The sequence below is a fragment of the Bidens hawaiensis genome, unplaced genomic scaffold (assembly GCF_021521415.1).
Source record: "Bidens hawaiensis isolate Kalapana, Puna unplaced genomic scaffold, B.hawaiensis_p1.1 tig00033507_1, whole genome shotgun sequence".
Lineage (NCBI taxonomy): Eukaryota > Viridiplantae > Streptophyta > Magnoliopsida > Asterales > Asteraceae > Bidens > Bidens hawaiensis.
In genome coordinates, this window is record NW_027495744.1 from 100,497 (window position 1) to 172,585 (window position 72,089).

Consider the following 72,089-nt stretch of genomic DNA (forward strand, 5'->3'; position numbering starts at 1 on the left):
TAGTTTTCATGTAGCCATCTTTGAAAGGAGAGAGAAGAGAAAATAGTGTTTGTATGTAGAGAGCTGCATTTAGCACGGGTAATCAGTCGCCGATGGAACTCGGGTCATGATGGTGTACACAATATTAGTTGAAAGAAAAACAAAGTACAATACAAACGGAGAAGTTTCATTTGTATAGTTTATAGTGAACACTTGAATACAATTTTTTTTCCCAAACCCTAATTCGCAACAATATGTTGTTGATTTAACAATTCCTAACCTGTAACGATGCCGTCTGAGATCAAACAATCAACCGGAGTTGATGGTGTTTACTCTGCAGCTGCCTACGGTGATCTGGAGAACCTTCAGAGTCCCAAGGTTGCTCCGTTTCTCAGCCGGCTATTCCACTTTGCAATGGGCCGCTCTTAATAACCCTCCACCTGCTGCTCAATACATCATACAGGTTTTTCCTATACACACACATGTTGGAAAATTTATAATGAATGTGAGATTAATGTAAGACTATTCATGTACATCTTGTTAAACTTTTCTTAATTATGCAATAATGAGAACTAAGTTACAATGAATGTACATAAGTGAGACTTATTGTTAGACTCTTCATGAGTCCTAATGGTTATGTATAACCTGAGGCTTTGTGCCTTGGTTAAAAATAAGAAGAAAGAGAATAGAAGTCTAAAACAAAAGGATGATCATAAAAAAAAACCTTAGTATATTTCTTTTTCCAAGAAATATTGGAAAGGAGTACTCTCTAAACATCATCTTCATATTTCCAAGTTCTAACACACCAAACTATCTGGTGTAACATCGGGCGTGTGGCCTTCCCCGGCAGTACATACTGCTTCGGCTGTTGTACCCTGGGAAACAGACGTGTTGTCTAAGTAGAGGCGCGGAATATGTTTTAATGGAAGCGTGTTGAACACGTGCCTCAGCCTCAACTGTCAACATTTTGTTTGTTTTATTATTTTTTTTCTACAGTCAAGGCGCTTAGTCGAAGACCAAATATGATGAAGACACAAGCCAAGGATACTACATGAAGACTTGTTAAACTACCCGCTAAAGACTTTGGATCATATCAAGTTTGAATATAAAAGTTTGTATTTATTCAGTTCTGTAAACGGTATCATACTAGAATATTTCTCATTACTAACGAGAGTCTTTTTAGCGTTTAATTTATTTTATTTTTTAAATAAAATGTGACTCATGTCCTACAATCTTAAAACAGATTTCGTGAGATTGTTACTACAATCTTAAAACCTTATTTATAAGGATTTTGGGTTCACGAAATGGTTTAAAATAAAAATATTTTAAAGATTATAACCTTATAATTATTTATTTTTGGGAAATTAAGTGCGTAGTACAACTTGTTGTGTTTGGATTTTTAGAGATCATGGTGCACTCTTAAATCCTATACCGTGTTACAAAACGAATGTTTGATTCAACCGTTTGGTCTTAGAAACGATTTTGTAATCGTTTGAATTCTAACTATACTGTTAGAAATGGTATTGGGAAACCAATGGGTTTTTTTTTTGTTTTGTTTAACGATTTTTGCAATCGTTTATGTCTAAAAATTATGTTAGAAATGGTTTTAAGTAAACCATTCATTTCTTGTAAACATTAATAATCTAACGTGCGCGTTAGATTGGGTTTATCAGTTTTTGTAAATGTTTTGTTTCCTAACATGTGTGTTAGAAATGGTTATTTTTATAAAATAATATGTTTAAAAAGTGTGTCTAAATATCTAACATGCATGTAAGATACGATTTATTTATAATGTTTTGTGTAAACGTTAATTTTCTAATGGGCGTGTTAGAAAATATTTAGTGAGACGTACATGTGTGTTTTGGTGAAATAGTGAACAAAAGCTTTCACGGGTTTATTTTCATATTTTTCCAATTAAGTTACCAATAATTCAAGTATTAACTCGGTGTTAATGGAGCGACTTTGGGGCTATACACTAGAAAACCAACAGTTAAAAAGGTTTTGGCTCAACGTGTAATGTTTCATTTATGTATAGTCTCTAACTTACGTGTTGTAAATGTTTAAGTCCTAACTTGTTTGTTAGAAATACTGACCGGAAATGTTTTATGTAAATATTTACTTTTCTAACGTATGCGTTATAAATAATAAGAAATGGTTTCATTTATACACTCTAGCCTTGGAAAATGTTATATGTGAACGTTCAAGTTTATAACGTGTGCGTTATAATATGTTTTTTTTACTTGCGTTCTAGAAACCGTTTAGTACATGAGTATTAAACCTAAACCATATAAAACCATTTGATATTTTAGGTTTTGATTTTATAAACCCTTTTTGATATTATTAATATAATATATTGCAAAACTAAAGAAATGTTTTAGAATGATTTTTAAAAAAAGTTTTGCATATTTTAGATAATTCAAAACGGTTCGCTACTCGTGCTGAAAGTAGCACATGTTAAACTAAGATAACGTTATCAAGTATACTCTATAGTGGAAAACAACTTCGTGTTGTGTAAACAAAATTGATTGTTCAAGTTTCGTTACTTAAATGTAATTGTAGCAACTTAAGGTTGTTTTGAACATATTTGCTCAAAAGTTTAGTTTCAATATTAGAATGAGGATATGTGTGCATGGAGTTCTATTTGAGAGAGTGTTACAGTTCTATTCGAGATGAACCAGGTCTCCAAGAAAACACATAGGAGAAGGGTATGAGATAACTTTTTCTGATGATTTCATTAACGAAAATAAGAGGTAATTTAAATACATCAACATGGAAATGAAATAAGGAAATGGAATAATACTTTAAAAATAAACAAAGGAAATAAACTAATTTGAAGGAGAGCCACATGTTTATTAAGGAAGTCCAGTGATTTCTTCCCACAATTCTTTCCATGAATCTGCGTCTTCCTTATTTGAGATTTGACTTTGCATATTATAACTTTCTAATCAGTTGAAAAACGAGTGGGCCTGTTAATGACACGCTTGGGTTGAGACTGCACCGTTGGGCCAGTGTCACTTACATGGGACGTAACATTATCTCACCCTTCGAAAGCGGTCTTGTCCTCAAGACCGGAATCATCAGTGGACTGCACTGTAGCTATAAAATCCGGGGGTAAGGTAGTGAATTCTGACTGCCAGTCCCCTTTACAAGCACGTAACAACGAAACATGAAAGACCGGGTGGATATGTGAGCCCGGTGGAAACGCCAAACGATATGCGACTTTCCCGATACGATCAATGATCTTGAAAGGACCATAGTAACGACGACTTAACTTTTCGACAACCCAAGAAGCTACAGATTGTTGCCTGTACATGCGTAAACGAAGCAACACAAATTCACCGACCGAAAACTCTTTGTCTTGGCAGTGTTTATTAGCCTGATCTGCCATTCGTTGTCGGGTTATTTGCAGCGTGGATTTTAGTAGGTCTAGTACTCTTTAGTGTTCCAGTAAGGTTTCCTCTACCGTGATGGCTTGATTTTTATCGAGCGTGTAGTGGGTTAAAGAAGGCGGTGAGCGCCCATAAAGTGCTTGGAACGGTGTCATGTCGATGGAACTATGGTGGCTCGTGTTATACCAAAATTCAGCTAGGTATAAGTATTTGGTCCAACGGTTTGGTTCATCACATGCGAAGCATCGTAACTAACTCTCCAATGTACGGTTAACCACTTCGGTTTGGCTATCCGTTTGAGGATGGTATGCACTTGAATGCAAGAGAGTCGTACCCACCGCGTTAAACAATTCTTTCCAAAACTTGCTTAGAAAGATGGGGTCGCGGTCTGAGAGTATGCTTTTACGGAGACCGTGTAACTTATAAACTTGATCGAGAAATATGGTGGCAAGGGAGGTGGCTGTGCAGTTGGGTCGTAATGGAATAAAATGTGCGAACTTGGTGAGCCGGTCAACGATGACCCAAATGACGGTTTTTCATTTGATGGGGGTAAGCTGGTAATGAAGTCCATGGATATTTCCTCCCAAACTTGATTAGGAATGGGAAGGGGTTGAAGCAAACTATAAGATTTTTGTGTAGAGTACTTAGTTTGTTGACACACCTTGCAATTTTTAATATACTGTGTGACCTCATCTCTAAGGTTGGACCAATGAAAGGAGCATTTAATCCTTTTGATAGTAGCAGTAATTCCTAAGTGTCCCCCTACTTTGCTGGAGTGGAACTCATGCAGTAGCTTGAGACGTAGGGAAGGAAGAATCGGAATAAAAAGCTTATTATCATGATAAATCAACCCATCATGCAATTGTTGATTCGGGTATTTATCCGGAGATTCCGCAATTTTCCGAAGCATATCCCGACCCTCTTTGGTGGTCGTATAGTAGTCTCTGAGTTCATGAAGCCACGAAAAATATGGTGCGGACAGTGTAGGTAGTTGTGGATCGGGTATCCGGCTTAATGTGTCTTCCACATGGTTTTATTTACCCGGTTTGTAATAGACTTCAAAATCATACCCGATCAATTTACTTGCCCATTTGTGTTGCTCCGGTGTTTGGATAACTTGCCTCAAGAGATGGCGTAAGCTACGTTGATTAATAATACCCAAATAATGTACATTGAACAATCAAATTAGGCTAACATGATTTCTAATCATGCAACCTAACAATTAAGAAAATAAACTATAACCAACTAGAACACTACGTTTAATGTCCTATCTTATAGTCACGGCTCTGATACCAATCTGGAACACCCCGGCTAAAGCGGAAACGCCTGAGTGTGACGTACAGATTGCCCAAAACACATGTGACGCTATTAAGTGACAATATTATCATTATTTCATTCCAAAACATCAAGTACACAAGTTATTTCAAATGAACAAACATAAGGGAAAAGGAACAAAACAAACATCTTTTTGCTTATTATCTAGATAACCTAACTTCTAGTATCCTCTTCATTTCATCCTCTAATGAAAGTACCTGTAGCATATACATATATATATATACATATATATAAAATAAAGTCAACTAATTGAATAGTTTGTGAGTTCACACAGTTTAAATACTACATAAAAACCATATAATTTCATGAAAACTTGTGAAAAACACTTAAGGGTTCTTTACACTAGAAACAATGGTCCATGAGTGTAAAGAATAAATGAAGGTATTTTCCAATTGGGATTGTGCACCAACGTACTCAGATCAGAGTCCCTTTTCCACCAGAAACAAATGGTCCATGGGTGCAAAGGGGGGGGGGGGCGTATGATCATACTTATCGAAGAAATCCATGCACGTAATATTTGAGCAAGTAACAAGTAAACACACAAGTCCATGATGCGAATTGTAGTTTGTAAATAATAAATAAACGAAATTGAATTTTGATAGGATATATATGCTACCCCCAAAATAGTAAAAAGGTAAAAAGGGGGTGTGAGAAACTCACATTTGATATTGGAGACAACTTGAAATAATAACCGAAAGCGAGTTAACAAACGAAGCAATTGAATCTCACGAAACCATAAATAATAACGAAGATACAAAAATCAAGGATTAGCTACCGGAATTATAAAGTTAATTAACTTATGGTAAATGGGGACTTGGGGATTTTTAATGATTTTAACAAAAATGAATAAAGTTTATATAAATCATTTGATGTTTATTAGTTGAAGAATGATTTGTAGACAAATAATTATAACTTATTAATATAAGATTAAATAATAATATTAATAAAAATTATGATTAAACATTTGTTTCTAAGTAACATAATTAATTAATTAACTTAAATGTTTTGCATGAATTCTCTTAAAGAAAATCATAAATAGTAGTTATGTTGAAATAAAATAAACAATAATTAATTTACTCAATTATTAATTCAAATATATGAAGTATGTTATATCTATTGTAAAATATTTTAAATAAAAGAAATTTTTATAAATAATCTTATTTAAAATAAAGTTTATAAGTTATGATGATCAGTGAATCATAAGATTTAGATAAATATATATTCATGTTTGTTCTTGCAAAATAACTAGGCTTGATCTAAGATTTAGAAAAATCAAAGTGTTTATCTTGGATATCCATGATCATAATAATTCTTAAAACCAAGATATAATATTTTTATGATAAAAGTAACATGATCATGAAGAACAACTTATGAACGAGTATGAACATTCAAGATAAAATCAAAACGAAAGCTATAAAATGCTTGAAATGGTAACAACTTACTTGTTAGTGATCTTAAACTTAAGAAAAGAATGGATTGAGGTGTGAAAATAATGAAGGATTTGTCCTCCTTTTATATTGAAAATATAGAGTTGTTATGTCTTAAGGAAATTATGAAAATTAATCATATTTAATATAATTAAAACACAAATTAAAAATTGTTTAATAGGATATTCAAAAGGTTTAACTATTTTAATAAATTTTATTGAATTTAAACATTCATTAGTTTTTATTAGTTAAGTAACATATGAAAAGATTATGATAATAATAAAATTAATAATAATTATAAATAATAAAAGTAGTAGTTGCAGTTAAATAATAATTCTAGTAAATTGTATGGGACATGTACATAAATATTTGATCTTGATTATGAATGTTTTAAATGAGTATGTAATACTACAAGGGTGGTGAAATGTATAATTGTATAGAAATGATCACGTAAAATACATTAACGAAAATTGAGATTAATTAATAATATTATAAAAATATATAAATTTAATTAGAAACAAAACCGAAAATTTAAAATGGGTCAGGTTTTCGGGTTTGAAAAGTAAATGTTACAAAATAAGACCAACACAAATCGAAGAAGAACGGCACTAAAAATATCGTTCACTGCAGTTTGGAACGTGGAAGGAGCGTTCGATAACCCAAATGGCATGACAAGGAACTCGTAGTGACCATCGGTGGTACGAAAAGCCGTTTTTTGCGTATCCTCTGGCGCCACTCGAATCTGGTGATACCCCGCTCTCAGATCCAATTTAAAAAATATTTGAGCACCGTGTAATTCATCAAGGAGCTCATCCACAGTAGGTATAGGAAATCGGTCTCGGATGGTGAGTGCATTTAGAGCACGATAGTCAATGCAAAAACGCCAAGTGCCATCTTTTTTGCGGACTAATAATACGAGGGATGAATACGAGCTAGTGCTTGGTTTGATGACTCCTTCCAACAACATATCCTTGATGAGGTTAGACATGATCTCCTTTTGGTAGTAAGGATAACGGTAAGGACGGACGTTAACGGGTTGGCTGTTGGGATGTAGGTGAATGTGATGGTTGTGTTGACGAGGCGGGGGCAAGGTGGATGGGGTCTGGAATATGTGGGAAAAGGTTTGGAGTAAGGTTTGGATGTTTGGGTTAAGGTGTGGAGGGGTGCTCAAAGTGGGTGAGTCAGGTTCATGTTGAAAAATTAGGGTGTGCATGGATGCAATGGCATCCTTGTGAATAAGATGGTGGATAGTAGTGGAACTTGCAGGTGATGACATTGGTTCACCGGTGAGTGTAATACTCTCTCCCTGATGTGTAAAGGAGATCAAAGGAACCGAAAAGTCTGCTATAATTTTACTCACAGAACTCAACCACGAGATTCCCAAAACGATGTCGGCTCCTTCTTTGGGAAGGACGAATAAAGGAATTGGAAATGAATGTTGGGCTAAAATCAATGAAACTTCGGGACAATAACCGACACAACGTATTAACTCACCATTCCCTATCATTACCGAAAAGGGCTGGATAGGATTAACCTCAAGGTTTAGGAAAGATGCAACACGTGGTTGTACAATATTATGAGTGCTCCCCGATTCAATTAAGATAGTCACCGAATGACCCGCAATAAAACCCGTGACCCGTAGCGCCTTTGGCGATGCCACCCCGAGTAGGGCTGCTGGTGACAATGAAATGAATTGTTTGTGAATTATAGTTTCCGGTTGAGATTGAGCCGGTTGCTCGTCCTGTGAAAGTAGATCCTTACCAAAATCAATCAGTGGCGGTTGCTCGTAAGTTTAGTCGTTGTCGACTATGAGATGAAATTGTGGAGGGTTGCATCGGTGACCGCGGTGGTACTTCTTCCGACAACAAAAACACAACCCTGCGGCCTTTCGTTGTTGAAGTGCTTCATGAGATAACTTGGTTAAAGGCAATGTTTGGTAGGTAACTGTGGGTGTCGGTAGTATTGATGGAGTGGATGTGTTTGTGGTGGATGGTTTAGAAGTAGTGGTGGGTGGGATTGGTGATAATGAAACAGTAGGTGTTGTGCGAAAAGGAGGGTTTAGTTTAGGACGATATTGGATGTCATTGAGCTTGTCTTCAACCAATTTTGCTAACCCAACGGCATGGGCAAGAGATTGGGGCTTATGTATGGCCAATTCTTTTTGAATATCTTTGCGGAGGCCCGACGAGAAACAATTGAGCAATGCGCCCGGTGGAAAGCCGATGACACAGTTACTTAGCCGTTCAAACTCGGTAATGTAAGCTGTGACTGTCGAGGTTTGGCAAAGCTTGAAAAGAGCGGCTTGATGATTTTCATATGAAGATGGACCGAATCGGATTTCAAGTAAACGGGTGAAATCGTCCCACGTGGTCAAGAGACGATTGTTGTGTAGGTATTTATACCAACTGAGTGCCTCTCCCGACATGTTGGAAGACGCTATAGTTAATCGTTGTGAGGGATCAGTCTTCTAAAAGGCGAAGTACTGGTCGGCTTGGAACAACCAATCCAGCGGGTTTGTACCGTCGAATGTAGACAAGGTCAATTTGGGTGGTCTTATTTCGAGGGTATATTCTGGTAGGGATGGTTTTGTGAACGAAGGCTTAGAATCTGTTTTAGTCAGGTCTGCAATCAAGAGGGTTGTTTGCTCAGCTTGAGATGCGATTTGGGTTGTGAGAGCGTCAATCTTTAGAGAATTTTATCTGGAACTGGACGAGAGTGCTTCAGCCAAGGCGGCGATGGACTCTTCCATGGTTGGATTTTCACGACGCGGAGGCATTATCGTACGTGAATGAAAGCACCAGTGTTATGTATCTATTCGAGATGAACCAGGTCTCCAAGAAAACACATAGGAGAAGGGTATGAGATAACTTTTTCTGATGATTTCATTAACGAAAATAAGAGGTAATTTATATAAATCATCTTGGAAATGGAAATAAGGAAATGGAATAATACTTTCAAAATAAACAAAGGAAATAAACTAATTTGAAGGAGAGCCACATGTTTATTATGGAAGTCCAGTGATTTCTTCCCACAATTCTTTCCATGAATCCGTGTCTTCCTTATTTGAGATTTGACTTTGCATATTATAACTTTCTAATCAGTTGAGAAAACGAGTGGGCCTGTTAATGACACGCTTGGGTCGAGACTGCACCGTTGGGCCAGTGTCACTTACATGGGACGTAACAGAGAGTACCTCAATACATAACATTAAATGATATCATTGAGACGATTTCGATTAGATGATGAAAGTGTTGAAGCTAATAACACAATTTAATGTCTAAATGTCGTATGTGTATCCATTGATTGAATTTTTAAAAGGTGTTTTACACTTTATGTTGTAGTTTCGTTTGTATTATTATTTTGTGTTCAATATCTTCGGATAACACATGCAGTTTTACAACCAAATACAACAATATTTATCGTGATGAACAATTTCTTTTATATAGATTTTTTAACGAAAAAATTACGTTAGAAAAAAGGATAATTTTATATTGATAGTTCAAAAAAAAGTTTGCATAAGAAACAACTTGTGAGTTGTTACTTTTACTAAAGTCTAAGACGACACATCAAATGTATAACCACATCATGAGAGGGTCATGAAATAACGTGGTGAGTGTATTAAGATGAAATACACAAGATTATTATACTTAAATCCTTGAAATTCACTAAGTGTGAATTATAACATATAAACTAATATATGTTAACAAGAAATTAAACTTCTTGGAAGTTCAATAAGTATGAATTATAACATATGAATTAATATATGTTGATAACGTATTTAACTCCTTGGAGATTCACTAAATGTGAATTGTAACATAATACACGTTAATGAGATATTTATATTATTGAATATTCATCTTTGAAAATTCACCGAGTGTGAATCATAAGAGATCTATTATGTTTTTATTGTAATTAATTTTAAGTAAATCTTAAGAGATTTATTATAATATGCTTACAATAACGATGAATATGTGTTTCTACTCTCATCCATTTTGTTTTAACTATATGAAAGTTTGACTTTCATTTGGAGAGAGTATCTCAATAAATAGTTTAAAGAGACAACAATAAAATGTAAAATTCACTTTATGCAAGTGTGAGTTCCAAGAGTTTGATTGTCAATCTTGTTGACTTTTTCTTAACATAATAGTGATTGTAGACGAGTAGCGGTCATGTTGGTGGTAATAAATGTATTCATCAAAATGATTCAGATTAAGACTTATGTTCAAAGTCCATATAATTCAATGGTGAAGCCTTGAAGATCAAAGGCAAAAGAGTTATGTTCCTTAAATGAATGAAAAGGTTATGTATGTTCTATATACAATAACTTGTGAGACTTTCCAAAATATTAAGGTTTGGGATTGTGATAAGTCTCATAATTTTGTCTAAAACTAAGGGTTGAATGTTTCAAAGTGATATTGTGATGGCTGTGAAGAATCAGAATGATGCATCTTCTGTTCACATGTTAAAGTATTGTAGTCTAAAGCATGCTAGACTAGTACTTGTTAATTATGGTGCTTTTCAAAGACTAATTAACGCGAAATATTTAAAACACACACATCACAAGAATGAATTTGTGTTTAGACAAATTTAAAGAGGATTTTCATTCAATCTAAGGAAATGATATAACTTATGAGGATCATAGGAAGACCTCAACTTTCTAGGTATGTCCTAGATGGTAATTTGTGATCCTTTTAGATTTGTGATGGTTAAATAACAACCTTGTGACAACTTTAGCTTAAAAGCTAGCAATTGGTGAAAGGTTACTCCAGGGCATGTGTTGCTCTATGAGTAAGCATCGACTAAATTCAAGACATGGTCTTGTTCATATCACGAGTGTCGATTTATTTTCATAAATAAACTTAAGTAAACTATGTCAAAATGCAAGAAATGTGGGGGAAGCCATTTATGAAACAACCCTTTTGGGGTACATAGAAATGGTAATTGAGATAATTTCTTATATTTGTGTATAAAGGAAGAAACTTTGTTTACCCCATCCAAAAGTTGGATGATCTTATCCAATAACACATTAATGTGGAGGTATCTTGCATTTGAAATTGGAAGGTTAAGCAATAAGGATAATTGTAATTCAGTTTGACATTTCAAAAACATGACCAAGTGGAAGACACAAGGGTCATAGTAAAGATGTGTATGCCTTGAAGTGAGTATTCATGTTATTCAAAAGCCAAGACATGGAACTAGAACCAAAAGTTTGGTGAAGAGTGTTAATGTTTGACTAAAAAGGCAAGACGAATGTGTGAGTTCATAACACATCACAATAACTGATCTCAATAGCAAATTATCTTAACCGACTTGACGAAGTCAAAGATAATGGTTTGGATCCAACAACCTAAGGGTTGACATGAGATCGAGTTGTGGAATGAGACTAAAGCCCATGGAATATAGTATATAAACTAAAACCTAACTTAGTTGACTGGAGATCCCAAGATCTAAGTTCAATAGGACAACCTAATTATATATCTATGGGTGGTCACTGAGGGGGCTTAACTTATGTACAACTTGACACATAAGCTAATATCTATATCCTCCTAAATTATAAAGGAAGTCTAATTACTTCCGAGGCCATTCCCATAACAACAGTGACATATTGTGAGGCTAAACATAATATATGGTTAATGGTTTGTGTAAATCATTATAACCTTAATGCTTTTAATTATTTGTGGATAATCACTTATGTGAAAGAGAAGTGGGGTCGCTTCGAATGAAATTGTGGGGTGCGCAATTCCTAGAGCTTTCACAGAACCAGGCTAGTGTTCCAGGACCATAATGGACACGATAATGAGGGGATGTGCCCGGCTAGGGAGAGTATTGTGTGAAGTGTATTGTCGTCTTCACAAATGGGGGTTTGTTCAAGGACATCACGTCTACTAACTGCTAGGAGACTAAGTATGCTTCACAAAGGAAGGTTCAAGGCTAACACCCACCTATCTTGCAATACTTAACTGTCGAGGTTCCATTGGATATTTTGTGTGTGTTTCATCGATCTCCATTCATGTGGGGGATTGTTGGAAAATTTTTAATGAATGTGAGACTAATGTAAGACTCTTCATGTACATCTTGTGAAACTTTTCTTAATTATACCATAATGAGAATTAAGTTACAATGAATGTACATAAGTGAGACTTATTGTTAGACTCTTCATGAGTCCTAACGGTTATGTATAAATAGAGGCTTTGTGCCTTGGTTAAAATAAGAAGAAAGAGAATATAAGTATAAAACAAAAGGATGATCATAAAAAAGAAAACTTAGTATATTTCTTTTTCCAAGAAATATTGGAAATGAGTACTCTCTAAACTTCATCTTCATATTTCCAAGTTCTAACACACTAAACTATCTGGTGTAACATCGGGCGTGTGGCCTTCCCCGGCAGTACATACTGCTTCGGCTGTTGTACCCTGGGAAACAGACGTGTTGTCTAAGTAGAGGCGCAGAATATGTTTTAAGGGAAGCGTGTTGAACACGTGCCTCAGCCTCAACCGTCAACATTTTGTTTGTTTTATTATTTTTTTTCTACAGTCAAGGCGCTTAGTCGAAGACCAAATATGATGAAGACACAAGCCAAGGATACTACATGAAGACTTGTTAAACTACCCGCTAAAGACTTTGGATCATATCAAGTTTGAATATAAAAGTTTGTATTTATTCAGTTTTGTAAACGGTATCGTACTAGAATATTTCCCATTACTAACAAGAGTATCGTTAGCGTTTAATTTATTTTATTTTTTAAATAAAGTGTGACCCATATCCTACACCTGTTGCTCAGCCGGCTATTCCGCTTTGCAATGGGTCGCTCTTAATAACCCTCCACCTGTTGGCTTTTCCTAGACACACACTGTTACAACCATTTAAGCATATAGTCATGTCGCTTTAAGCATATAGTCAGCTTGTCGCTATGGTATGTTATTTGCTATTGACAACTATAGTTGTTAATAAATATGATATTTCCAACCCCGTTCTTACCCCGGTTCACGATATCATCTTTGAGACGATCATCACAAAAGTAAAAGAATCCGATGATACATACATTGTGATCTGTTCTATCGTTCACAATAGTATTTACCAGAAAACAACTGTTTTTTTATCATTATTTAGTAATTTTGCAATATGGGACCGTGTGAGAGCATCGGTCCTTGTTCAAGAAGTTGGCCGAGTAATGGTCGGGTGCGTGTCTGCGCCTCTCTCCTCGGCTCTATGGAACTCCTCACCTTGGCATGCTTTGCTTGGTTTTAAAAAGCATGCCTAACTGTAAGGCGTAGATCTAGCCATCTATGGAGATGGAGTTGAAATACCTGCGATAGAGAGACAAGAAAATCTCATGTTTTTTTTTTCTTTTTTAGAAAGGCATTCTTTTCTTGTTTCTTGATGTTTATTTATTGTACATATAGCTTGGTTGATTTTACATTGAGTGTATCATAGAGGTTTTGTGCTACTTCAGGTTATACATCTAGGTTATTAATATCTTAAACTGTATATAGATCTTTTTTTTTGTCTAAATTTTGGATAGGTGATGATAGAAGCCTATAAGAAATATATATTTTTTATATACTATACCTTGCACTTCGTGTACAAAATCCGGTTTGTGCTTCAGCTTGGCTCAGAATCATAGTCACATGGATTGCTCAACTGCCCACGATTTCCGTTCCGGATCGGCCGTGCCAAAACGCGGTACAAATATGATCCAGGAACGTCTTGAATTTTGTTTCCCTGCTGCATCGCACGCTTTTTAAAACCGATGCGTCCTGTGCTTTCTAAAACCTAGGCACCTCGTGCTTTTTAAAAGCAAAGCGTCTCATGATTTTCAAAATGTAGATGCTATATCTATATAATTGTATAAGTAGGAGATCAGGCTTAACAGTTGCTTTTATACCTGTTTTTTGGGTTCTTGAACTTTGGCAGACCATCTACTTCTCTAATTGTAGGCACCATCCTTGTATCCGTTCAAGTTTTTGATAATTAACCAGCCATGCTCTTATTATGGTGTTGAATTTGCAACCAATGTGATACCTAAATCTTATGTCGCATAACACTAATTTACTGCAAAAGTGAGAATATTGAAGTCTAAAGAGACACTTAAATGAATTAGCATTGAACCCTGCTATAATTTAGTCTGCCAGGGGAAGGATGCTTTACTCAAATTAGCTGAAAACATTGTTGTCAATCCCATCTAATATCATCTGGTCATGAGTTGTGTTATGACTAAGATCACATTGTTGTTATTTCGTTAATATAAACTTTGCAGCACGGTGGAGATATAAACGCAGCAGATCTTACTGGACAAACAGCATTACACTGGGGTGCTGTTCGAGGAGGTATTCAAGTTGCGGACCTTTTACTTCAAGAAGGTGCTCACATTCATGCTGCTGATGCATATGGATATCAGGTTGGTATCTGATACTATTACATGTTAATTATTACTATCCTGAGTTATATAACCATTTATTCAATTTGAGGTCTTTTGCAGGCAACTCTTGTTGCTGCACAATATGGTCAAACAGCCTTACTTTATCACATCCTGACAAAATGGAATGCAGACCCCAATGTACCTGATAATGACGGAAGAAGTCCTTTGCATTGGTACTTACATAAAAATACTAACTTTCATAGAAACGAACCGAACCAATGAACAGTTCCTGAATTCTTCAGCCGGAAGTTTGTTTGTGTTGGTTTATTTAATAAATGAATGAACATGAACAAAGTATTTGTTCGTTTAGTAAAATGAAAGAACATGAACATGCGTTGTTCGTTCGTGAGCTTCCATTCATTTAAATTTGTTTATGTTCGTTCATTTATATTTGTTAGTTTACATGTGTTTAAGTTTGTTCATTAATAATTTCTTTTATTTTGTTTTTGCCCGTTACTACTTAGTATAGTTTTAATAACACATTGTTCTTCACATTACTTTTAACTAGTTTTAGGCTTTTGGCTCAGTCATGTTTGTTTGTTTACCTTCGTGAAGTATTCTTTATACTGTTAACGAACACAGACACGTCCATTTTCTTAAATAATAAATATGAACATTAACAAGAAAAGATCATTTGTTTAATTTTTCGTGTTAAACAAACGAAACAAACATGCTTCATTTGTGTTCGTTTACAAGCCTATGTGTCAATTTGTAGGGCTGCATATAAAGGATTTGCAGACTGCATACGCCTTCTTCTGTTTTTGGATGCATATAGAGGCCGCCAAGACAAAGAGGGTATTATTTAAATATATATTCTTGATTACTTGCTTAGAGACAAAAGGTTTAAAGATTAGCCGATCTAAGACGGAATACCTCCACTGTGATTTTGGTGGGATAAACGACAATGAAGACGCACAGATCACAATTGAAGGGCAGGTGGTCCCGCAGGTAACGAAGTTCAAGTATTTAGGATCATTTGTACAGAGCGATGGGGAATTAGACAGTGATGTGACCCACCAAGTTCAGGTAGGATGGTGTAGATGGAAAGCAGCCACAGGTATATTGTGCGACAAGAGTTTCCCGACTAAACTAAAGGGAAAATTCTATAGGGTGGCAGTTAGACCTGCAATGCTATATGGAACAAATTGTTGGGCCATCAAGAAGGTACAAGTGCGGAAGATGGAGGTAGCAGAAATGAGAATGCTACGTTGGATGTGTGGGCACACAAGGCTAGACCGAATAAGAAACGTTGTGTTTCGCGAGAGATTAGGTGTGGCGAACATAGCAGACAAGATAAGAGAGGGGAGATTGAGATGGTTTGGACATGTAAAGAGAAGACAGACGACGAATCCTGTTAGATCCGTAGAAAACATTACTATAGAGGGGAGGAGGGGTAGAGGACGACCGAAATTGACTTGGGATGAGAGGATTAGGCATGATTTGATAGACCTAAACCTCTCCGAGGACATGGTTGAGGATAGGAATTCGTGGAGAAGTAGAATTAAAGTTAAGGATTTTTTGAGAGAATTGAATACCTTAGGGCTTAGACTTAACTTATTTAGGTCACATACCATAATGGTATTTCCCTTACATATATTATTATTATTATTATAATTATTATTAGCTTTTATATAGCTGTTAAAATGTGATCTTATTATTAATATTATTATAATTAGTAGTAGTTTTTATATAACTGTTAAACTTTGATTTCCTTTATTTTGCTTCATACACATGTACTTAGAGCCGAGGGTCTCTCTGGAAGCCACCTCTTTATTCCTTTGGATAGAGGTACGGTGTGCCTACATCCCACCCTCCCCAGACCCTACTTATAGCTTTGCTGTCGGTGGGATTTTACTGGGCATGATTGATTGATTGATTGTTATTGATTATATCTTTTGTGCCAGGCTGCACACCTCTACATTGGGATGCTATTAGAGGCAACTTAGAGGCATGCAAAGTCCTTGCGCAAGCTGGAAAAAAGGAGGACTTAATAGCAACCGACAACACGGGTCTTACACCAGCTCAGCTCGCTTCTGATAGAAAACACCGACAAGTTGCTTTTTTCCTTGTAGGTATTGACTTTCAAAATAAGCATTTTTCATAATTAATGTTTGATAATAATATCTGACGTGTCAGGGGAATGCTATGAGGGTTTTAGACAAATGGTGGGATGGATCAGGTACACTGGGGCGGTTTTCAAAACTAGGGCTTGCACTAGCACTCGTGTGTGTAATATTTGTGCTACTAATGACGTATATTAATTTGGTTATTATGGGTATTTTTCTAACTTTTGGATGTTATAATATATAAGTTTGATGAGATGTGACTTATATTTCACTTTGTGGCTTCAGCTTCAGATTTGCCAAAAATGACAGCTGGCTCTGCATTGTTTGCATGGATTGGTGTGATTTTGGCAAGCTCAGGATTGGTAATGTTCTATCGGTGTAGCCGGTATGTTTTAATTGTTTTCCTGTTTCTTATTAAAATATGTTAAATTTGATCTTTTTTGACTCGCGAGTGCACTGCTGGCTTTTGTAGCAAAGATCCAGGTTATGTTAAAACCAAACGGCATGGTTTACATAGTTTGAAAGACGATGTAAGTCGTTTTGCTTATTGTTATTAAATTAAAAGTTGACTATTATTATAAATTATAATCAGTGATTGAATTATTTAGTTCTCTTAGGAGCCTTTATTGAAGATTGAGATAAGTGATCCTGCTTTGCTAGCAGGTAATTGGTCTCAACTTTGTGTAACTGTAAGGTAAATCTAATTATAACTATGTCATACAGATTCAAGGTTTACAACTTTTTGTTGGCTTGTCTGACTTTGTTGAGTAGATTGTTCAACCTATTCGCTCAAAGCATTGTTCCACATGTGACCGATGTGTTGAACAATTTGACCATCATTTCCCATGGGTGTCTAATTGCATTGGCAAGGTATGTTTACATTTTCTAAGTTGAATGACTTATTGACCTCGTTATAAATAATACCTTTGAACACCATAATTGCATAGGAATAAAAGGGATTTTCTGGGCTTCCTTGTTCTTGAAGTAATTGCCATGATAATAACTGGCATAGTTGCCCTCACAAGTATTATTCCCTCGTTAAATCTACCTAAATCGGTCAATCCTGCTCGGTTGACTTTTTTAGTCTGATGGAAAATCTTAATGCAGGAGTTTTGACCGACCCATCGGCTCCGTCTTCTTTTGGGGCGTGGCTGAACCATGTTGGTAACCGACACACCGGAGCCCTATTATGTATAATTTCTGAGGGTTTTCTCTTCACGGGCGTGTTCACATTAACAACTATGCAAGTTACTCAGGTACGTCTTCACACTCCACTCTTCGTTATATTAAAACATTGCAATGGTTAAATGCCACATCAACACTAAAAAAAATCATTAGGGGTAGGGCTGTAAACAAACCGAATGTTCAGAACTGTTTGTGAACGGTTCGACAAAAAGTTCGTTTATGTTTGTTTATAAAGTGAACGAACGAACACGATGCTTGTTCAGTTAGCTAAATGAACGAACATGAACATATGTCTCATTCGTTCATTTATGTTCGCGAACCTTCGTTCGATTAAATTTGTTTTGGGGGGAAAGTTAAAATGCAAAGGAAGACAAAAATGAGAAGTGTAAGAAAGATTCGTGGCCCGAAAAAAATTCCAAAAAAAAATAAAAAAAATCATAACTCAAAATATAAATAAAAAACCAAAAAAATATAAAAAACCAAAATGTTTCCCCCGTCATTCCCATTCCAAAAAAACGACGAAACGACACAATGCCGAGAAAAAAGACACAATGAAAAAATTGAACAAAAACACAATGATAAATAAAAAATGCACAATAGATCGCAAAATATAACACAGTGCCGAACAAAATATAACACAATATCAAGAAAAATTGACACAATGTCAAGGAAAAAAGACACAATTAATGACGAAAATAAACAAAAAACACAATGATAAATAAAAAAGACAATGATATTTTTCCTTAACATGTGTCTTTTTTTAGAATGAGGAAGACGGTGGAAACATTTTTGTGTGTTTATTTTTTTTCGTTTTATTATTAAATTTTGAGTTATTATTTTTTAATTAATTTTTCACTATTTTTTTGAGGTTTTTTTTGTGGCTACAAATTTTTCTCATTTTTGTCCCCCTTTGTATAATAATCTGAACCTTCGTTTTAGTTCGTTTGTTTATATTTGTTTGTTCGTTTGGCTATGTTTTGTTAGTTGTATTTCGTATTTGTTAGGGTTTTAGCCCATGTAGTTGGTTAAAGGCCATGGGCCTATTATGGGTTGTAATTAGGGTTTTACTTGTGTATATATAGATGCATCCCTCTTTGTATTATTTACACATTCAAATAATAAACATCCTTTCACTACAACACTTTTCATTACATTGTATCAGAGCTACGGCTCTCGATCCAAACCCTAGCCGCCATTTGATCCGAACCACAGTCTGACTAGTCCGCCACCAAATCTGAAATGAACTTTGACCTCGTTATACCTACTGTTTGGTCACGAAATCTTTTTTCGTGACATCCCCTACCATCACCGCAGGCACCAACGTAACCAGCAGCCTCCGAATCACCTTCCGTCAAAAACCCGCCGCTGACTGCCGCCTGACGCGCCGCTCGACCGCCGTCAATGTTTCTCACGCGCCAGCGCGTGACTGATTTTCCGGTCACCGGATTTTTTTTCAAATCTGTTGTTTTTCTCTTCCGCACCTCCCTGTGTTGTTAGTTTTTCAATTCAGGGACTTTTAGTTTTCTGTCTCAGTTCGTGTGCTCGTATTTGTTCGATACACTAACTTTCAGATTCAATGGAAGACAAAAAGACCACTGAAAGCCAGATTGCTCCAGGTATTATCAACTATTCTGCTGTCCTTCGCATTCCCGTTAAGCTTGACTCGAAAAATTGGGGTTCATGGAGTCTCTTTGTCCAAAAGGGTCTTACTAGTATGGACAAAGTCGACCATCTCACCCTACCGCCACCTGACCCGATTTCCAAAGAATGGCGAATTGATGATAACGGAATCCAAATGGCACTATGGAATGCCATGGACACACAAATCCTTACTATTGCTCAAAACTTTTCCACCGTGAAAAAAATGTAGGATCATCTCTCTTCATCCTTCTCGGCTAAAGAGTCTATTTCTCATGCATATTCTGTGGTCCAAGCCTATGGCCTGGCTAAGCAAGGTGATTCCACATTCACCGACTACTTTACACGATTTTCCAAACTCCAAGATGAGCTTTGCACTTTGTTTCCACCCACTACTGATTTGAAGATTCAGGAGGAGCGAAACGCCAAGATGGATGTCATGACCTTCATTGTCGGGATATCACCTAAGTATTCAAGCGCTAGACCATTATTGTTGAGCAACCCCACCGCTACATCCTCGGTTGCATCAACGTATCATTTATTACGGGAAATGTATGGTCATGGTGCAACTCCAACTCCTACTGATACATCGGCTATGTATACATCTACTGGTAAAGGTGCTGGTCAAGGTTCTCATATGACCCACAAAAAGGGTATTGGACGAGGTGGTGGTCTTGTTTGTCACTATTGCAAGGAACTAGGTCACACAAAATGGGATTGCCCGAATCGCCCTCCTGGAAGCCAGCCACCTCCTCGTCCCAAAGCTCGTTTGGCTGCCATTGGTGAGGCTTCAGATCCAACCGCCACTCCTGCTTACACTTTTAGTGAAGAGGACTATTGTCGTCTCCAGCATCTTCTAGCCTCTCAGACACCTACCCCAACACCACATGCCAATACGGCCGATTCAGGTACGTTTCCTAGTCTTACTTCATCTTGGATTATTGATTCGGGAGTTACTCATCACATGACTGCGAACCCGGGTATTTTGTCCAACCTTCATAAAGTTTCCCACAAACTAATTCGAGTTGCTGATTGATCTTCCTGCCCTGTACTTGGAGTTGGATCCATTAACACCTCGTCCAACTTAAACCTCTCGTCTGTTCTGTTTGTTCCTAAATTTCCTGATAACCTTTGTTCAGTAAGCCAACTTACTAAACAACTCAATTGCTCCGCTAAATTTATCCTACTCACTGTATCTTTCAGGATCTAGGGACGAACCGTCTGATTGGCACAGGTTTTGAATCTAGAGGCCTCTACCACTTAACCTTCCCGTCACATCCTACAGCGTGTTCTACAGCAAATGCTTGTGATTCAAGAGTCAAGGTAGACCACTGTCGGTTAGGTCATCCCTCTACAGCGGTTCTGAGGCAAATGAGACCAGATTTACCACTTTCGTCTTTTAATTTTCATTGTGAGTCGTATCAACTTGGTAAACACACCAGGCGTCCCTATCCCCCTAGAGTGTCTAATCGAGTCAGTATTTGTTTTGAACTTTTGTATTCTGATGTATGGGGTCCTTGTCCTACCAAATCTACGTTGGGTTTTGAATATTTTATTACCTTTATTGATGACTATTCTCGCACTACTTGAGTTTGTTTGTTGAAATCTCGTAGTGAGGTATTTTCCACAGTTCGAGAATTTAATGCTTATGTTCAAAACCAGTTTAACACCACCATTAAAACTTTACGATCTGATAATGCCAAGGAATATATTTCCACCGAATTTTCTTCATACTTAAAAACCAACGGCGTTATTTATGAATCTTCGTGTGCGTATACATCTCACACAAAATGGTGTGTCCAAACGCAAAAATCGTCACATATTGGATGTTGCTCGCACAATCATGATCCAAACACGTGTTCCTCATCGTTTATGGGGAGATGCCGTTCTCACTGTCACATATCTGATTAACCGCATGCCCACACCCGTCCTTCATGGTAAAACACTGTTTTCTATACTATTTCCCAAAGGTACTTCATTTCCTCTCGCACCTAAAGTCTTTGGTTGCGTTGCCTATGTTCATGACCATCGTCCGAAAACCACCAAACTTGATCCCCGAGCCATTCGTTGTGTCTTTCTTGGTTACTCACAGGTTCAAAAAGGGTATCGGTGCTATATCCCATCCCTTCACCGTTACTTTACTAGTGCCGATGTCACCTTTCATGAGTCATGTTCTTAATTTCCCGAGTGTTCCACTCCTGTTTCTGACCCGTTCCCCGACCTCGATATACCCACATCTCCCTTTCTCCCCATCATTCTTGTGTCAGTTCCCTCTACTGATCCGGTCTCTGCTGATCCTGACCCACCGACAGAACCTCCGCCATTACTTTTCACATATGCTAGGAGGGTTAAGGGTCAACTATCAGAGACGCTTGATTCACAATCAGGCCATAACCCCGGAATATCCTCAGATCTTCCGCCTACATCCGAGCAATCTACACCTATCATCGATACATCCTTACCCGATCCTACACCTTTACCAGAAACTACCCCCGAAACACCTGTTTATGATCCTCCTGGTGCACCACTACCCGATATACCTATTTCTTTTCGCAAAGAACCACGAAAATGAACTCGTTACCCGATTCAGGATTATGTTGCCTACACCCATCTATCTCTTGAATCTCATGCCTATACCACTACCATTGATTCCTACCCGATTCCAAGAAATGTGACGAGCGCTCTCGCTCACCCAGGATGGCGACAGGCTATGGAAGATGAAATTGGGGCTCTAAGGTCAAATCATACATGGGATCTTAAAACACTTCCTAAAGGGAAGAGTATTGTTGGTTTTCGTTGGGTTTTCACAGTTAAACTACACCCGGATGGCTCCTTACACCGCTTAAAGTCTCGGTTGGTCGCAAAAGGGTATTCTCAGGCATATGGTATTGATTATGATGAAACTTTCTCGCCGGTTACTAAAATGTCATATGTCCGTATTTGTATCGCTCTTGCTGTCATTAATCATTGGCCGCTCCACCAGCTTGATGTCAAGAATGCCTTTCTTAATGGTGTTCTTTAGGAGGAGGTATATTTGGAGCAGCCACCAGGGTTCATTGTTGACGAGGAGGCCTCGAAAGTTTGCAGACTACGCCGTTCTCTATATGGTCTTAAACAGTCTCCTAGGGTATGGTTTGGTCGATTCTCTAGTGTTATGGGACAGTTTGGGATGACCAGTAGTGCCTACGATCACTCTGTCTTCTTTAGACACCAGAAAGGGAAAAGGATTATTGTAGTTGTTTATGTGGATGACATTATAATCACAGGTGATGACGAGGTGGGGATCACCGAACTCAAACAGTTTCTTCAGTCTCAGTTTCAGGTCAGCGACTTAGGTCGATTGAGGTATTTCCTTCGCATAGAAGTATCTCGCTCTCCACAATGAATACTTCTCTCAACGAAAGTATGTCCTTGATATGTTGACTGAATGTGGCTTACTGGGTTGCAAACAAGTTGATACCCCAATGCTTCCTACAAAGAAACTCTTCCCAAAGGAAGGAGATCCAATGAAAGATCCTAAGCGATACAGACGATTGGTTGGTAAACTTAATTATTTAACCGTCACACGACCCGATATTTCTTTCACTGTAAGTGTTCTCAGCCAATTCATGGCTGAACCATACACCGTTCACTGGGATGCTGTTCTTCGTGTTTTAAGATATCTCAAGGCCACCCCAGGCCTTGTAGGGTCATTGTCGAGTGGATGCTTTCACGGAATAAGGAGATGGTCGGATATCAGGTTTTTCAGACGCAGATTGGGCAGGTTGTCCAATTTCACGACGATCTACCACTAGATATTGTGTGTTCGTTGGAGGAAATCTTGTATCATTGAAAAGTAAGAAACAACACACGGTATCTAGATCGAGCGCTGAATCGGAGTATAGAGCTATGGCAGATGTAACATCAGAAATGACATGGATTCGTCGTCTTCTCATAGAACTCGGGGTTATTTCTAAAGACTTGATGCGATTATACTGTGATAATCAATCAGCTATCCATATAGCCAAGAATCAAGTATTCCATGAAAGGACGAAACACATTGAGGTTGACTGCCACCTTATCAGAGACCGAGTAGTAGGCACACAAGCAGATCCTCCATCCATTCAACCAATTCATATCAAGACAACCTTTCAACTTGCAGATATTCTCACTAAACCTCTCCGGAAAACCTAGATAGATTTTATTTGTAACAAGTTGGGCATGATTAACATCTATGCACCAACTTGAGGAGGAATGTTAGTTGTATTTTGTATTTGTTAGGGTTTTAGCCCATGTAGTTGGTTAAAGCCCATGGGCCTATTATGGGTTGTAATTAGGGTTTTACTTGTGTATATACAGATGTGTCTCTCTTTGTATTATTTACACATTCGAGTAATAAACATCCTTTCACTACAACACTTTTCATTACATGTTTATTTATGTTTGTCAGTTTACGATTGTTTAGGCTTGTTAGTTTACAATTGTTTTAAGTTTGTTAAATTTTTAGTTTCATTACAGTTTAGTCTAGTTCTAACTCATTATAATTTTGTCCAGTTCTGTTATGCTTTTAGGCCTAACATATTAATGTTCATGTTCATCTATTTTCAGTTGTGTCCATTCGTGAACCATTTGTTAATGTTAAAAAACGAACATAAACGACCACAAACACAGTTATTATCTCAGCGAACACAAGAAAACTCAATTTTTTAAATTTTCCGTGTTCAATTGTTTGTTCTGTTAATATTAAATGAATGGCCATGAACATGCCCCGTTTGTGCTCGTCCGATTTGTTTACAAGCCTAATCACGGGATAGTGACGTCTGCAGGTTGGTCGTAACATAACCACAAATGAAATGGCAAACGTGATGCGGTATAGCTACTTAAGAGGGCCCGGAGGTCGGTTTTGAAACCCGTATGATCATGGGTGCAAGAAAAACTGTTCGGATTTGTTTATAAACGGTTACAATGAAGATATAGAGTTGGTTGAAGCGAGTCAAACCGATGAGATTAATTTGATGCCTATAAGTACCAGGGGTTTGAGCCCGCTTCAAAACGGGAACAACACACATGCTATTGATATGAGTAATAATAAGTCAAAAACGCATAACAACCATGGGAATCAAGGCAGTCTAGGTTTAGCCCGGAATTCACGGGCCATGGTTACTTTGTAAGTTATATCGCTTTGGGACGACATGATATGTTGTATAACTTATAGAGTTAGTTTGATCTTATAAAATATTCCTTTCCATATTTTTTTTCCAGTTTATACCATGACACCCAAGGCTTTGGAGATTAATTTTTCAAATATAAATTGATCAAAACCTTGATTAATGGTTTTGAGGTATCGTGGTCTGGACCGGGTTTTACTCTAACACCAGTTGAGCTAGAGTTGTTCGCTATTCGGTTTCAACTCGATTAAACTGAAAACTGGACCAGATCACTTTAAAACCGAATTGAATTATATATTTTGTTTTGGGTTTGGTTTTAAACCAAAATCGAATTGAGTTGCAATTACTGTTTTAGGTTAATCTCATTTCGACTAATTCAATTCAATAACAAAGGTGAACCAAATTCTAGTTTAATTATTAGCTCAGGTTTAAGCTTTCATAATTCGATTTGTTTTTTGGTTTCAACTCAAGATAATCTTCAAACCAAATAAACTGAAACCATCCGACGAACATCTTATTTTGAACCTTTTTGCGGCAGATGATTTGTTGCATATAAAATAAATCATTTCGTTATTAAAAATGGTGAAACATGCTTGTGTATTGCTATTAATAATCATTTTTCAGTTTGTTACCAAGTTTTTCTATTAATGCTTAGTTAATCAGTGTCATTCAAGTGTCGGGTACACGAATAACACATAACAACGTTATCATGAAATATATTATACTAGTTTTTATCCCCCGTATTACGGGGGCTGCTTTACTTTACTCGTTTTTAATATTTATATATTTTTTGGGTTTAATTTTATTTATTGTAATAAAATTTATAATATACTTAGAGTTTGATAATAAAAAGGTTTCACAAATAACTAAGATGTTATAACCCGGTTTAACAGTTATCTGGATTTGGTAAGACCTAAGACCCGTTGTTTTTAATATTTAAATATTGTTTTGAGTTTAATTTTATTTATTGTAAGAAAATCTATAATATACTTAAAGTTTGATGATAAAAGGGTTTCACAAATAACTAAGATGTTATAACCCGATTTAAAAGTTATTTAGGTTTGGTGAGACTCAAGACCCACTTATTTATTTACTATAAAATTATTTCTTAATTATAAATAATATCTTTTTAAAAAAAATCATATAACAATTTTTAGTATATCATATTTTATAGGATTTTCACATCAATAATTTGGTGAGAATAATTTTTAATTTAATGAGATGTTATGACCCGTTTAAGGAATATCTGGGTTTGGCAAGACCCATACCCGTGAATTCGAGTCAAATGAATGAGAAGTCTCCATTTAAAAATCAAACAAATCTGGTGACTCCTAAAAAAGGGGGAGCGACCACATCGCGACACATAGGATTTTTGGGTTTTCGTTTATATATATTATAGATATTTAAAGAAATTTATCAATGTCACCCGACTCATCATCTAGATCCGCCTGCCTGTGTTTATACATCAATAAACGCTTCACATCATGCATGTTCGGGTATGCATTTAGACTATAGAAGGGGTCATGTCATGGAATATTCCATTTCCATCCGATAACGGATTGATGCGGGTGGTGTGATGTGAAGTTAAACAAGGACAAAATAGTAAAAGTGAGGTTAGTAGAATGGTCACATCTAGTCTCTTTGTGTTGTGTACGATCAAAAGATTCTAGTTTACAACTCCAACCACCCTGTCGGTGCAAAAATAAATGCCATCTAAATCTGTATATTTACAAACAAGTATGTCTTACAAAATGTTGCTCACGTGTCCAAGTGTTCCAAAATTCATCAATTGTATTCAAATTGAGGTAAAGAGTTATTATTATTCGTATTAAAATGTGGTAGGGATAATGTGGATATGACTTTAAATAACAAAATGGTGGCAATATATGAAAGGAGACGTTCAAAAGGTTCAACCATTTAATGTTGACACATCGAACCGGAAATAAATAAGAAAATGGTGATCAATCCGTTTAATGAAAACGGTTAAACATATCAAGTTATTTTACAAAGGAAAACAAAAATAAGAAGAATGTGAAAGATTTGTAGCCACATAAAAAAACCTTAAATTTTTTTTAAACAATTAATAAAAAATTATAACTCAAAATTTAATAAAAAAACGAAAAAAGTAAAAACAGAAAAATGTTTCCACTGTCATTCTCGTTCTAAAAAAAACAATGGCGAGTGAAAAAGATCATTGTATTTTTTTGTTTAATCGTTGTGTTTTGTGTTTATTTTCGTCATTGATTATCTTTTTTTTCTTTATATTGTGTTATATTAATCAACATTATGTTATTTTGTTTGGCTATATTGTGTCATATTTTGCGATCTATTATGTCTTTTTTTAGTTATAAATATGTTTTTCGTTCATTTTCGTAATTGTGTCTTTGATATCGGCATTATGTCTTTTCGTCGATTTTTTTTGAACGGAATGACGGGGGAAACATTTTAGTTTTTTTGATTTTTTCGTTGTTTATTTATATTTTGAGTTATGATTTTCTTATTACTTTTTTTGAATTTATTTTTAAAGTATTTTTTTATGTTGTCACAAATCATTCTCACATCTCTCATTTTATCTCCCTTTATATTTTAAGTTAACCGTTAAAATACTAGTCAAAATACTACTTGTTTATTAAAAAAATTAGATACCCAAACATATGTTTTAAGTTGAGTCAAGAATTAACACTTTAGAGCATTCAAAACGGATTCTTTATTTTCCAGTCTCCATCTCCGTGTAGTAACTTGGCTAAAAACTATTTTTTCTCTCTAAAGCATGTTCATCATTTAAAAAGGTCTTAAATCACAAATAGGAAATGTATTAAAAATAGCAGTTTTCCCTAAACCGAATTTCTATTTTAAAAAATGGGACGGAGCATTATACTTGATGTCCTCAGTTATGGGAATGGCTCACACATCCCATTTTTCATCGTATCCTTGTGAGCCACTATATTAGACGATACCTTGGCTCAATATGGTTCAGCATACACTATACATGATACAATACAGTTCATAATACCCCACGAAAACTGAAGCCCAAAACTTCATATAAAGATTCTACTACTATTTGTGTAACATAATATACACTTCCTAAGATTATAAGCTGGAATAGCTCAGTTGGTTAGAGCGTGTGGCTGTTAACAACAAGGTTGGAGGTTCAAGCCCTCCTTTTAGCGGCTTTTGTTTTAACTTTTTACGTTTTAGTCTTCTAATTAACTTTATAAAACCCCCTTTAATGTTTCCTGCTAATTACAAAAGTTCACATCTTCTAAAAATATATTTAAACCCAAAACGAAGAGTAACAAATTAAATTGTAACTTAAAGATGGCATTCGGTAGTCAAGTGACACCATATACTTTCGTTTAAGGACACTATATATTTTCAGACATTGAAACGGTAAGTTAAAATGTTTTTTCTGAAGCACAACTCTAAGTTAAATTTATATTTGTTATGATATAATAAACTAATTGATTTGTTTTTGAAACCACCTACTTATTTTCTTGGTCTTGGGCAAATTTAGTAAAAAGAAACTGTTATAAAAACTTAATATATTAATAGATGAATATATTAACATTTTTTTTTTTGGTTTGAAAAACATGAAATATATCTTATCATGAAAATAAGTGTTAGCTCTATGTGAGGTGGGTTTGATGGAGGGCATTTCTTGTGTGTCATGTTAATTTATGATATTAAATTACCCTCATCCATGATCCATCAAATCCACCTTGACATATGTTAAGTCTTTTTAACGACAACTTTATTAAAAATAAAATAAAAAACAACGAGCGACAAAAAAAAAAAAATAAAATAAAAATTATCACATTAACATCAACGGTCCTGTTACCATTGAACAAAAGTTAAAAAAAAATTGTTAGTTTTACCTTATAAATATAATTCTCTTTAATGTAATGTCATAACTCTCTACTCTCCATAACTTTCAATTCAAGCTTTCACACTTTATTTTTCACACGATGGAATCATCATCTCGATCGGGCTAAAAACAAAACCTATTCCACAAGCCTCAACAAAAAAAAAAAAAAAAATCCAAAAATCGTCACAAGCACCGTTACAACATATGAACCTATTTGTCACCTCAGATATCGTTTGCAATTCCAACAGACTCCTTAATATAAGCCACAATTTATAACCAATACAAACAACTTCTGATATATCCACACATTCAACAATTCGATCAAATTCAACCATACGAGCCCCCCACCTTCCAAGCTTATCAACAATCAAATAAGGACACTGATTCAAGTGAAGAAACGTTAGATTGATCACATCAAGAACCTCCGTCGAGGGATGAGGAGGAACCTATCGAAATTCCAAAGAAGATTCAAGGAATAGAAAAATAAGGTGATCTTAATTTTGAGATGAAGTTTTACCAACAAAGATCTAGCATATGTTGATGTAGTGGAGAAGGCGAGGAACCTATAATAAGGAAAGAAACTATGACTACATGTAACACCCTATGCCATTGCTCGTACACAGGAGAAATTCTTGGTTCATAAGGAATGCCCCGCTTTTTTAAATCATCAATGTGTTTTGGGCTTAATGCTAGTGGAAGAGAGGAAAGCTCCACAGTTAAGCATGCTTAAGTGAGAGTAGTATCAGGACACTCCAATAGGTACGACTAGTACGGCTAGGAATGACCGTGCATACGCATAGGTGACATTCCAATATTCTTGAACCAAAAACTGAAGATGAGTCGTGCCACACCAATCACATACCCCACAAGTTGGCACTACTGTGAGGATGCATGAGCATGGTAGGACCGACACAAATTCAAAGAATGCACGAGCATGTTGACCAAGAGCATGGTTGGATTGACATAATTTTAAAGGATGCACGACCGTGCTGACGAAGAACACGGTTAGCCGACACACTTTTATAGAAAGCACGATTATGCTTTGCAATTGCACGGTTGGGCCAGCAAGATTTATAGATACCATGACTGCACTTTTGCAATTGAACGATTGGACAGACACGATTTAAGGATATCATGACCAAGCCCCTATACTAGTAGGTTGGCCCGACATGACTCCTTAAAGTCACGGTTGGGCTACGAAAAGTGAACATCTGTGCAAACAAAAACTGACAAATCTAACAAGAACCAGAGGTAGCATGGAGAACAACACTAACGTGCCTACTTGTAGGCACGACCGCGCATGAAATTTTGTCTATAAGTAGAGGGGGCACTTTACGTTAAAGGTGTCACACCCCAACTTAGGGTCTAGGCGTATTACCACAAGTTGGTACCTGTTTTGTAAATATATTAGAGTTATGAGTTAATTTTAGCGGAATACTTTTAGGTTTGAATATAATATTAATTTACATTGAAAATTTACTTGGGAATTAAATACCCAAGTATTCGTTTACAAAATATGTGTTTATATTACAAGGATTTAGTTTATAAAAAAAACGGAGCCATCTTGTAACACGCTTCTATCTTCATAAAGACTCCAATCCTTGATATTACTACTAATCCTTAATTACCTGCAGGGTTGGAAAATACGTCAGCTATATGCTGGTGAACACGTATGACTCCAAAATGATTGAATAACACTAACAATACTAATATAGTTTTTTTTTACAATCTCAGTGGAAGTATTTCTACTCCCGGTATATATACAACTGCCCTACACACACAAAAGTGTTCCCCGAGCCACGTAACCCTTACTGGGGAACTAGTTATGGCCGTTAGCCCGGGACCACGTAGCTTTGATTGTTTAGGCTGAATAGTTATTTTGGATCCAGACACATGTGTAATCGGTCTGAGTTGATTTTATTTTCTGTTTTGTGTTATAACGTTTTAGAGATCACGTAATCTCATGTAAATATTGACTGATTCTTTAAGACAAACACCCGTTCATCTTATCGGGTATAAATGTATTTTGACTGATTTGTAAAGGTTAACGTATTCATCTGTACAGTCGGTGTGCGTTTGAAACCTTGACTGTGAATGAGAATGATATTTAACCTATCCATAAATAGGTTTGTATACATATTTTAATGGTGTTTCTTGATTAAGCTATGATTGCTAAGCTTAACCTTGAAAATCATTATCTTTGTTTGTTAATGAAACACTTTGTTTTTATGTGACGTTTGATATAGCATTGACATGAGGTTGAAGACTCACTCAAAAATATACCGATTACAACTAATTAGATAGAGGTAAGCGGGCATCGAACATAGGGAGTTTGTGGAAAATGTGTTACTAAGTAGCTATGTAATTAAACTATATTAAACTAAGTGCGAAAAGTAAATTTAAATAGTTGGTTGTTTGGCTTTGATTAACAAAAAAACTAAAGCAATAAACGAGTTTTAATCAATATGCGAAAATATGTCTTCCCTCGGTTTCAGGTTTCCATGAATGTTACGGTTAATGTTTAACTGAGATGAAAAATATATAAAGTTCGTGTTTATGTAAACGATTGCGATAAATGAAGATCAAGTACTTGGATTATACAACGCAAGGTAATCACTCAAAAACCAATTACTTTATCCAACCCTGAATCTCTCCCGATAAATCTCTATTACTTAAAGAACCAAGAACTGACGGTTTAGAACACAAAATCGATAAGCTAACAATCTATCAACCAATACATAAACACCATAATAATGAAATCAATAAGATCAAATATTATCTCAGAAATTGTCTAAACATTCAACCAAACAAACATAATAGACCTTACAATCCGATGGAAAACATAAAGGAATTTAGCCGAGCATGATTCGGTTCATCATTCTTTCGATTCTAGTTTGCATATGAATCAAAAACGAATCTTTAATGATTACCACACTCAAAATAATGTTCTTGCACTCCAAAATAGCCTCTTGGTCGCTCTAGGGTGAAAAGATATGATAATAATCCAAAAAGCCGTCCAAAATACAATCATATATGGCAGTTACAAAACTGCAGCGTCGCGTCCACCGTAAGCTACGGTGGCCACCGTAGCTTAAGGTGGCTTCCAAAAGCCAACGGTAGCTTGTAACTTCCATACGGCAGCTAGAATTCTCCAGCCCCCACCGTAGCCTACGGTGGGTACCGTAAGCTACGGTGGTCTTCACCACCAATTTCTTATTTTTCTTGATTTCTTCATAGTTTCTTCGTTCCACACCCGTTTTCTTCACCGTTTTCGCCTACGTTCTCGTAACTCCATCATCTAGCTTTCCATACCTACCATTACACGGGTAAACGTAGTTATCCAATTCAACAAAATAAACCAATTAAACGCATGAATATTAACGGTCTTAAACCACTTAAGGGTTGTCCCATGGACCACACATTCCCACACTTACACATTGCTTGCCCTCAAGCAACATCTCTACATAAACCTTCTATTACATTCAACTTGTATCCACCAATCTTTCCACAATTATGGTTCGGTTAAGGTCCCAAGTCATACCCTATTCCCTTATTTTTATCGGGTGCACTAGTTCACTTGATGTTCCATTTAAACCGAAGATTTCTAACCAAACCTAACATGCATTCGGTTTTTACCTATACATAACACACATTTACACATTAATTTTTCCTTGGTGATCATCTATACAATTAACATTTAATCAATTCTCCTTGCATACGCTTGTACAATCATCAAATCTCCACCTATGTAAAGGCATTTGACATGAATACAAATCAAGAGGTCTTAAAACGGGTTGTAATGGGGCCAAGTATAAGGGTATGGAAGGGAATATTGAAAGTAGCTCAAGCGACCCGATCCGAATTATTAAAAACAAACTAAGTAAACAATGAAATAAACAACTATAAACATTACTAACTTCTCTTTTTATTTTTTTTAATTTATTTTTTCCACTCAATACATAATACTTTGAATAGTGCATACATAAACAATGCAATTCTAATACAAACTTTTTTTAAGCATAATAAACATAATGCTTAATACTAATTGACAAAAACTAAAACAATTACATAGAAACCTATTAAGTCGGATTGTTTCGCAATATAACGCCGGGTTTGATCGAATAAAAGAATAGGCCCAATAAAGTTTTCTGAAGGAACCACCCCCCGCCCCTCTCATATCCACACTCATAATATGTAATGTATGAGCCCCAACCCCCCAAATCCCACACTCTCTCTCATCCAGACGAGGCTTAACCTAAGTGCCTCTATCACTTTTGCACTCATGCCACACTAAGATCTCTAAATGCACTAACTGTACAAGTTCTACCGGAGAATATCAACCGTCTCACCAACCAATGCTTTCTCAATTCTCAAGTGTAAACGAACATGTTATGCAAGTTATTACACCGAAAGCATGCTAACCTTGGTTAGAAAACTACATAATCACCTTTAAAAAAACAACTAGGCACGTGTTATTTAGGGAATTGTGACCATGAAAAGGGACCAAAACTTTACCCCGCCATCTTACCACTTTCCGGTTTCTTTAAACACATTTTTTTTATTTTTCTTTTAATTTTTCACATTTTTTTCAAAACAAACAAATTTTCCCGCATCCCCACACTTGGGATACATTGTCCCCAATGTACGGTTTTGAGCTCCAAAAACACAACCTTCATTTCAATACAACCCTTAATACTTAATCAAAAGTATTTTGTCCACCACCCATCTACCCAAAAACAAATAAAAACACAAAAGATAACAACTTATACAATAATATACAGAATGTTGTTCACCTGGTAACACGAGATTCCATCAGAAGTAGGGCGGTCGGGCCAGCCCGAAGATGGACGTCATCACATCCGAGAACTCATCGAATCCAAACGTTCCTTGATCATCACCACATTGCTCGCCTCGCTCCAGGGTCCACCGTAAGCTACGGTGGACGCCGTAGCTTACGGTGGCCTTGGTTCAAAAAACTCTACCGTAAGACAGACTCTAGCCAGCGTAGTGTTTTAACTCCCCACCGTAGCTTACGGTAGGTACCGTAGGCTACGGTGGTACCTGCAGGTTTTCACTTTTTTTTATATCATTATAAAAGCCTACAAAAAACACCAAAAACCAAAAATTACAAAATTACCATACCCCACTTGAAAAATCCGAGTTGTCCCCAACACGGTAAAGATATTTGTAAAATTTCCCGCACTTGAGTCGAACTTACTTAAAGACGAGAACGGTAATTTTTAAAATCAAACTTAAGAAAAACTAAATTAACCTAAACTAAAATATACAACATACCTTTGCCTCTTAATTTGTTTCCTCGTCGGGTGAGCTTAACAAGTAACTCACCTTATCCACATCGAGCACATTGATGTCTTTTCCTTCCAAGTAATGTTTAAGTCTTTGACCATTCACCACTTGTTTCGTTTGGTCATGAACATATTCTATCTCCACATCACCAAAATGACCCACTCTTGTGATGATATATGGACCCATCCACTTGCTCTTTAACTTACCCGGAAACAACTTTAACCTTGAATTGTACAATCACACATTTTGGCCCACTTCAAAAGTCCTTTTTCTCAACTTTGCATCATGAACTTTTTTTAGTTTGTCTTTGTACGCGGAAGCACATTCATACGCTTCATCCCGGATTTCCTCAATCTCATTCAATTTCAACTTTCTCAATTCACCCGCTTCCTTATAATCCGCATTCACATTCTTAATCACCCAAAACGCCCTATGTGCCAACCCCATTGGTAAATGACACCCTTTCCCATAAACTAACCGATAAGGAGTTGTGCCAATAGGAGTTTTGTAGGCGGTCCAATACGCCCACAATGCGTCATTTAACTTAGAAGACCAATCCTTTCTATCAACCAGCACCGTTTTCATCAAGATTTCTTTAATTTGGCGATTGGACACTTCAACTTGTCCACTCGTTTGCGGATGATAAGGAGTAGAAATTCGGTGATTCACATCATATCTTTTTAAAAGCTTTCCAAAGTTGAAAATTTTGAAATACGACCCACCATCACTAATAATAACTCGCGGAATGCCAAATCGAGCAAAGATATTGGATTGAACGAATTTGCAAACTACCGAATGGTCATTGGTTCTTGTTGCTACCGTGTCTACCCACTTGGACACATAATCGACCATAACCAAGATATATAAATATCCCTTTGAGTTTGGAAATGACCCATAAAGTCAATTCCCCATACATCAAAAATCTCTAACACCAAAATAGGTTGCAATGGCATTTCATCCCGTTTCAAGATACTACCCAACTTTTGGCAATTCAAGCAATGTCGGGCATACTCACTTGCATCTTTAATAATTGTGGGCCAATAAAACCCACTTTGAAGGACTCGGTAGCCCGTCTTTTAACCGCTAAAATGACCTCCGCACGTCGATGCATCTGCATGAGTCAAAACTTCCAATACCTCGGACTCGGGATGCATATCCGTATAACTTGATCCGAACCAATCTTGAACAAATCCGGTTCATCCCAAATATATTGTTCACTTGAGCCATGAACCTTTGCCTTCTTTTCTTCACCCAATGACTTGGCATAGATCCCGTGGCTAAATAATTCACAAAATGAGCATACCACGGAGCGGTTGATACGGTTAACAGTTGTTTATCGGGAAACCGTTCGTTTATCTCTATCGAATCGTCAATACATTCAAGTGGAATCCGAGACAAATGATCCGCCACTACATTCTCACAACCTTTCTTGTCTCACATTTCAAGATCGAATTCTTGCAACAATAACACCCATCGAATCAAACGCGGTTTCGCTTCTTTCTTTTCCATCAAATACCGGACCGCACTATGATCCGAGTACACCACAACTTTACTTCCCAAAATATACGACCGAAATTTATCCAAGGCGTACACCACCGTAAGTAACTCTTTTTCGGTAGTGGTGTAATTTAATAGCGCCTCGGATAAAGTTTTGCTTGCATAGTATATTACCACCTGCTTCTTCTCTACTCGTTGACCCAATACCGCTCCGACCATTCTATCGCTAGCATCACACATGATTTCTAACAGGCTTGACCAATCTGGTGATAGCAGAATGGGTGCTTGTACCAACTTCTCCTTCAAACTGTCAAAAGCTTGCAAACATTCATCAGTAAACTCAAAGGGGACATCCTTCAATAACAAATTACATAAAGGTTTTGAAATTGCACTAAAACCTTTAATGAATCTCCTATAAAATCCGGAATGTCCCAAAAACGATCTCACCCCTTTAACATTTTTCGGGGGTGGTAAAGATGAAATTACTTTTATTTTTTCTTGGTCAACTTCCATTCCCCTACTTGAAACCACATGACCTAACACAATGCCCTCTTGCACCATGAAGTGACTTTTTTCCCAAGTCAACACCAAGTTTGTCTCAACACGTCGTTTTAAAACTTTTTCTAAATCAATGAGACACGACTCGAATGTTGAGCCAAAAATAGAAAAATCGTCTATAAAAAATTCAAGTGATTCCCCGACCATGTCAGAAAATATGCTCATCATGCATCTTTGAAAGGTAGCCGGGGCATTACACATTCCAAATGGCATTCTCCTAAAGGAAAAAGTACCATATGGACACGTGAAGGTGGTCTTATGTTGGTCATCGGGATGAATTGCAATTTGATTGTAACCCGAATATCCATCCAAAAAACAATAATATTTTTGACCCGAAATTTTTTCAACTATTTGGTCAATGAATGGTAGTGGAAAATGGTCTTTTAAGGGTTGCATTATTTAATTTTCTATAATCGATGCACACTCGCCAGCCGGTTACCGGTCTGGTGGCGATTTGTTCACCATTATCACCTTTTATTAATTGAATGTTGGCTTTCTTGGGCACTACCTGTGTCGGGCTCACCCATGCACTGTCTGAAATGGGATAATTGATCCCCACATACAACCATTTGATAACCTCTTTTTTCACCATTTCTCGCAAATTCGGGTTCAACCGTCTTTGAGTCTCCCTTGTGGGTTTAGCCTCCTCATCAGTAATTATTTATGCATAACAATGGAAGGACTAATACCCTTTAAATCTGCAAGCGTCCATCCAATAGCAGCCTTATGTGCTCCCAACATTTTTACCAACGCCCTCTCTTGTTCTTCCTCCAAGTTAGAAGCAATGATAACCGGAAGGGTTTCATTCTCCCCTAAAAATGCATACTTCAAGTGACTTGGGAGTTCCTTCAACTCAACCTTTGGTAGACACCCCAAAGACGGCTTTGTGTCCGAATTGATCTCCGTTGGCAAATTCTCAAATTGATGTGTCCATGGTGGCCTTCCCTCTTGCATAGCTAAGATATACTATTTTTGTTCTTCCATCCTCAAAGCACACACATGTACCTGTTCAGAATCATCACAAATACAAGCTTCTACACAATCTTCATCATATTCATGAGGAATACAATGGTCCACCAAATCTGCCATAAAACATTCTTCACCACTCAAAGAATTAGAAACGTTAGTAAAAACATTAAGGCGCATTTTACGATTACCAAACGCCATGCCAACGGTACCAAATCTGCAATCAATGATTGCATGAGCAGTGTTCAAAAATGGTCGACCCAAGATAACATTTTGTTGTTGACTTGGGTCGCCCGAAGAATAGTCTAACACTAAAATGTCCACAGGATAGTAAAAATCCTCCACTTTCACAATCACATCCTGCGCGATCCCACGGGGAAGTTTATGCAACAAATCCGCCAATACAACCGTGGTCTTAACACGTTTTAAAGGACCAAAATCATATTGATCATATAAACCTCTCGGGAGAATGCGTACTCCGGCCTCAAGATCTAGTAATGCCCTAGACATTTGAAAACCGCCTACTTGAATATTAATTAAGGGCGTTCCCGGATCTTGAAGCTTAGGAGGAAGGTCTCCTTTTAAAACCGCACTTACCCGCTCAGTTAAATCCACTCGTTTAGACACTTTTTGTTGCCTCTTTTGAGTGCATAATTCTTTTAAAAACTTAGCATATGTGGGCACTTGTTTTATTGCCTCAAGTAGAGGTCAATTCACTTTTACCTGTTTAAACACTTCCCACGTCTCTTCTTTTTGAGGACCCCTTTTAGAAATTACACTTTTCTTACCTGGGTCAAGCAAAGCCGAAGGAAATGGAACCGCACTTGGTTCGACTTGTAAGGCCCCGCTACTGGTGCCTCACTTTTCACGTTGGATTTACTCATAAACGCAGTTCTAAATATCAGAGTTAATTAAAACTTTCGCGGAATAATATAAAACATCAACCATTCGTTACAAATATCCATAATTTGTCTTTTAAAACATAACATAAATTATAACATTCAAAACATCATGACAATCTTCGGATGCCAACCTCTTCAATCCTGCCATGTGTCATCTCAAACCAGTTGTCTTAATCTGTTAACCCGCGTGCATACTAAAATTCAGGTACGCTGAGTGAGTTCTAGTTAATCACATAACTTACTTTCATACACATATACGTGCCCGAAGGTACGCATTACATACATAACCTTTACTTCATTCATCCATACACATTTACAGCTATCCTTACATTATAAAGGGCATTTAACCCTACATACCTCGGATATTATTAGGGTCCGGTACCCTCCATCCTAGGATATTATTAGGGTCCGGTTTCCCTTCATCCTCGGATATTATTAGGGTCCGGTGCCTCCATCCTCGGATATTATTAGGGTCCGGTACCCTCCATCCTCGGATATTATTAGGGTCTGGTCTCCCTTTCTTCCATACTTTCACACCATACCTTTATATATACATAATTGTAAGTTTCATGCATACATACATCATTCATTCTTCATATATAACAATTTTATCATCAAACCTTTACCTGGAAGTACATGCAATATCCGAAGATCGTTCATGTACCGACAAGCAGTCAGTCATACCTTCTCACATAAAACATATATGGCATACACTTATCACTTTGGATAAGTGTATTAACTAATCACATCGAGTATGCACACAGCCCCGAAAACATAACAAGGAATGGGGCTAGAAACTCACCTGAATGCGGTTACGTTCACCGTTTATGGTAATCCCTTTCTTGAGCTGTGCACGACTAATTGTATAACAATTACACGTATCAATTAACTATCACTACCCATATTATCTTCCTAGCTCAATTATTTCACACAAAGAACGGGGGTCCGGGGGCAGCGCCCCTAGCAGTGGAGTTCTAGGGGCGGCAGCCCCTAGCGGGGTCCAAGGGGCATAGCCCTTGGCTGGGGTTAAGCTGCCAGGTCAGCTTGGAAAAGCTTTATTTTCATTAACTGTCTTAACGTATTTTCCATTAGGATTTTAAGTTATTATTTTTTTATTCACCTACTCATTCGTTAGCCCGATTCATGGTCTAGTACTGGATTGCTTTTACTTAGCATTTTAAGAGAACTTAACTTAAGCGAAATTATCAGTGGCGAACTTATAGCAGCGAAGTTAATAGCATGCGCACTTGTATGCGGCGAAGTTAACCATAGGCGAACTTGCATGTGACAAAGTTAACCCCAGGAGAATTTGCATACGTGCGAACTTATCATCAGGCGAACATATGGGTAAGCGAAGTTATCTACAGTAGCGACGGGTTTTGATTTTAACCCCATAAACATCTCTGTTCAACCCGTAACCCTTGGATATGATGTTAATCAATCCCGTGAACATTCCCATGGTCATTTTTGGATAAGATTCGGCCCGAAAACGCATAAAGTTTGGACCTTTAAGCTAAAACGTTCAAAACTAGATCTTAGGGTTCCATTTTAAATGAGCCGTCTATGTTCACGGGTTCATTGGATTCGTTTTATCATCAAGTTCGTTACTTTCCGTTTCACTTAGATCTGATCTACTATTGTTTCACGTTTCAATGCTAAACGCTTACAGAAACTTAAACTTTAAGGGTCAAGAACATACCTTTTGTGTTCGTTTGGATCTCGTTTGACTTTTATAATAAGGATCTACACGAACTAGCGTCCACTTGATCCCGAATCTCGCTCAACTCTCTCGGCCGTATATATGTATAGTGATATGTGTGTGTTTTTGAGTGTGTAGGCAAATATGGAAAGATGGAATGAGGATTAGGGTTTTAGGATAGTTTAAGGGGGTATTTATATACCTTAAAGCCCATGGACCTAAGGCCCATTACCCTTTAATCCACCATAATTAATCCAAGTCCATGATCTTTTCTTTATTAAACACTAGCTAATATTATTTAACGCTCGACAACTTAACAAAATCTTTCTTTATTTAATATTATAATATTTAGGACGTTACACGACTTCCTTGTCTTTATTTTTTAAATTAGAAATTTGACCCAGATTTTGTAACGGTTTTTCAAAAGTGACATTTTTAGTGGGTTTATTAGTTTCAATTTCATTATCACTTTCATTACCCGTAATGTCCTCGACTTCCCCATCAACCAAACCAGGTGATAAATCCTTTTTGTATTATTTACCACTTCTTAGCACACTAACATGATTTATAGAGACATTACGAGATGAATTATGGGACGGGTTTACCTTAGTGTCGCTTGGTAGTTGACCTTTATTTTTCTTCAATTCTGACACTTCCGTTGCGAGTTGACCCATTTGTGTGGTCAACGATTGGATGGCCATATCTCTAACTTCATCTTTTTGCATTCTCACTTCATCAAGTTGATTTCTTTGTTGCATGTCTTGTTGCATCAACTTCAACATGTCCATAACCTCATTTCCACTTGATGAACTTTGACCCGTTGACCCACTTTGACCACCGCCTCTGTTGGAACCCGGATTACCAATCAATAACAATAACAGATCTCAGATCTGTGAATATCCGATTAGTACTAGATCTAGCTCTTAATTAACATCTATTCAGTGTTGTATATATGTATATATATTATCAATATATTATCAGTAACGTTTGTATAACATTAGATGAAGCTTGAGAGAGAGAGATAGGACAGCAGTTCGTTAATTAGCTCAAAACTTATATTAATTGTGAACAGGAGTTCACTATATATAGAATGTGATCTGGTTCGCTAACATCCCTTAGCGAACCAGGCTCTCCTTCGTTACATACATTATCATAGCGAAACACCCCCTGATTCGTTAACATCCCCTAACGAATCAGGAGGGAATACATTAATTGGCTAGTTCTCTAACATCCCCTAGCGAACTAGCCTTTAACTTAGTGAACTAGATAATAATAAACATTAATTATTACATTAATTAATAAACAATAACGTTAACGATAAATACAAAGACTCTAGACGCAAAACCGTGCACTAACAGACACCCCCTCGTCTTGAGCTCTTTGTCTTTAACTTATTTGAAGCGCTTGGACTGCCAGTCTCTGCAACTATGAATTCCATGTTCATGACACACACGAACGACTCGTTGGAATTGCATAGCCAGGTCATAATCTTCTTGGCGCTTGATCAAAATCTGCTTCCTGTGTAGCACATTATTGTCTGTCTCTGATAAATTAACCAACCACATCGGGTCGATTATCTTGATGAGCTTGGTCTGCAGTCCTCGACTACGAACAATAACGGCCTCGCCAGTACGATTGTCATAGTACCAACGGTTGAAAGACAGATAAATATCTTGAGGCATTGTCTTCATAGGAACCTTTTTCATCGTCTTTGGCGGCTTCACTTTTAAGACAAGTTTCTTCCAGCCGGTCCTTGGATCAATCTCGTCAATGCGCTTACGTCTTGGGACCTGGGGCTTGAGGAATTTGAAGCTATGATTGACCTCGAACAGTAAGTGTTGGTGAAACCACTCAGCTGTTCGGTAACCCCCACGATTGATAAATGGACGTCTCGCAAGGGTATGAACATCCCACCGCGGCAATGTAAGAACATCCATTATATTCTCGTAATACTGGACACCCTTTTCCCACTTGACTATACATACTTTAAGGTCAGAATCATAGAGCCAGGAGACAATATCACCATGTACCTTAGAAACGGTCTTGAAGGTAGTCACCTGATTAGCCTTAACCCAAGCAGCAGCAGTATCTTTTCTTTCTTGATCTACATAACGATAAGCACTGATAATTTTACCCACTTTATGACGTTTGAACCATCTTTCTACGTCCTCATCAGTCACTTCTTTGAGTGAGGGTACTGTTCGCTGCACAACCTTTTCCAATTCATCCTCAGTCTCTTTAAACACCTCTTCTTGAAATACCAAAGCACCTTTAACAACATTCGTGTGTTGATACAAGTCCGGGTACTCATCAGCAGTCACATCCTCCATCTCAATGTCCTCATCTCATAAATAAAACCCGTATTCATAAACAACAGATCAACTTCCAAATCCTCCTCAGTTATCACTTCGACATCGGGCTCAGTCTCTAAAATAGTCAACTGATCGTCATTCAGCCCAAGAAGAATCGAAATCTGCTCCCGTGTCAAGGATCTAACCACAAACTCACCAACCTCTATCTCCATCTCTGTTTACCACACTACGAACCACCCCTGATCCATCAACAAATATCACTGTGTTAGCTACAATCATTTCAATTGGCTTGGTAGCTGTTGGATCTTGATAAATAATAATTTTTTTGCTCGAATCATCACCGCCACTAACACCAGCACCAGAGGATGAACCATGCAATTGTTTTGGCTCACCTCCTGCATCAGATTCGTCAGGATCATCATCATCATTCTTGAGTTTCTTGAGGGCATCTTCTTTATAAGTTAATTGTAAAATCAACTCTTCTTGTTCCTTTATTTTCACCCCCTGAGAGTCAACAATCGTACGCAACGACTTAGTCTCCTTCTGACAGAAAGAAATATAACTCATCATTCGTCGTTGATTCTCCATGAGTCGTTCTTGAGTTTGATGGTCAGCTGCCATTTGATTTTCATATAGATGTAGCAGATTTAGCAGCATTTCAGTTTGACGACCTGGTGGCAAGTTGTATACAGACGGGTGAACAGGTCCTTGAGGCCGAGTAATTCTCATGAATGAGACATCACTAGGCGGAGGTGGAGGAAGAGTAGTTGTTGGCAGAGGAGGAGGTCTCATTGATGTAGTAGAAGATACTGTAGACAATGTAGAAGGAGGTCTCGGTATCTCGGTTAACGCCATTTGAGGAATAAGACCGAGCCTCTCGTGTGTCACCAACGTCGTCGTCAACGTAAGCATCGGAGTGCTAGTAGTAGGCGGCACTGCCGAGCGTTGAGGAGTTGATTGACGTGGTGGTGGGGTTCCAATGATTACTCCAGCCCCAGCAGACACACGAGGCTTCTTGATGACTCACCAGTTGCCACCGCTTTCCCTGTTCGTTTTCTTTCTAGTTGAGCTTTAATGGTGGCAGCTAACGCAGCATCGACTGCATCTTGTTGTTCTTTAAGAGCTCGTTCACCAGCTCCACCATCACCATCATTCCCATCATCATCTCCACCATTACCGTTACCACCTTCTCCCCCTTCACGCTGGGAATCCGAATCGTTGCGGATCCAGCGCTCATTAGGAGGACATACATAATCCAGATTGATTATATGACCAATCATCCGTTTGTCCTGTCGCTTTTCCTTTCTATAAATTAACATACGATGCACCGTTTCAGCTTTCATATGTTCCATGTCAAGAACATCGTTCACCAACGTTCGATTAATCACCAAATTCGGATTCAAATCCTGAATGATTAGCTGTAAAAAGCGAGGGTACATCAAGAACTTCTTTGACTGTAGAGTTTGCTGAACCTGTTCTTTTAGATGATCAAAGATGAGTTCTGAGTAGTTGAAGGGCTTGTTTAGGATTAGGGCAACAAACGCCGATTGCAAACTTAGGCGACACTCATCAAATCCACTGCGACGTCCACTCATACAATGAAGTAGAACATGCAACAGATACTTGTATGGTGGACACAACCCGTTCTTGTTCAGCATAGATTTACGAATATCACCACCATAGTTCAAGCGTGTGAATAAACCTCTAACCAATGTCTTGTCAAATTCACTCGGGTTATCATCATTATCGTCAAATTGAAGTACCCGGCGAATGACCTCAACATCAATCGTAATTGGAATCTGATTGATTGTAGCTCGAACCAATTTATCTGTCTCAACATATTCCGCCGTGTTCCAAAATTGCCAGATTATACTAAGATACACTTTAGGTTTAGCAGTGATTTCATAGTGTATCTTTGAACGTCGTAAGAAAGTCAACATAGCTCCAAACGTTTCCAAATCAGTCACATCTTGATCAACATAAGCACAAATGTTGTGCTTTTTATCAAACGGCAATAAGATCACTTCAGCTTGTTGATCTTGTTGTGGTGGTTGTCCTTGTGGAGGTTGTTCTGGTGGTGGTTGATTTTGTTGTTCTTGATCAGCCATGTTTTACTGTATAAATAAAATCGAATATGAGAAGAGATATCAAAATATAATTAAAAGATATGTGTAATTAATCTAATTACGTGTATTAGACGATTTAAACCCTTTAATTAAATTAAATGAATATTGAAATTAATTTAATTAATAAATGTCATTCGTTGGGAATCACACTGATTCGTTACAATAAGATAACGAATCAGGCGATTCACTATCAAGTAAATACTTTAACGAACTGAACATAGCGAATTACTATTTAATTTTGACGAACTAAACTCTAGTTCGTTATATTTTAAGCGAATCCATATATGATTCGTGTAACATCTTATTCGCTTAGCTAGTTCGTGTAAGATCTTAACGAATTGGACACGAAACAGTCCCAATTCGCTAAGATTAACGAATGGTCAAAATAATTAAGACTTGTTCTTTGACCACCTTGGTCAAGGTCAAAATTAAGATGAACAACAATAGTCAACATTATAAACCCAGATACAATTAGGCCATAACCATCGTCGAATCATCAAAATAATGATCTCATTGAACGCGGAATTCTACTCGTAAACTAAGATGGATGAGATTGAGACTCAGCATCACGAGATACTTAGATTAAACGAAACTGACCATAAACACCGAAACCATGAACACATAATTAACCCAGCAAACAATAATCAAATGTTGATTAGAGTTCACCAAGGGTATCGGAATCACAATCCGATCACAATGATATCTAAATTAACAAGTATGTCAACACAAATTATACCGAAATGGGGTTTATAAACTCGGAAACCCTTAAACCCTTAACAGTTCATAATTTAACTATCAAATCTTAGCCATTTTTGACGAAAATTAGATCGCCATAAACATCTTTACCTTAGGAATCCAAAGATATCTTAGAAATGTCAAAATGTGAAGATCGAAATTTCAGAGAAAAATTTTGAATAAGGTTACTTTAAGGTGAAGGAAGAAGACGAACAGTGAAGAACTGTTTGTTTTCTTGTCTTATATAACCTTGCACACAACCCGAGGTACAACTTGTACGAATCAGACGATTCGTTTAAATTAAAGTTAGCGAATTAGCCCATTCGCTAACTCAATTCGTTACCTTATGTTGGCGAATCGCTACTTGATTCGTTAAATTAAAGGTAGCGAATCGAGAATAATTCGTGTCATGATTCGTTAAATATGCATAACGAATGGATGATTCGTTACAGAGTGCGGAAGCGAATTAGGTTAGCGAACCAGAAGCTAGTTCGCTAAAGAATCACCTAGTTCGTTATCCATAAATAACGAATTAGATTCTAATTAAAAAAATCTTTTATTTAATTTTAAATTAAATAATTAAATGAATTAAATAATTAAATAAAATAAATAAATTAAATAAATTAGGTTATCGAGAATCTTTTTATCCTGACAACCAAATACCTTAAAAACGCTTCATTTTTCAGAAACATAACTTAAATAATTTAAATAATTTGTACAAAGAAGACGAAAATATTTTTGGTATTTTATAAAAATTTAAAGAATTAAAGAATGTATTTACAAAAGAATATCCGATCCTTTAAAAATAGACAATCTTTTTGTGTTTTTCAATGATTTTATCCAAAGCAGTACATATTTTTGTATTTTTGTTGAGTTTGAGCAGAGAATCATATTGACTAAATTGTCCTTCCATCACAGTTTTATATTTCAGCGATATTATGACTGCGTTAAGTCGGTCATTGGTATTGTTGTCCACATAAATCTAATAACACACATTCAAGTATTTTTGTGATATGATTAATTTGTTCAATTAAAGCACAGTATATTAAAAACTATCATCCCCTAATCTCGGTTCAAGCTTAATTTGATTTTTGCCAAATCACCCCAACTTGACTTAAATCATTATAATGTTGATCAAAATTTTTGATACCAATTTTGAAATTTTGAGCAATGCATCAAGTTTCATTTACTGTGAGTGAGTATGCATGAGTCCATCTGTCGGCTTACATACATTGTATCCTCTGGGGTCCGTTTCTTAATGGTATTAAGACGCGCGTAAGGGAGGAACAAATGTATGACTAACAGCGGATTTTGATCAAGTCAGTAATTTAAATTGTACGAAGTACAACGGTGATCAAGTTTAATGACTTTGGGTTTGCTCTAGAAAGCGAGTGAAATATTCATGCCTATGAATACCCAGACGATTAAGCCGCATAAAGACTCACAGTATCCAGAATCTTAACGCTTGTTATTTGCTTTATTTTATTTTTGGGTGATCAACAAATATAAGGCTTGAGTATGACTGGTTATTACATTTCTGCCATCCTCACCGAGACTCTTGCTAGAGACTAACACCCCTTTCAATTTGGCGTATCTTTATGTTTATATCACATACTTTACTCTACTGGGTTGTTTTAAGACCTACCAATGCACCAATGCAATTAAGCACACAGTCTTTTAAGCTTACTTTTTGCTGGATTTGAGGTCAAGATAATCAATGAACTATCATGTTCTATTTTAGCTTCAAAAACTCAAAATTTTGAGGAGTATAAAATAAAGAAAAGATAACTTTAATCGCCACAGTTAACTTAAGTTTATAAATAAATGGCTAACCATCAATTCACAAGTGAATAATAGGACCAAGACATGCAAGCATGCTTCACAAACTTAAATAACCGACATAATTTTCAGCGAGAAAATAATCTAAAATCGCCTACAAAAATCTTTTTGGTTTTTCTCTATACAAACTTTAAAAACACAATATTTTTATCTTTTTCAATTTTCTTATAAACAAAATAAACTTCACAATCTTTTTGAATTTTCGGATTTTTCTGTACAAACATAAATCACATTCTTTTTGACTTTTTCAGAAATTTTTCTGTACAAACACAAATCACAATATTTTTGAGATTTTCTATTTTTTCAAATGTTTTTGATTTTTCAGATTAAAAACAAGAAAGAAATATTTTTGATTTTTCTATGTTTTCTAATGTTTTTGTATTTTATCTATACAAAATCAACGCACAATCTTTTTGAATTTTCTAAAATTCTCCCCCTAAAACCTAAAAACATAAAGAAGTTAAGCTAAACCAATAAAGCAATTTAAAGATAATTATCCCAATTTTAGGATCTCAGCAAGGGTCTTCAATACATTTAAGCCAGGCAAAAAGTTAAAACGTGTTTTATCAAACGCTTTGGTAAATAGATCGGCTTTTTGAAAATCTGTATGCACTTTCACAAGATCAATTAATTTCTTTTCATAGCAATCCCGTATAAAATGATATCGAATTTCGATATGTTTCGTTTTAGAATGTTGTACGGGATTCTTGGTGATACTAATAGCAGCAGAATTATCAATCAAAATAGGAGTAGTAAGAAACTTCAAACCGTAGTCGCGAAGATGTTGTTGTATCCACAAAACCTGGGAACAGAAACTCTAGGCTGCAACATACTCAGCTTCAACGGTTGAAGTGGAGACCGTTGTCTGCTTCTTACACTGCCAGGAAACAAGCCGGTTTCCTTAAAATTGACATCCCGCTGTAGTAGACTTGAAATTGATCTTGTATCCTCCATAATCTGAGTTTGAGTAAGCAGTAAGATCGAAAGTATTATCCTTGGGGTACCACAACCCGATGTCTGGATTTCTCTTCAAATACTTAAAGAATTCTCTTGACTGCAGCTAGGTGAGTCACTCGTGGACTTGCTTGATACCTATCACAAAGACAAACAACAAACATAATATCAGGGCGAGAAGCCGTTAAATACATTAAAGAACCAATCATGGCACGATAGAGGGTAGGATCAACGGAATCCTCCAATTCATCCGGTGATAAATTGTGCCCTACTGGAAGAGGAGTAGAAGGGATTTTTCCGGCAGTAATCTTGAATCGGCTCAAGACGTCGTTCACATACTTAGTCTGGTGAATAAAAATTCCGTGAACAGACTGGTGAACCTGCAACCCTAAAAAGAAATTCATCTCTCCCATCGAGCGCATCTCAAACTTTGTTTGCATGGACTTCTCGAACTCCTTTCACAATGTGTCGTTTGTAGACCCAAAAATAATATCGTCAACATAAATCTGGACTAGGAGAAGATCATCACCAACAGTTTTATGAAATAAAGTGCAGTCGACAGTCCCTCGTTTGAAGCCATTATCAGTCAGATGGTCGGCGAGCGTGCCATACCAAGCTCTTGGGTCTTGATGTAGACCATATAGGGCCTTGTTTAATCGGTAAACACGGTCCGGATAATCAGGATCTTCAAAACCAGGAGGCTGTAAAACAAACACTTCCTCGTGTAATTCACCATTAAGAAAAGCACTTTTAACATCCATTTGATACACTTTGATGTTCTTGTAAGCAGCATAAGCCAGGAAGATTCGAATCGATTCTAATCTTGCCACTGGCGCATAAACCTCAGTGTAATCAATACCCTCTTGCTGATGAAATCCCTGCACCACTAGACGTGCCTTGTTTCTCACAATTACCCCACGATCATCCTTCTTACACTTAAATACCCACTTAGTCGGAATGGCATTCTTGACTCTAACAGGTTTGTCTATTAAGTCCCAAACACCCAAACGTGCAAATTGCTGTAATTCTTCTTGCATAGCTTCAACCCAAGAAGGATCTTCAAGTGCCTTACGAGCTGTCGTTGGCTCAACTTGAGATAGAAAGCAAGAGAATTTAGCAAGATTTACAATTCCCGAAGAATGTAAGTTAGTGTAAGCACACAATATGTTATTATCACTTGACGAAGCAACTTGATGACGTGTACGAACGCCCACATCAAGTTCTCCAATGATATTTTCCTGTGGATGATATCCATGAATCCGAAGAGTGGGATTCTCCGGAACAACAACATTATCAAATAAGTTAATGTAATGTTCACCTAACTCGGGAGATGAAACATTATCACTGTCAAGATCAATAACTTGATCTTCAGCTTGATCATCATCAGAAGAAGTAGAAACATTATCAATAGCAACTGGAGAAACAACTTGAGGTTCTTCAGTTGGAGCATCTGGTTGAGCTTCAACATCATTAGAACTTGAAATCTTGGAATGGTCAAATGATCTTCAAAGTATGCTCAAACCAGATCTTCGTCAATGTGTTCAGTCGAAGGAGTAAATGAATTAAATAAACTATCGTAGTCAAACATCCAGTCTGGACCTTTCCCTTGTGAAGGAGTAGCGTACTTTTGACAGTCCACATGGTACCATTCTTCAACACAACCAGATGTGAAATTAAAAACCCTTTTCTTTGGAAATGCATATCCCAAAAAATACCCTTCGATAGCTTTTTCTTCAAATTTACCCGAATCCTTCTTCAACATTGTACACGGACACCCAAATGGTTCCAAATACTTTAAGTTAGGCTTACGATTATTCAATAATTCATAACTGGTCTTCTTTAGTCGTTTAACTGTTAGAACACGATTGAGAGTATAACAAGCTGTATTCATAGCCTCATTCCAAAATTGGACAGGAAGCTTAGAATCAGCGAGCATCGTTCTTGCAGCTTCAATCAAGGTTCTATTCTTTCTTTCAGCAACGCCATTTTGTTGAGGTACATAGGGTGCACTATATTCTCGGTGAATTCCCTTTTGGATACAAAAGAAATCCAACATAGTGTTTTTGAATTCAGTTCCATTATCACTTCGGATTCTCCTCACCTTTTGTTTATACAGTGATTCGATCTTAGTAATAAGGTTTTGTACCAAAACCGGTGTTTGATCCTTCGAACTCATAAATAAAACCCAAGAGTATCTTGAATAATCATCAGTCACGACAAGACAATACCAGTCTCCAGAAATACTCGCACGATTCACTGGACCAAACAAATCCATATGAAGTCGTTCTAGCAGAGTATCAATGGAATTCAATAACTTAGAGGGATGTGTCTTCTTCTTCTGCTTGCCCTTTTTGCATGCAACGCAGTAATCGGATAACTTAAAATTCTTTAACGAGACACCCTCAACTAATCATTTGCCATTAAATAATTCATCTTTCTAACATGTATGTGACCCATTCTACGATGCCATAGAATCGAGTCTTTCTCGGTTGCTTTCGAGACAAAACATGTTTCGATTGATGTGGATACCTTAGAACTCATATTTAAGACATAAATATCATTTGATCGTGGTGATCGCATGACAATCATGTCCTCGGGAATAACATAACCCGGTTTCAAGATAAGACATTCTTTGTCAGTAAATACGTAGTGTACTTTTTATCACAAATCTGCGATACACTCAATAAGTTATGATCAACTTTATCACAATAATTTACTTTCTCAAATGTAATCTTCCCATTCGACACTTCACCTTCTTTTGTGATCATACCCCCAGAATTCCCAGCAAACGCTACATAACCTCCTTGAATATTTCTCACATTTGATAAGAGGTTGAGATTTCTAGTAATATGGCGAGAACATCCGCTATCCATGATCCAGTTTTCACCAGAGATGGTCTTGGATGAACCCTACACACAAAAAAAAGTGATTAGTTCAAAAAGGCAGCCCAGGCCTCGGTCTTGGGCACATTTTGGTTTTCTCTTTGATCATTAACTTTAACAGATTTCAACTGTTGTTCAGCCACTTGTGAATAAGTTACTGGCTTCCTAGACTTTCGTCTTAAGTAAGCTTCCTGAACAATGTTTGAATTCTTGTTCTGACATATGGGTTCAGTTGGAACGAATTTTGGTTTCACTTGACCATGTGTCTCATTGACATGAAGAACCTTCCGAGGATTCACATTAGAGAACAAAATATGAGTATCATCAGCAAACGACACAGGTCGTTTCAAAATCTCCTTGACCAATGGAATTGGCTTAGATTTGTCCTTGATAAAAGGATGAAGATTCTGATAGTTCTGTTGATTACAATTCCTCACAACATGACCCTGTTGACCGCATAAGAAACAACTTCGGATGTCTACACGATGTTGTTGCGAGGTATTTGGAATGAATGACCCAGAAGTTTGATGATGACTCACATTTTTAGTCATGCTCTTAACAAACTCATCAGATAATTCAGATTTCTTCTTTAAATAAAAATCTAAATTAGAACGGTTCGAAAAACTTTTTAGTGTATCTGTCCCAGTTGACTTCACAAAGTTAATTTTCTTAGCTTGTTTTAAAAGTTCTTTTGCCTTAGTCAATGGGTCAGATTGAACTGATGTTTTTGTTTGAACATACACACGTTCAAGTTCTTGAATTTTTGAAGTTTCATTGACAAAAACACTCTCAATAAGTTCAGGTTTGATAATACTTATTGGAATATCTTTTTCAGTGAACATCATATCCCTTCCTTTTAACTTAAAAACTCTAGCCGATGAACACTTAGAACTCGGAGGATTAATGAAACGCATTAAATCCTCGTCAGAAATCTTTGGTTTAACTGACTTCTTTGCCCTCACTGGTTTGGTTTTCACAGTTTCTTCCTTGTTCACTTGAGATTTGAATGAACCATACACAGCTTCCTCAAACTCTTGGTTCGCAAAGAATATGATTAGAACTAGGAATGTCCTTATTCTTGTGTATTATCTCAGGTTCAAACACATCCTCAATAATCACTTTGTCAATATTTTCAGAAAAGACCTTTCTACTTTCCACGTGAGGTTTTTAAGGAGCAACTTGGGGTTTGACAATTTCAGGTTTAACCAATTTAGGTTTTTCAGAAATCACATAATCTTTTTGAATCAAATCCTCTTCTTTTCTTGCAAAAGGATTAATTTTATAATCATTATGAAAAGGTGGTGGAATTTCAACAAAACCAATACCTTTCTTGGAATCCTTTTGTTTTCTAGATACCTCAATGATTTCATTCAACAGAAAAGATGAATTTCTAAATTTCCCCAATTTGTTCTTCAACTCAAGAACCTCATTCTCAAGCTCAGTTATCTTTGAACGATGTTTCAAAATCTCTTGAAACTTTTGGTCATTAATGGTCATTTTCACAGATAACTCGGCTTTGAGATCGTGGTTACTTGTCGACAATGCTTCCATCTTTTCTCGAGATCTCATTTGAGACTCAAGGGATTGTCGATAATTATCCTTAAGAGAAGCAATTTCTCTTATTGGACTATCATTTTGATTTTTCAATGCTTCTAACTTAGATTTGTTAGATTCACAGTTAACACATGATGCTTTAACAAATGAAGTAGCAGAAATAGAGTTACTAACCTTATTGATCTTACCCATGCAAGCAAAGATTGATTCAGAAGGCTTGTCGCAAGAGTCGTCAGAATCAGATCCAGAATCATTATCGGAAGACATCTCACTACCAGTTGCATCTTGACAATCTTTATGTAACCCAAACATAGCTAAATTTGCTTGAACATCATTGCATAGTAACCATTGTGACCAATCAGTTCCAACTGCTAACATTGCTTGTGTTGTAGAAGAAGATGATTTCTTTTCAGCATCACTTCCTCGTGAAAAAGAAGCATTTTGATTTTGACCACGAGGACCAGTGTATTCTTTCCTTGGTTTGTCACATTCCATCGCGAAATGCTCAAATTCTTGACAATTATAACAAAGCTGGAAGATCTTTTCCAGTTCTCTGCATGAATCTTTTAACTTTACGGACGATCATAGACATGTTCCATTTTAAATCCATGATTTCTAGATCATCTGGATCTATCTGATAATAGTCCTCATCTGTAAAATCACTTGTGGCAATCTTACTACTCACTAAGTTTTCATATGAAGACATAAAAGCTGTCAGAAAAGCAAAGTTTTACTCAGCTTCCTTCATATTAACACTAGGTGGTGTAGCAAATGGATTTGTATTAGTTGAACTTCCAGAATCACCCGAATTACCAGCAGAGTAGAAACAAACTTTTGGATCATTCAACATAGTTGATTCTTTTTCACTTGCAGCATGAGTAAGAAAAGCAGTGATTGGAGAGATCGTTGAACTGAGAGGCATACTTCCACTATAGAAAGCTAGATCTTGATTTTCTTTGGAGGATTTTTGACACTTAAGATCGTATTCTCTAGCTTCGATCTTTTGTAGAAATTCAAGTGCCGTCAAGTCTTCATTCACAAAATAGTCATTCTCTTTCAAAACCATTAGAAATGTTGAGTAAGAACTTTGAAGCACACTTTTAATAGTGTCAATTTTATCCCTTTCAGAAATTTCCATTTTCATCTTGTCCATTTCAGCAATTAAATGACTAAATCTTGTAGTCATCTCTTGAACTGTTTCTCCCTTCAATAGATTAAAGTTTCGAAACTGAAACTTGAGCATCACTTTCTTACTCTCAGCTATGTTTCCCATGCTTCTCATACGCAGATGTTGAAATAAAGACGCACATCTCTTGATACTACCAACTTGATGAAAGATATTTTCTGGTAATGCCATAGTCAGAGTAGAATAGGCTTTTATCTCGATTTCTAAAGCTTTCTTCTCTTCTAGTGAGTATTGAGAAACAGCTTTAAGAGTATACCCAATAGTATCATCACCAATCATTGGTGCCACATAAACTTCATCAAGACAGTAAGAGCAATCAGGATGAACAGATCCCAAATGTGCACGAAATCGAGGTTCCCACTTGGCAAAGTCACTGAACTTCATCAATCTTGGACATTTAGAATGCGAACCTATCTCGGTATCAAGTTGAAACATCTGTTGCATTAACATGTTTTGAGACGCTAATGCATACATACCGGCCATTTTTGAAAAATTTCAAAAATTAAAGGGTATAACAAATAAAATTTAACAATCTGTGAACAGTTATAGCGAACTGTGAACAGTGTTTAACGAATCAAATAGTGAATTAGATTAACGAATCAATGAACAGTTATAGCGAACTGTGAATAGTTATAGCGAATCAAGTCTTAACAAAGTTAAGATTGAAAGTTAACAAATCACAAATAAGGTTAACGAATCAACCAAATGGCGAAACAGATAACGAATGAGATGAAGGTTTAGCGAATCACAAGTCAACTTAACGAATCACAAGTCAACTTAACGAATTTACCAAACGAATCACAAAGGATTAGTTTAGCGAATCACAAAGAATTAGTTTAGCGAATCAGATGATAATCACTAACGAATCACTAAGGAATGTTTAGCGAAATAAGATAACGAATCAGCTACAGTTGATTAGCGAATCACACTATAGCGAATCAGGTTGTTACAACCGTTTGTAACAAACTCTGACACCTTATGCCACGTGGCAAAGGTTGTTATGACACAAATCCCAACGTGGACGCGTGTCACACGAATCAATTAATCTAGATAGCGAACTAGATAACACGAACCAATAACTCACACGAATTGGTTAACGAACTAGGTAGCGAAGTAGCAAAATTAATAACGAATCACAGATAAACATATAGCGAATCACCGGGAAGATGATAACGAAACAGATTCATCTTTGAATCTTCAAATCTTCAAACATTCAAAGTGAATTTTCCAGAAACTTATGAACATCAACCCAGAAACTCAGAAATATGCAAATCTGTAATACTTTCTCATTACTCAACCAAAACGCACAATCAACCTATCAATCTTCTCGTAATCAAATTCCAAATCCAATACAAATCATCTCGTAACCGATTAACATCAATAGCCAAACCAATTTGACCAATAACAATTCCCTGTTTCGGACTTAAACCGAAATCAATATCAAACCACTCAAATCCAAATCAAACCTCAATTCCACTAATCCGAACCTCTACAATACCTTAACCAACACGAATTCAATCCAATTCGTCCATAATTCAACCAATTCAAACCAAAATCGATTCAAAAACTGTAAAAACGAAAAACTTAATAACAATAACAATTGAAACACCAAATCAAGTGTAAATCGAGCACCAACAGCTCTGATACCACTTGTTGGAACCCGGATTACCAATCAATAACAATAACAGATCTCAGATATGTGAATATCCGATTAGTACTAGATCTAGCTCTTAATTAACATCGATTCAGTGTTGTATATATGTATATCTATTATCAATATATTATCAGTAACGTTTGTATAACATTAGATAAAGCTTGAGAGAGAGAGAGATAGGACAGCAGTTCGTTAATTAGCTCAAAACTTATATTAATTGTGAACAGGAGTTCACTATATATAGAAGGTGATCTGGTTCGCTAACATCCCCTAGCGAACCAGCCTCTCCTTCGTTACATGCATTATCATAGCGAAACACCCCCTGATTCGTTAACATCCCCTAACGAATCAGGAGGGAATACATTAATTGGCTAGTTCGCTAACATCCCCTAGCGAACTAGCATTTAACTTAGCGAACTAGATAATAATAAACATTAATTATTACATTAAATAATAAACAATAACGTTAACGATAAATTCAAAGACTCTAGACACAAAACCGTGCACTAACAGCCTCCTTGACCTTGAAACCCTTGATTATTCTCGCCATGAAAATTACTTTGTTTATTATATTGTTGGCGAGGAACATAATTGCCTTGATTTCCTTGAAAATTCGGGTTAGATTGAGTAGTCGGATTTCTATAACGAAAATTCGGATGATTTCTCAACCCGGGGTGGTAGGTATTGGAGTTCATGATGTAATTCCTACCACCTCCCCCTTGAAGTGCATTCACCTCTTCCACCGGTGCTTGACCTACCCCACATACTTCCGAAGCATGACCCAACTCGTTACAGTTTGTACAAACATCAATTACCTCATTAGTGGTTTGTACATTTCCTTCTTCCACGGATTGCACTTGCGGTCTACCAATCGCCGGTATTGCTCTTCGACCGGTTTGGGCCTTTCTCTTTGAAGTAACCGCCATTTGTTCCAAATATGCCCAATCATCTTGTTCATAATTGGTACTAAATATGCCATTCTTGATCGACCTTAAATCCCGTTCATCCTCCATACTTAAACCCTTATGAAACGCATTCAACAATTCCCATAAAGCAATACCATGATGAGGACAATTCTTGATCATCATATTGAACCTCTCGAATGCTTCATGAAACATTTTCCCCGATTGTTGTTGGAAGGTTCTCAAACTTCTTCTCGCACCGTTGGTCTTTTGGGCCGTATATAATTCTTCCAAAAATCTTTGTTGCATTTCGGCCCAAGTATAAATAGACGCTGAAGGCAAAGTGTAAAACCATCTCTTTGCCTTGTCTTCCAATGAAAACTGAAATAGAACCAACTTAACCTCATCCGATGTAAAACCTTGACCCCAATTGTGTTGAAAATGAAGTCATATGCCTCCAATTCGAAGTACGGTTCCTCCGTTGCTAGACCCTTATACTTCGGAAGACTTTGAAGGGAGTTGGTTCTTACTTCAAATTTCCTCCCTTGTTGATTGTGAGGGATAACCACCAAAGACGGATTATTAGTAATTATGGGTCAGAAATGAGCTTCAATCCCCCTTACCATTTCTCTTGCATGCCTTCTTTGTACCCCCATTGGTACTCTTGGTTGACCCATTTGCCTATAACGGGCCTTGGCTGCGCAAATTGTTGTTGAAACTGTGGTTGGGGCATTTGTGGTTGGAATTGTTGATCTTGAGGTTGCCCTTGCGGTTGTTGAATAATCGGTGGCGGTTGAGCTTGATTAACAACAACCGGTGGTTGTTGTTGAGATTGTTGTTGGACTGGTCGTTGAGCTTGTTGTTGGACAACCGGCGGTGGTTGTTGTCGATTAAACTCTTGCAACGGTTCCGGTTGTTGCCATTGACCATAACCAAAATTTCCCAGATTTACCCTTTGACTTCCATCACCTCCTGTGTAGTAACCTTCCACTTCATACCCTTCAAACTCATTGTCGAACCCATACCCATAACCGTCACCTTACGTTCTTGGATGTTGTATGAAAGGCGGGGGTTGGTTTTGGTAACTTGATTGTGATTGATGAACGGTTGGTTGTTGGTTATGTTGAGATGATGATGCACCAAAGGTAGGAAAAATGTTGGAAATAGATGGCAATGTGGATGATGTTGCGTAAGTGTATTGAGCAGGGATGGGTTCGGTTGTGTTAGGTGGCAATTCACTTGATGTTGTAGGTATATTAGTAGTGATAGGTGTAGGTGAAACTGGTGGAGGTGTGGATGGTAATGGTTGACCCGATGTGGGAACTGGTGATTCCATGGATGTAGTTGGAGAACCAAGAAGCTTGTTCTCCCTGAGTAAAACTCGGTTTCTTCGAAGTGTTCTGTCAATTTCGGGATCAATCACTAGCGGTGATGACCTATTAGATATTCTAGTATGCATACACATGTAGGTACCTGCACACTAACACAACTAGCGTAAACCCGAAAATAACAAACAAAAACTACTAAAGCTAACACACGTTGCCCACTACTCCCCGGCAACTGCGCCAAAATTTGACGTGAGGTCGAAGACTCACTCAAAAATAAACCGATTACAACTAATTAGATAGAAGTAAACGGGTATCGAACACAGGGAGTTTGTGGAAAATGCGTTACTAAGTAGCTATGTAATTAAACTAAATTAAACTAAGTGAGAAAAGTAAATTCAAATAGTTGGTTGTTTGGTTTTGATTAACAAAAAAAAAAAACTAAAGCAATAAACGAGTTTTAACCAATATGCGAAAATATGCCTTCCCTCGGTTTCAGGTTTCCATGAATGTTACGGTTAATGTTTAGCTGAGATGAACAATATATAAAGTTCGTGTTTATGTAAATGATTGCGATAAATGAAGATCAAGTACTTGGATTATACAACGCAAGGTAATCACTCAAAAAATAATTAGTTTATCCAACCCTGAATCCCTCCCGATAAATCTCTATTACTTAAAGCACCAAGAACTGACGGTTTAGAAAACAAAATCGATAAACTAATAATCTATCAACCAATACATAAACACCATAATAATGAAATCAATAAGATCAAATATTATCTCAAAAATTGTCTAAACATTCAACCAAACAAACATAATAGACCTTACAATCCGAGGGAAAACATAAAGGAATTTAGCCGAGCATAATGCGGTTCATCATTCCTTCGATTCTAGTTTGCATATGAATCAAAAACGAATCTTTAATGATTATCACACTCAAAATAATGTTCTTGCACTCCAAAATCGCCTCTTGGTCGCTCTAGGGTGAAAACATATGATAATAATCCAAAAAGCCGTCAAAAATACAATCATATATGGCAGTTACAAAACTGCAGCGTCGCGTCCACCGTAAGCTACGGTGGCCACCGTAGCTTACGGTGGCTTCCAAAAGCCAACGGTAGCTTGTAACTTCCATACGGCAGCTAGAATTCTCCAGCCCCCACCGTAGCCTACGGTGGGTACCGTAAGCTATGGTGGTCTTCACCACCAATTTCTTATTTTTCTTGATTTCTTCATAGTTTCTTCGTTCCACACCCGTTTTCTTCCCCGTTTTCGCCTACGTTCTCGTAACTCCATCATCTAGCTTTCCATACCTGCCATTACACGGGTAAACGTAGTTATCCAATTCAACAAAATAAACCAATTAAACGCATGAATATTAACGGTCTTAAACCACCTAAGGGTTGTCCCATGGACCACCCGTCAAGCATGTTTTGGCTTAATAGGTTATAACACGTTGGTAAGTTTCTCCAGGTAAGTAAACGGGTCCCTCGGTTGATTGAGATTTGTACAAATTACTTTTCCTTAGGCAAGAAACTTACTACTAGTGATATCACCCTTACAGTTTACTACATGCCCGTCAAAATATATCTTTTGTTGACATTACTTTGTTATGAAGTAACGTTTATAAAAACTTGTTTATGAATGTTTATAGAATGTTTACAAAATACTTTCAAGGTTAAAGGCCATAGCCTCAATTGATATCTAAGTCATAACTTAAATAACTTAAACATAACATCTACCTTAGTACGGATATTCTGAATGATAATACTAAGAAAAAGATGACTTGTCGGTAGGATCTTAATCTACTCGCTTATGTGATTGCTACTTGATTATGACTTCAAAACTTTCACAAACTTTGAGAAAACGGAATGTCGGCTCGTCACGGCTATTGGACACGGTTTCTTAGGTTAACTATGTGAAAGTGAAGATGATTTTGGGATGAGATTGTTCAAAGCCCGTCACCCCCTTTTATAGGCAAATTCTGCCACCCATCGCGATACGCGATGAGTTTCTCTTTACCCCGTCGCATATCGCGGCACCGCAATTCTAGCCGCCTTGTGACGTGGTGACACGTGGCCTGTCAAATCGTGTCACGTGTTGACACGTAGTTGGACACGTGTCCTAGTTACTTAGTGTGGTCATCACAATACGCGATAACCTCGTTTGTTAGGCTGTAGCGTATCGCTATGCCGCCCATTTCTGGGTCATTTTGCAAGTCCATTGCTATACGCGATGGGGTGAAATCACTTCCTTGTCGCGTATTGCGATGAGTCAATATTTTCAGAATTTTAAGTTTAGTCCCTAGACTTATAAAGTTAGTATATTTAGCTAATTTCTTATAGAGTTATATGCGCGGTGTTACACAAGGCATCCATCCATATCCTCCACATCCCACTTTTAGAGAGAAGTAGTCAGTGGCAATTAATATTCGAGAGCGTTTCATCTTTCACCCAACATCAAGTAGTGTATCTACATTCTACTTAGTTTGAGTAATAAATGATTAATAAACCAAGTGTTAGTGCCATTTTATGGCCCTTCGAGGCTAAGCTTTTTAGATCACCTTGGTGAAGATGAAATTTGATATATATTTTTTTATTAATACTATTATGGTTGCATTTAGTGTTTTTAAATTTTAAAAGCCATAATTATTCTTATTGAATATGGGTAGTTAACTTTTATCAACGAAGATTTAAAACTAGTTTGTGTTTTTTAGCTCGGTTCTGACCATGAAAAAACATACACTTAAGTGGATTGTACGATCTATATACAAACCGAAGCAACGCTTTAGAAATAGATGATGTAGTCTAAAAATTTATGTTGTTTTAGTTACACAATTTCAAGGGTCAATTGTAAGTTTGAAAATGCCATTCCTTTTGATCTCTTGATTGGTAAATCTCAGCATACTTCAACCTTAACTTCAAAATTGGAAATATCATTCATCGATGTTGGAGTATGCTTGACATTTACACTTGAGTCTACTCATGTTTTAAAATGTCTTTAACTCCAACTTGAAGGACACTTCCGTGTTGCCATCTGATCTTATGATAACTTGTGGAATTTGTGTTAGTCATTTCGTACATAAAGTAAATGGATCGAAGCCAAAGTAATATCCGCTTAGGATTGATTATCTCAATTTTATTTTTATGTTTAGCTTATTTGATTTTATGTTTTTTTATATATAAAGAAAAACCCTCAACTTTTGATTTGAATAAATAATATAGAGTTTAGTATTGAGAGCTATTATATTCTTGGATTTATATTTAGTTCTTACTGATATTATACTACGTAAACCAGATGTGTACTTGCCTATTGTGTGTAGTGAGGTTAACGTAAAATCATTTTATGTACAAATTAAAAATGAGAATTTGCACAAAAAAATATATTCAAAGATATATAACCACCACATATACATCAGGCATGCGAGGAAAATAGAAAATGGGAAGTATAAATCTTTATAATTTTTCTTTAAAACGCATATATGACTCTTCAAACTAGTTAGCAACACAAGTAATGGGCGCTACCTCTTACTATCTAATGTTATGTGTAATGGGATATTATATGTGTATTATAGGAAAAAATAAAACTCTAACACGATCCCTTTGGGGCATTATAGTGGCATGAGTATTTCTACAATAAAGTCTCACATGGCTTGAGAAATAATGATTGAAATAGCATTAAGAGCATAAACAGTTAGATTGTGTTATTGTTGAAGTCTAGCTCTGGATTCATTCTTTAATATTGTTCCACCAAACGTTGATTGGACTATGACTGTACATTGGATAAAACCCTTATTGAAGGCACCTGAGTCTATTATGGTTCATACAAACATAGACTTAAAAATTTTTGTTTTATTTTACATATTATTTCCTTTCTAAATTTGTAAACTAACATTACATTAAATGTAGGGGTGAAAAAGAAATGGTTCGGAACCGCTAGAACCGAAACCGAACCAGTGCCTCATAATCGCTAACATGAGTTACCTTACTGTTCTCGGTTCTCAGTATTTGCATTAAACGGTTCCAGTTCGGTTCCGGGTAAAACCGACGGTTCTATACGTGGAACCGAAGAATTGGAATATTAATAACTTTTTAAATAAATTTACCAAACCCCCTTTAGGGCAACTTATTAGCCGACGTCCATTCAATCATTCTTTAATTCAAATATATTTTTTTGCGTTCGATACCTAGCAATCAAGATCAATCTTAATTCAAGCTTTCAAGGTAGTATAATATAAAATGGCATGATCTTCCTTTAATTTATCGCCACTAACGATTTATTTAACTTCAAAAATGAGTTTTAAATTAAAAAAGAAATTATAATGAATGTTTATGTTGTAATCTAGATTAATTTTATCGTGAAAGAAGACGTATAATTATATAGGCTTGTTTTGCAATTTGAAGAGTTTGCACAACCCATCTGATAAGTGAACGAACAAAACCGGGTCTGACACAAACTGATTATCGAGAACCGAATTTAACGGTTCTGGAACCGAACCACTTTACTATAATAGGTTCTGGTTCTATTTTTCGGTCATTTTTTTCCGGTTCGGTTCTCGCGGTTTTGAACCGTTGAACAACCCAGATTAAACGTTATAAAAAGGTGTATTAGTTCTTATTAATCCCAATTATCATCTTTTGGTTGTTGCCGTTCCCAATTAACGAGTTGGCTGCTGACAGTCTCATCTTTTAACGTATTTGTTTTGAATGGTCTGCAACTAACAGAATCTTAATGTCGTTACTTGCAGGTCGCCCAAAAAACGCTTTTTGTTGGAAAATCACATTTATCCCGAAAAACATAACCTGAACACCACCACCACCACCGAATCACCACCAACCAACCTCCGCCACTTGAGCACCGCCAACTGATTCTGACGATGTTTCTAGAGTTCCGGTAATCTCAATAATTAGGGGCTTTTACTAGAACAAAATTCCTGAAGGTCTAATCTAAGGTTGCACAGATGTTTGGGACGAAAATGTTAAATATTCTGGAAAAAATGTGAGTTTACCGGTCAAAAACGTGTTTCAGCAACCTGCAACTAACAACGTTAGAACTCTGTTAGTCGTGGACCGCTGGGAGCAAATATGATAAAAGGTAGAATCGTTATCAACCAAAAGATAATAGTTAGTCTTTAATAAAAATCAATGCACCAAGAAAGAAATAAGAAATACATAAAAATTTATATTTAATATGATTCGTAAGTATAATTAATTAAATTTAGTAACCCGTTCTTTAAAATTATGCCTAATCTCTAACTTGGTGTTATACCCATTTTATTTTGACAAGCCCATAAAAAAGCCTAATCGTAAAAAAGATTAGGTTAAAATAGTCATTTCCGGTCATAGGCATAGATATGCAGCCATCATCCCCTTTCCATGTTAAAAGCAACAACCCAACCTAAGTTCATCTTCAACACGAGTAAATGGCATCACATCCAACAAGCCAACTTTCCATTGCTGGTGCGTGAATGCTAGTGCTCTCTTCGCCAGATGATGTTGCGATGTATGCGAATGATGTAACATCTTGAAAAATACCACATTTATTTTTTGTTAAATAAGTCAACTTTGAAAATTCGAAGAACCCAAAAATGTTTTAATAATATGGTAAAGAAATAATGATATATATATACTAGTTTTTATCCCCCGTATTACGGGGGTTGTTTTATATTGTTTGTTCTCATATTTATTTATTTTTTAATTAATATTTTTTTATTGTATGAAAGTTAATAAAATACTTATGGTTTGATGATAAATTGTTTCACAAATAAATAGGATGTTATAACCCGGTTAAAAGCTATATGGTTTTGATGAGACCCAAGACTCATTTATTTTTTTACTATGAAATTGGTTTTTTAATTATAAATAATATTTAAGAAAGTTAATAATATACTTATGGTTTGACCCGTTTATTTTTTTACTATCAAATTGGTTTTTTAATTTAAATAATATATATATCTCTACTATATATAAAGAGTGAGTGAAGGACCTCTTAAAAGTTAGGTCCAACAAATATTGTTAAGTTTACAAGTCTTAATGCATGTCTTAACTTCTTTTTAAAGGTAAAGATATCTTTCTATCAATACTTACATCTTGGCCCCTCAATTTTTATCAACTTTTACTATATAAACAATAATTATATTTTTGGTCCCTCAAGTAAAACCAACTACCCCTCATAATTTTTAAAAGATCATAACTATTTCATACGTTAATATTTAAAAAAAGAAACTACACAATAAAAACAAAAAGTTTGTTCTCTTTAATTTGAGTATAGTAATGCTATACTTTGTAATTTTAAAAAATTCGCATGTTACACGAATACGATTTACGACCGACAACCGGGTTCTGGCAAGACGTTTAGCATTGCCCGGTTACACCGACACTGGTTAAGCGTTTGATGTCGGGTTACATGTGTGTCGACATCGGTTACGAGCCACATGTCGCGTTACTTTTCTACTATATATAAAGAGTGAGTGAAGGACCTCTTAAAAGTTAAGAGGTCCAACAAATATTGCTAAGTTTACAAGTCTTAATGCATGTCTTAACTTCTTTTTAAGGGTAAAGATGTATTTCTATCAATACTTACATCTTGGCCCCTCAATTTTTATCAACTTTTACTATATAAACAATAATTATATTTTTGGTCCCTCAAGTAAAACCAACTACCCCTCACGATTTTTAAAAGATCATAACTATTTCATACGTTAATATTTAAAAAGAGAAACTACACCATAAAAACAAAAAGTTTGTTCTCTTTAATTTGAGTATAGTAATGCTATACTTTGTAATTTTAAAAAATTCGCATGTTACACGAATACGATTTACGACCGACAACCGGGTTCTGGCAAGGCGTTAAGCATCGCCGGGTTACACCGACACTGGTTAAGCGTTTGATGTCGGGTTACATGCGTACCGCCATCAGTTACGAGCCAGATGTCGCGTTACACACATGGCGACGTTAGATTTCATGCGTTCAAGCGCGGGTTACCCAAGTACCGAATCTGGTTACGCATCCGATGATGCATTATGTGTTTATGGTTGTCAAGTTACGCTCGTACTGGTAACAACTATGTGGTCGATGTGCCTTCGTTACATGTGTATCGACATCGATTACAAGTTTGATATTGCTTTATGCGACATATGTGAGTTTGTGTTCGTTTCAATGTTGGTTGACTCGCATAGCGAGCCTGACGCGCCTACTAACGTCGGGTTGTGCGTGCCATATCAACCTATTTTGATCAGTTGGAAAATAACACCACCTAACTCTAACCTGTTTGAAAATAACACCAACTCATTTTGACACGTACATAATCACACAATATATGTTGCAAATTTGCATGCACATAATTACGCATAAAGAAAGATAATTACACACCTTCTATGATAATTACACAACATATTTTCATAATTACGCATAACTATAATCACACTTATTATACGCACAACACACCTAGGTATAAAGAAAATCATTTTTTCTTTAAAAAATGTATAGCAAAAAAAAGTAGTTTGTTTTTTTAGAAAAGAAAATACTTATGTAATTTTTTTTAAATGCTTGATTTTATGGTGTTGTTTTTTATATAATAATATCGTGGAGAAAAGTTATCAATGATTTAAAAGTTGAAGAATTATGCTTAATTTAGGTTCTCGTATAAGAAGGAGAAAATATAAATGCATATAAAGTTCAATAGTTTAAGTAAATACAAGTGTTAAAACACATTAGAAATCTTATAAATAATTTATCTTTTTGTTTAACGTTAAACATTTATTATTGTTTCTCTGTCCATATGAATGGAGAAACAATATGGGAGAGACTATATATTCTATAAACACTTGTTCAGTCCTTATAACAAGCAACTGACTTACTCAACTTTTTGGTTAAGTAAAGTCTTAGAATTAATCCATCGACATGATTAAGTTATATGTGTGATATTTATGATAATAAATTGTAAAGTTGAGCCAATATCTAATCGCATAACATGATACGTACACGAGACGATTACATTAACAATACTTTATTGATATATGTTGTTGTTCATACATTACATAAGTTAAGCCTATAGAGAATTCGGCATGGTAACGTTACACGGAGAATAAATATGGCATAGATATCTATGTATATTCATTAGGAAATGCCTATTTATAAGCTACCCTCATTTGTTAATCATCACTAATGAATGAGGTCTCTCATTCTTTAGACACACCTAACGAATAAGGTTTCCCATAGAGAATGACCTCCCATTCGTTAAACATCCTCAATGAATGGACATTACATTAACGAATGAGCCTTCATTTGCTAAATTCCTTAGCGAATGAGCTTAATCTATAATGAATGAACCTCATTCGCTAAACATGCCTAGCGAATGAGCCATATTACATTAAACATAAAGACTAAACTACCCTTAACTTATTCGATCAGCTGTGGACAACAAATCATACACTAACAGTCAAGCATATCATCTCAAGTTTAATTTGAAGCCTAGCCAATTCAGCTCGGAATGAAGTTCGAGTCTAGTTCAAGCTAGCCCTGGTTTGGATTATATTAGCTCGTTAACAACCTTTAACTATTGTTCGACGCCGCATCGCGCGGGCACTCTACTAGTATATATATATATATATATTATATATATCTTTTAAAATAAATAAGATATTATTTTTTATTATATCCTATTTTATAGGATTTTTACATAAATAATTTTGTGAGAATAATTTTTAATTTAATGAGATGTTATAACCCGTTTAAGGAATATCTGGGTTTGGTAAGACCCATACCCATGAATTTGGGTCAAATGCATGAGAAACCTCTATTTAAAAATCAAGCAAATCTTGTGACTCCAAAAAAAGGGGGAACGACCACATCGCGACACGTAGGATTTTTATGTCTTCGTTTATATATATATATATATATATATATATATATATATATATATATATATATTTATATATATATATATATATATATATATATATTAAAATTGGAAGCATTCCATGTTAAGAAAATGGGAAAAAGTGAATCCATCCCACATGGGTATAAACAGTAAAGATAAATTCATCCCATATGAAAAGTAAAAAAAAATTGAAAAACTTTATAAGGATATGAGTTTCCATAGTAATATTCTTATATGCCAAACATGCACCTACTGGTCATAGGAGAGAGTGTGAAGCACCCGACGCGCATGCGCACGGCAAAGGGCGATGGGCGCAATGTGACACTATGATGGCGCACTTTGCACTTAACTTTGGATAGGTGGTTAATGTCGAAGGAATTCAAGTCGATCCCGCCAAAATCGAAGTTATAGCTAAATGGGAAGATTCAAGATCGCCAACCGAAGTTTGAAATTTCCTAGGTTTGGTTGGATATTATAGAAGATTTATTGAGAATTTCTCCCGCATAGCAGTCTCCTTAACTTCGCTAGCTCGAAAGAACATCAAATATGAGTGGGGAACTAAACAACAAGAAAAGTTTGACTTACTTAAGCAAAAGCTTACTAACACACCTATACTGGCTTTGCCAGAAGATACGGAGGATTTCGTTGTATTTAGTGACACATCCCATTCAGGTTTGGGTTGTGTACTAATGCAAAGAAAGAAAGTAATAGCTTATGTTTCTCGTCAATTGAATGTACATGAAAAGATGTATACGACTCAAGATCTAGAGTTAGGTGCTTTGAAATTATGGAAACATTATCTTTATGGAGTCAAATTTATCGTGTACACTAATCATAAGAGTTTGAAGCACATCTTTAATCAGAAAGAACTTAACATGCGTCAAAGGAGATGGATGGAAACCCTAAATGATTATGATTGTGAAATCATCTATCATGAAGGTAAAGCCAATGTGGTGGCTGACGCATTAATCCGAAAAAAACATGAGAAACCCAAGAGAGTCAGAGCTTTAAGATTAGAACTTCGGATAGGTTTATTCGATCAAATCAAGAAAGCTCAAGAGCAAGCCATTGAAGAAAATAAAATCTACGAAGAAAAGCGTAATGGCACAATCGACTCCTTAGTCAAAGGAGATGATGGTATACTCAGACTTGGAAATAGGATCTGGGTACCAATAATCGGAGAGCTACGTGAAAAGATAATGAATGAAGCTCATAAATCGAAATACATGATGCACCCCGGTAGTGATAATGGAAACAAGAACAAGGCGTGAGACGTTATCAGAAGTCGAGGAACTATAATGGAAATTTTGGAACTTTGGTCACTTCGCGCGACGCGAAGGAACCCAAAAGAAGTTCTTCAAGCTATGCGAAGAGGTCACGAAGTAAACGTGCCAGGTAATAACACGCGACAAGTCTAGTAGCTAACACATTATACCTATAGGTCTACTTCGCGTGACGCGAACGAGTGCTTTGCGATACGCGAAGGACAAAAGATTACAATGGCGGTTAAGTGGTCCTTTGCTCTATGCGAACGGATAAATTAAAAGCCCTTCGCGCGACGCGAAGGAACACGTTTTCTGCCTATAAATAGGCAGCTATGGGGTGATGTACCAGTCATCCATCCACACTTTACTCACACATTACCTCGAAATACGTTCCGCGATTCGGACGTTCGTTTCTCGAAATACGTGCAAGAAGTAAGGGTATTGTTCATTTTTTCTTTCGATTACTCGCCGACAAGTAAAAGTGCTGCCCTATCAAGCCTAGGCATTTCATATAAACTAGCCACACAAGGTAGGGGTTCTGCCTGATTATTTTATTTTATATGACTTAGACCCTAGTCGGGGGTTTATACCTTGATCAACTAATAAGTGAAACATAATTTTCATAAGAAATGGGTATAGATAAAATATTATTTCTGTAAGATTTTATAATGTTTCTTAAGAAAGAAGAAACTTGGTATATACGTTTCTTCATGAAGAAGAAACGTAGTGTTTGAATAATGAAATCTCTTGGATTAAAGGTCCAAGTATTTTATAAAAGAGAAATGATTATCAAGGTAATGATTATGCAAATAGACTAAAGGTTTAAAGCTAGATCATTGATCTAGTATTTATAAAAAGGTTATACTTGTACTATAGGTCCGAGGTAATAAGAAGCATACATCAGTGAGACACATTATTATAACAAAGGTGAATACTTCAAACTCTTTACAACTTTTTAATCGAGTCTTATAAATGATTACATGGGCTTACGCATCCTTAAAACGTTATAAACAAAGGTAATCGCTGGCCCTCAGACTATCGTATATTTTTGTCCAAATCCTTTAATATGTGGGCAGATGGTGGGCACACCGCACCACGCCTGATTATGACTCCGCCACATTGGGTCGGACCTACAATGTTCGAGTGGGGATAATATTGTGTATATAGGTAGTGGCTACGATCTCTAACGCTGCGGTGTTCGCTGAGAGGTTTTGAGTTGAGCTGGAGTTTGTAATAGTTACTCAGACTTTTAGAACTTGATTGTTTCCTAATCCATGTTGGGCCGAGGCCTACGATGTCTCGAGGGGATAATTAAGTATTAAAATATTTTGTGTCAACGTATTCACCAGCATGCGTTATTGACGTATTTTATAAACTGTTTTATAGGTAATCAAGATTAGATGTTTGGAGATGATGGATAACCGTTAGACGATCTGATGGCTCAGTCGCAGTTTTAATAACAAAATAATGTAAATTATGGTTTTCTTCTTCAAACACTTTTGTAACATCTAACGGGTGTTTAATCCCCGTCTTTTCGAATATATTAATATTTTAATCATAACTTCTGCTTTACAACCTTAAACTCTGATATATTTACCAAACATATACCAACTATTGATCACACTTCTAAGCCCAAAGTTGGGGTGTGATAAATGACATGTCCGTAGAGGTGGGCTAGTGGCCATGTTCGCTGGTCGACAACGGATAGTCTTACAGAGATTTTTGCTTAAAAAAATATTATATACCATAGTGAAAATTCCCATGATAACCCTTTTGAAAAGAGAGAATCCCAAAATAGCCCAATATATTTTCAAAATTCAGAAATAACATTTCAAATCTCATCTGGGGTGACCCTAGGTAATTGAGCCGTCCAAATTCAAAATGATTTGAATCTCATCGGCTGCGTCCAAACTTTAAGTAATCCTGTATTTCCCCGACCAATTTTTAAGCAATTTCGTCTGCTCCATCCAAATTTTTGGATAAAATATTTTGTCATTTTTATTATCAATTTTTTTCTCTCATACAACCACATTCTTCTTCTTCTTCTTCTTCTTCTTCTTCTTCTTCTTCTAAATTATTGAAGTTCTTTAAAAAATATAATTTTAATAGGCCCATATGATTTATAAACCAGATTTAAAGTTTAAATCCTTAGCCGTTGAACGATGAATTAGTTCTAGATTTTAAGAGCTGATGATGATTAAGATGATGAAAACGAAGATGAAGAAGATGAAGATGAAAGGAATAGAGGAAGAGTATGGGTCGGGCTAGTTTACTCGGGTTAGCGGGAAATAATTAAATAGAGTAGGAGCTAGTATGGGTCGGGCTAGTGTTGGTTAATGGATATGAGTTATGGACTTGGGTCATGAAGGAAAGAAGGATGAGACCATGGGCTTAAGCCCATGATCCATAATTATAAAAGCCTTAATTACCCAATTATCATTCATTTCTCAACTCCATACACCACCCAAAACACACACTTAGCTCTCTCTCATCCTACTCTCTCTCTAAGCCGAAACCAAGAAGAAGAAGAAGGAGAACCGATTTTCGACCTGAGGTAATGTTAGTGTGATATTGTATAGGACTAAAACCGTTAAATCTAGTTGCGAAACGACGAGCCGACACCGTTAAACCGTTGAAGTCACGAGATCCGGGTGGAATCGGGTATAAACCGAACTTAAGATGAGCTTAGGGTTCACCCTAGCTCAGATCTGGATGGAAGGGGATGAAAAACGGTGAACACGGTGGTGAAGCGAGTGAGATCTCGCTTTTCCGGCGAGATCCCGCTATTCCGGAAATGGCGGCGCCGGAGATCCTGGTACGAAGTATGGTAATGTCAGGGAATGTTCTAACGTAACCCTAGTTCGTTAGCGGAAGTGTAACGAACTAACTCTGATTCGTTAACTAAGACATAACGAATTAGCAAGTAATTCGTTATGCCTATTCGCTAAGCCAAGATGACGAATTGGAAACATTTTGTTAAGATGGGATAACGAACTAGAGGTAGTTCGTTAAGGGAATGAATGACGAACTAAGTCTAATTCGTTAAGCAATTCGCTAAGGGTTCAGTTCGCTATGAAGTTCAATTCGTTAACCAAACCATGTGAATGAGGTCCAATTCGTTATGATGACCAGTTCGCTACAAGGTCCACTTCGAAATGAGGACTGGTTCGTTATATAGTCCAATTCGTTAAGGACTGGATAACAAACTAGAAGTTTGGCAGAATTACAGAATAGTCCCTGGACTTGTGATAGAATGAGATAATTGCATATTAGCCCTTAGACTTTGATAATTATGAAAGACACCTTTAAAGGGGTTAACGAGTAACGATTAACTAACCGGGTAATGAATTAATGAAGTAAAACCGGCTTAAACGTGTAAGACTAATTAAGTAGCAATGAGAATAGCTAGAGTGGTATTTGATATTCAATTATTAAACAGTTAGACGCGCGCAGCTCGAGAGGGAATAACCAGTAGTAGAAGAAGTAACCAAGTTCAGGTAAGTTTCTAGCCTCATTTCCTTGTTATGTTTTCGGGGCTGTGTGCATACTCGATGTGAAGTGTGAATACACTTACCTTAAGTGGTAAGTGTATGCTATATATGTTATACGAGGTAGCTATTATATAATGTTTGTCGGTACGTGAACGATATTCGGATATTGCACGTATCGCCAAGGATAGTGATTGCCAAGTGGTTATTAGTGTGTATGAATGCTATGATGTGACTTGCTTATTATGTTAATGATATGAAGCGTGTTGTAGACAAGTAGAGGTAGAGTGTGTTAGAAGTGGCAAGAGTCTAGTAAGAGTGTTAGTGGCATGACGATAGTACGTGGTAGGGTAAGCCTATACGTGACTACGTCATTAAAGTGACAAAGTGGCAAAGTGGCATAACGTTATACGTTATTAAAGTGGCAAAGTGGCAAAGTGGTAGGTGTAAATAAGAGGCTAAGTGGAAAGGTGAGCAGGTTAGATAGTGGACTACGTGTCTTCGGATACGTATAAGATGCATGTAGTGGTTGTATGATAAGTTTCTTGATTAACTAGAACTCACTCAGCGTAGCTGACTTTCAGTATGCACGCAGGTGAGCTGACTATAGAGTTAGCATGAGGACGGCACATGGCTTGGATTGAATGGCTGGCATGCGAAGATAGAAGTAAAGATGTTTAAACATAATGTTTTGGGTTTTGGTATCAAAGAAAAGATTTAATGTTTTGTAACAAATGATTGATGTTTTATATTCCGCTAAAAGATTTAATAAACTCTGATTGGTAGAACTGTGTTTACGAGTAAATCCGACGCTAAAATAGGGCTACCGGGTTCGGGGCCTTACAAAGAGGAAGAAGAAGAAGAAGAAGAAAAAAGGAAGTAAGAGGTTGGAGGAGAGAGAAAAAAATGTTAACGAAAAAACAATATTTTACCTAAAAATTTGGACGGAGCAGAATTGTTTAAAATTTGGGCGGGAAAGGCGGGATTACTTAAAATTGGGACGGAGCCGCTGAGATTTAAATCATTTTGAATATGGTCGGCTCAATTACCTAGGTTACACATCTTAAATATATATAAACGAAACTATGTATGGTTGCTCCGTACATTCTTTCAAACCAACATATTATTTTATCTGTAAATAAAGGCTTCTCATGCATTTGACCCAAATCACGGTATGGGTCTCACCAAACCCAGATGACCCTTAAATGAGTTATAAAATCTCATTAATTAAAAATTAATCTCACCAAATATTTGATATGAAAATTCTATAAAATAAGGATATACAGACAATTAATAACAAATTTTTTTAAATATGTATTATTTATAATTAATACACAATTTTATAGTAAAAAACATAAGCGGGTCATGAGTCTCATCAAACCCAGATAATTTTTAAACAGGTTATAAAATCTTATTTATTTGTGAAACCTTTTTATCATCAAACCCTAAATGTACTATTAACTTTCTTGCAATAAATAAAATTAAAAACTAAAAAAATATATAAATATTAAAACTATACTATACATGGAATAAAAACTAGCATTATAATAATATATTTTCACACTTTAAAAGCCATGATGCGTTGTTGGGCCTTCAAAGAACCT

The 72,089-nt window shown here is 36.4% G+C and overlaps 1 pseudogene across 1 annotated transcript; it reads left to right on the forward strand.

Annotated features, from left to right (window-relative positions):
• The first annotated feature begins 267 nt into the window (after nt 1–267).
• On the forward strand, nt 268–24,603 carry LOC143584950 (protein S-acyltransferase 24-like; annotated as a pseudogene). The gene is made up of 13 exons (XR_013144467.1): nt 268–442; nt 14,388–14,528; nt 14,610–14,722; nt 15,265–15,344; nt 16,454–16,617; nt 16,686–16,824; nt 16,901–17,000; nt 17,088–17,145; nt 17,233–17,304; nt 17,387–17,485; nt 17,561–17,639; nt 17,723–17,871; nt 24,244–24,603. The product of XR_013144467.1 is annotated as a protein S-acyltransferase 24-like (transcript).
• The last annotated feature ends 47,486 nt before the right edge of the window (nt 24,604–72,089 follow it).